This window comes from Hyperoodon ampullatus (assembly GCF_949752795.1).
Source record: "Hyperoodon ampullatus genome assembly, chromosome: 19".
In the NCBI taxonomy this organism is placed as follows: domain Eukaryota; kingdom Metazoa; phylum Chordata; class Mammalia; order Artiodactyla; family Ziphiidae; genus Hyperoodon; species Hyperoodon ampullatus.
In genome coordinates this window covers 3,175,030-3,244,677 of record NC_136932.1, presented here as the reverse complement: position 1 = coordinate 3,244,677, position 69,648 = coordinate 3,175,030, and the positions used below count along the sequence as shown (strand labels likewise).

General features: G+C 44.5%; 1 protein-coding gene across 1 annotated transcript; it reads left to right on the top strand.

The window, feature by feature from the left end:
• Positions 1 to 29,102: 29,102 nt before the first annotated feature.
• CALCOCO2 (calcium binding and coiled-coil domain 2) lies at positions 29,103 to 44,889 on the top strand (the record flags this gene model as incomplete). Its single annotated transcript, XM_079726129.1, is given in 14 exon segments — positions 29,103 to 29,282; positions 33,497 to 33,599; positions 33,756 to 33,889; positions 34,699 to 34,824; positions 35,922 to 36,010; positions 36,846 to 36,915; positions 37,422 to 37,544; positions 37,846 to 37,920; positions 37,924 to 37,932; positions 40,665 to 40,691; positions 40,693 to 40,767; positions 42,303 to 42,429; positions 43,904 to 43,932; positions 44,442 to 44,889. Coding segments are annotated over 14 exon segments (1,341 nt in total). The 3' UTR covers positions 44,616 to 44,889.
• Between the last annotated feature and the right edge of the window lie 24,759 nt (positions 44,890 to 69,648).

Below are 69,648 nucleotides of genomic sequence, written 5' to 3'. Positions count from 1 at the left end.
CGTGTAACTATATTTGCTTTCTCTTTGGGGGCTTTCTCTTCTCCCAGCCCTCTCCTTCCTGTTTCATCCCCAAGGCTAAATCCTTCTGGCTTCTCTCCAACCCTTGAAAGAGAACAGCTCACTCAAAAGTTGCCTACCAGGGCTTGCATCCTGAATCTAGCCTACAGAAATGTTTACTGGGCCATGGTGGTGGTGGTAGTTGTTATAGCTGTAAAATAGAAGTAGCTGCCAATAACTAGGAAATGTAGATTTCTCATAAAAACAGCTGCCAATAACTAGGAAATGTAGATTTCTCATAAAACAGCTGCCAATAACTAGGAAATGTAGATTTCTCATAAAAACAGCTGCCAATAACTAGGAAATGTAGATTTCTCATAAAAATCTAGATTTCCATTCCTTTTTGGAAAAGCAGGTCCCCATTGCTTCAAGCCAGCAATCAACTAGAGCCAAGCAATGGCTCCCTCTTTAGCCATTTTCCAGCTTGTCCCAGTCCCTATCTTTCCCTATTGTCTCCCTGATTCAGGAGCCAAGTGACAGCTGCCCCTGTGCTATTATCTTCCATATAGTAGCATTAAGAGAGAGGGAACATTTTCATATGCCTCAGATCACTTCTCTCTCATTTAGGCTACACGCCTGACCCCAGACATCTGAATTTACCCATCCTCCACCTTCGCATCTCTACTTCTCTTTCCCAATCTCAGCAACTACTCCCCGCTAACCTGGGGGTTCCTCTCCTGCCTTACAATTTGTTCAAAAGCAGTCTTGCAGCCTTGAGGAATCAAAAGAGGTGGGGCCACAGATTCAAAGGACAAGGCTAAGGAGAATACAAAAGAGAGAAGGGGGCTGCTGCTGGCATCCTGAGATACTATATCTATCTCCCAGTTTCAGGGCCTCTGCAGTCAGGGATGTGGCTTTAAATCACTTGCTAAGAGGCAGCTGTAGTGAAGTGGCTGAGAACTCAAGATTCTGGAGTCTATCTGCCTGGATTTAAACCTCTGCTCTGCCACTTCCTAGTTGTGTGACCTCAGGCAATTTACTTATCATAACAGCCCTCTGCCTTAGTTTCCACATCTGTAAAATGGTCTGCCCCAGCCATGGGAATTAAATGAGGTAATTCATTTGAGTTAATACAATGTGCTTAGAACAGTGCCTGGCACACAGTAGGTGCTCACTAATTGCTACCTATCATTCTCAGCTGTGTGGCCCTGGACCGTGAACTCCCTGATGGAAGAGGCTATGTCTAAATTCTCAGCTCCTACCACAGTGTCTGGCGCATAGCAGAGGTTTTTATGCTTCCTGAATGAATGGACTGGAAGGATGAATAAATGCATGAACTAGTTTCACCTAACTAAGGTTCTTTTTCCCCATTTATATAATAGAAATGTTGCTGTGAGCATTAAAAAATAAAAATAAAGAACACTTTTTAAAGCATCGACCTTGCATCCTTTCATATAGCAGGCACTTAAAACACTGAGTTTCATTCACTTATAATAGTAAATACAATTTACAACCTACTTACCAAGTAACAGGTATTAACTATACTAAAGCACTTTGTATACATACTGTTTCATCTCATCCTCATAAGATCATATCACAGATACTCTCTTCCCTCTATTACAGATGAGAAGGCTGAAACACGGAGAGGTTAAGGGGCAGAGCTGGGGTTAGAAGCCATGTCTGTCTGACTCCACCACCTGTCTCTCCTCCATACTCCACGCACTGCCTTTTCCTCTCTGTTGATCACCTATAAATGATTTTTGGCCATAAAGAGAAGCAACTGACTTCTTAGCTCCCAGAAGCGTCTCGGTGACTTTAGTCCCTTAAGAATCAGCTGGCCCCACATTGTTTTCCTTAAAGCCAAGTGCTTCTAAATTCCCACTTCCAACAAGAGGCCTAGGTCTCCTCAGGTTTGACATAATCTGGGACCAGCCCTATTGTTTCTACTTCGCATTTATTTTCACTCTGTTTCTTTCCCTTCTTTTCACCAGTATCCATGCTGTACCAGGGCTCTTATTTGGAGTGTAATTAGAACATTTTCTAGTGGAAGTCCTGAATGTTACGGCTGGGAGGGACCTTGGAGAGTGTCTAGTTCAATCTGTTTGCTTTTTAGAGGTTTTGAAATCCCCCCTCCCAGCTACTGGAGGGGACATGCACAAAGCCGGAGAGAAGTCTGCAGAGCCAGGATGAAAGCCCCAGCTTCCTGCCCTTCTACATAGCTTTCCATTATGCCAGGTAGGTGGGCAGGCAATGTGGACCAAGGGATTTGGGGAGTTAAAAAAAGAACACTATGTTGTACAAATATACGTAGCAAACATAGAAAATACCATCTTCAGCTTTTCTTGATGACACAAGACACATTCAATTCACCTTCCCAAGTAGGAGAGTTAAGACAGTGAAAAAACCCTGATGTTTCCTTCCATTTTGGTATGGGATTTGATCTTGGGATCTTCCAAGTCAGAGGCTGCCAACTAAAGCCGGGTTAGGCAGCATGAAAATGACCTTCATTGGCCACCAGGGGGAGGGAATGAGCACTGGGATGGCTCCATGCAAACAAACACTTTGCAGGTTACTTGGACTCGTTTCCACTTCTGAAGGACTATTCATGTTGACTACTCTTCTTGGCTCTAAAGGTATTGCAGAAGGGTGGGAAATGTTTAGTGCTTTCCTTTGCAAGGCTGAATTAATATGGGTGGTCTGTAAATGGGAGGAAAGAATCATTTGGTACTTAAGTGTTTCAAGTTTTAGCCAAGTTTTTTTACCCTGACCTTCACAGCCTAGACTTTTCTTTCAGTCTGTAGGGATTCATACGGCACTGAAGAGTTTTTCCTACTGTGTCTGCCTGTGACTTTCCTTCTCTCCTCCCAAATAATAGGTTTTCCTGCACTCCCCTCCCCTTTTCATCTTTTGGTCCTCATTCCCCTCCTAGAAGCATCCTCTGAAGGCTTTCAGTGGGTAGCCCTTGGAAAAGGTCGAAGTAGACAGGGAAAAAAAAAAAAGATGTGGAGGTAGGACCCCTGGATCTTGCTTTCAGCTTTGCCTCTTTGACATAGTATGTCATAAGAAGCCAGTACTTATCTTCTCCCTCATTCCCTGTCTTCTCCATCATTACAGAATCACCAGGAAGATAAAAGCTTCATATCCAGAAAAGTGCATTGAGCTTTGAAGCAGGCAGGATAAAATAAGATGCCTTCTATGGTCTTTGGCTTTTCATTCTAGCCACCCTTTGAATTTCAGCACAGGGCCTGAAGGGATCCTTAGCAAAACGTGGACAAACAAGGGAGAGGAGGAGGCACTCAAGTACTCAAGGGCTTTGCCAGTAAGTGCTGAGAATGACTGACCACATTCCCTGGGAACAATAAGAATCTTGCTGACTCAGATGCCACCTTTTATTCTGCTAGAAACTGAGGAATTCTGCAAGACTGGAAGATGCAATTTTCAGAGCAGGCTCATGCCCAGTCATTTTCTCCACAAAACGCAGTGCATAACTAACAAAGACAGATGGTTCTGGATCTAAATCCCATCTTTACCACTTACTACAAGGGCGACTGTGGGTGAGTAACTGAGTTTCTTTGTACCTCAGTTCCCTCATAAGTAAAGTGAAGATAATAATATTCATCTCATGGGGTTGCTTTAAAGATTAAATGAGTTAATATTTCTAAAGCTCTTAAAGCAGTGTTTGGTTTAAAATAAGGGCTATATCGTAAAATGAAAATATAATGGTGGTATTGGTGTATACAATAAATGACTTATTTAAGTGCCTGGCACATACCAGTGCTTAGTAAACTGTTAGCTCCCTTCCTGCGTCATCCCCAAATGGAAGTTACATTTTTCCGTAGGGTTCATATCCCAAAGAACTTTTCTCAAGCCTAGAAGAGTTTTCCTTCAGGAGGGTGAGAAATAACATCTGGAAATGAAAGAAAAAGAGGCTGGAAAGGGGGTAGGTTATTTGCAGAGGGCTGTGCTGCCAAGAAAAACAGCAGTGTCTTTCTGTAAGGATTCTCCAGACAAAGGAAGAAAGGTTATCAAGAGAAGGATCCAAAGATGGAGAAGGGGGAGGTGGAGAGAGTTGTGCGATTCCCAGGGATCTCTTGTATCTAAGGGACAGCTCCCTGGGGGCACCGGGTTTGGGAAATCGAGGGAGGTCAGGAAGTGAGGGTGCACACAAAGGGCGACCCGGGTTCGGGAGAAAAGCTAGGACAGGAGGGGAGTAAGGAGCTGGGAAAAGAAGGGTCGGTGTGTGAGAAAGGTCCTGGCATGGGGGTCTTGAGGATGAGAAAAGGGTGTGAGAAGTGAACTCAGTATGGGGCGTGGAAGACGGTGAGCGATACCTAGAACTGCTGAGAAGCGGTGGGCTTTGGAGCCGAGAGGAAGCGGGTGCGGGGCGGGTGGCTTTTGCCACTTGTTGGAACGCCACCAGGGAGGGGGTAGCCCTGGGGAACTGGGCACCGTGGGGGAAAGGGGGACATGTAGAACCTGGTTTTCAGTGGGGAGGCACTAGGAAGCCGCGGCCTGGGGACAGCACCGAGCTTTGGGGCGCTCTTACCCGCGATTTTTACTCTCCCGTCTCGCCCCGCTCTGCCGCCCGTACTGCTCGCAACCACACTTGTGGGTCCCCTGCTCGAAGGATTAAGGAGACACACTCCCATTGGCTGCCAGACAACCCCTAACCCCAACCCGCGCCCCTCCTAACTTGGGGTCCGCCCGGCCCTCCTATTTGCATATAGGGCTTTCCAGGCCTCCGACTGGCCCCTGCGGTAGGCTGACATGCGCGCCCATCCCGCTCCCCAATTAACCGCTCGGAGAAGGAAGCGTCCGAGGTCGCCCCGGGAGACGCCAAGGACGCGGGGACGCCGGGCCGCGCTCCCAGCGCGCGAGGCGGGGCTACCGCTCACCCTACGCAGGTCCCCGCCCTCCCCGGTCCGCCCCGCCCCCGCGTCCGCGTCAGTCCAGGCCCGCGCCGTCGGGGCGTCGTGCGCAGGCGCGGCTGGAACGTCCAGGCTGTCGCAGATCAGCAAGTCTACCTCCGGAGCTCCGGCGGCGCGGGTGGTGCCGGTCTAGGGGCGCCTTGCCCTTCGGGCCTCTGCGGAGAATAAAAAGCCAAAGCCGGGAGCAGGAGGCGCCTTGCGGAGAGCACTGGATTGGGACCTAAGTCAAGATCTCAGGTTGCTTGTGTAACCTCAGGCAGCTGACGTGACCTGAGGCCTCGCCTCTTTAGCAGTAAAATGGGTATCGCAAACCTGTGATGAACAGCTCAGGCTTATTGAATCATGACATCTCCTCAGAGTGTGGGGGGTCCTGGCCCTTGCACTGAACTGGCCAATAAGAGAGGGCCGCCCAGGGCTCAGGGGTCTTGGCTTCTCGAAGCAACACCTTGACTGTCCTCAGGTGGAGAATCAGAGTAGTGATTGGATTTAAATAATTGTGGTTTCCTAACGTTTCCACTTGTCTAACCTCAGAGTCCTGCCTGCAAAGGATTGGCAGCCAGTAGGGCTGTTTCTGCCTGGGTTGATTCAGGATTGGTGAAAGATTGAACAAAGGATAGATGTTAAGGTCTTGAACCATAGTGATTTGGAGAAACTCCCTTATGGATTGAGCCGAGGAGTCATCCCTCTTCATTCTTGAAATTTTTCCAGATGCTTAACTTGATGCCACTGAAATGTAATTGCTCCGGTAAAAAAAAATCATTTAGTCCCAAGGAGTAAGATTTATGTAAGATTTGGATCATTACTTTCTACTGAGGATAGGGCTCTTTTCCAGCAGTTGAGGGGAGACATGTGAAAAGGAGAAACAAGGCCATCTCAGAAAACCTGTAGTCGAAACAACTAAGGGAAGAGGCAAAATCCACGTCTCTGATTTGAAGCATGTTGGAGTTAGTCCAGGAGTGTTTCTTAGAGTATGTAAGCTTTTTAGCAGATTCATTGGGAACATTCTGGTCAGTGACTATGCCCAGGACTTCATGCTATGCTGTGATAGGATATTGGAGAAACAGCAGGTGAAGGGACTAAAAAAACCCTTCAGAATGGTTTTTACTGTAAGGTGGAAACATTTGAGCTACAGCAGATGCAGAAAGAAATCTTATCTGAACTTCCCTTATCTGAATAATGCAGAGGTTTACAAGAGCCAGTAGTTACAACCCAGCAACACCCCCACCCTTCCAGGGAGACCTCCAGTCAGGGAGGCAGCAGTTACAACCCAGCAACACCCCCACCCTTCCAGGGAGACCTCCAGTCAGGGAGGGACCATCCCGGGATACACGGATATTCAAAAAAACCTGTCTAAGTCTCATCAGAGCCTTCCATCCTTTGAAGCCTTGAACACCCCCCACACCCTTATTAAACTGATGTATAAACCTTAATTCCTAGCTATTGGGAGGTTTACTCACTCTTGACTGCTCTCGTATGCATATAAACTGTTACCTTTCAGACCTAAATTGGTAGAGGAAAAGATTTCCTGCCAACACAGAACACTGCCCCTTTACCTGCTGATCTGCCCAGGCAGGAGGATAGAGGCAAAGGCATAGCTTAACCCGAAGCAGACACTGAAATCCTGCTACGTGGCACTTAAATTCACACTGTAGGGCCCGAGGTGGAACCAGCAGCCCATCTGCTGCTCTTCCAGAAAACTCGCTGCCATCCTGTCCTCTCCCCTCTTCCCTTTTCCCTCTTCCCTCCAGGTGGCCCTAGGCCATCTTGCCCTTCCCCCTCTCCAGGGCCTTGAGGACCCAGGTGACCATCGTCCACTGGTCACTCAGCAGATGCTTCCCTAAGACCAACTGTCCCAGCTTGGTTCCCCTCCCCCATCCTGCCTCTTTCTTTCCCCAGTGTCCTACCAATCTGCTCTGGCAAGCTCACACTTTGGTCTCTGGTTCCTGTGGAGTGAATTGTGATGGAAATGAGGGAGAGGATGCAGGAGGGAGCTGCAAAGATTTACAGCTTCCAGAGGGCTTCCATTAAAATCCCTGACAACGGGTTATTTATGAGAGGGTTGGCTGCAGTGGGAGCTAATAGGCCAGAGCCTGGCACTGCTGTCCTTTCAGGGGTGATGACAAGAACAAACACAGGGTGAATAGTAGAGCTGCCCCCACTGTAGAACAAAGCAGGCTTCGACCCCATTGGGCATCCTCTCCAGGGCCAGAGAGTGACAGCCAGGAAATCAGAGAGCATCAACGATTTGTAGCAGACAAACCAGAAACAGAAAAATACACATGACAAATAACAGGAGTTTTCTGAGCCTGGGTGTGAAGGTTGCAGTGTGTTGGAGGGTCCTTCCAGTCGTTGCAAAATGTGAACTATGTCCCCTCCTCTGAGCTCCAACTCAGAGGGAAGAGTGTGTGAAAAAGTACAGGTCTGAAACTTTTGTTTTCACTTTTTGTTCCTAAGGCACCCACCTGACTAAATAAATAGTAAGACAATAACAAAACCCTCAGAAGGTTGTTTACTCTACAGTTGACACACACTCTGTTTCTCAGGTTGAGATGCTTCCTTTAAGTAATTAATGAAAAAAGAGAGAGTCCTGCTTTTGCTCCCCTGAACCAAGGTTCCCCCAGAAGCCCTCTCTTCCTGTGCCAGTCAAAAGAAAGTCTTGGTATATGTACCAGGGATGAAGTAGGGAGTTGAAATGCTGCAATGTATTAGGGAATGTTATAGAACTGTGTCCAATCACAGAATCAGAAGTCTCGTTAAATCAGAAGAGATCTTAAAGACCCTGGTATTTCTCTTGTTTTCAGATGAGGAAAGTGAGGCCCAGAAAAATATGGTGGCTTGGCCAAGGCCTTGCAGGGTTTCATAGAGAACTGCTCCTTCCTTCACACATTCTTAGTACTGTTATTGGTGAAATAGAAACAGAAGTTGCTGTCCAGCACCTCTTTTGACGTCTCCCATTTTGGTATGTATCTGGTGGGGCTGAGAGAGCCCCTGGGAATGGGGTTACTTGACGAGGGCAATGGAGCTTCCAGGCTCCTGGGTTTTCTTTGGTTTTTTTGTTTTGTTGTTTTGTTTTTAAATTTATTTATTTTATTTATTCTTGGCTGCGTTGGGCCTTTGTTGCTGCGCGGGCTTTCTCTAGTTGCCGCGAGCAGGAGCTGCTCTTCGTTGCGGTGTGCGGGCTTCTCATTGTGGTGGCTTCTCCTGTCGCAGAGCATGGGCTGTAGTTGCGTGGGCTTCAGTAGTTGTGGCTCGTGGGCTCTAGAGCGCAGGCTCAGTAGTTGTGGTGCTCAGGCTTGCTCCGTGGCATGTGGGATCTTCCTAGACCAGGGCTTGAACCCGTGTCCCCTGCATTGGCAGGCAGATTCTTAACCACTGCACCACCAGGGAAGCTCTCCAGGCTTCTTTTATCTTGTCCTTCTTCATCTTCCCTCTGCCTTCTGGGGAAAACAGCTTTCCTTGAAAGGAGCTACTCATGGTTGTTTTTAGGGCACCCTTTTCTTGGCATAGATGCTCTTAGAAACAAGTTCCATAGAAGGTGCCCTGACTGCAGCTGAAATAACAGGCACATTACTTGAACAATTTCTATGTGCAAGGCAGTTTGCTGGGTGCCATGGGAGACACCCAGACACATGCACTTATAAGTGCACTGCATGTAGCAAAGGATCCTCTGCAAAGTTGCCTTTTTATTTTTCTTCAAAGTGCTTGGAACACTCATTTCCCACCAACACTTCTTTTTGGTGGGCCAAACAATATTTATGTGTGTGACATGGGCATATAGTATGGATGCCTCTCACTTACACATTGCTATCATTTTATAGGGTAAAAATAGTAATGATAGTTAAATTCAAGAATTACAAAGCAGTTAAATAGATGCAGAATCTTTGCTTTTTAAAAGTTGCTTAGGGAATTCCCTGGCATTCCAGTGGCTAGGACTCTGTGCTTCCACTTGTAGGGGCATGGGTTCAACCCCTGGTCAGGGAACTAAGATCCCACATGCTGCACAGCACAGCCAAAAAAGAATATAAATAAATAAATAAAGTTTGTTTAATGCATAACCTAAATATTCAATGGTTAGAGAATGGGGAAGTAAACTGTGGTAGAATCACTTATGTAACAACAACCAAAAAAAACAAAAAAACAAAACCAATCATTATGAAGTTTTACAACAGTATAAAAGAGTTTTTTACCTAATAGTAGTAAGTGAAAAATAATTTTATAAAGGCTGTGACTATAATTATGTCAAACATGTATTTGTTTGAATTAAAATTTTGAAATACTAAGAGAATGTTCACTAAAAACGGTAAAACTGGGGCTTCCCTGGTGGCACAGTGGTTAAGAATCTGCCTGCCAATGCAGGGGACATGGGTTCGAGCCCTGGTCCGGGAGGATCCCACATGCCACGGAGCAACTAAGCCCGTGGGCCACAACTACTGATCCTGCGCTCTAGAGCCCGCGAACCACAACTCCTGAAGCCTGGGCGCCTAGAGCCAGCGCTCTGCAACAAGAGAAGCCACTGCAGTGAGAAGCCTGTGCACTGCAATGAAGAGCAGCTGCCACTCACCGCAACTAGAGAAAGCCCATGAGCAGCAACAAAGATCCAATGCAGCCCAAAATAAATAAAATAAAATTAATTAATTAAAAAACAAAAAAAACACGGTAAAACCATGACTCGTACTGGTATAAAAGTGAATGCATGTTAAAGATGTTATTTAACTTATTCACTGAAGATAGTCAGATAGATCGTTCAGCTGGTTCAAAAAAAGCAGCACAGTTTGTCTGATAAAAAGAATTGCCAACACAAATAATCAATAACCAAACTATAATAGGAATATAAAAGAGTTGTATTTGAGCCAACCAGGAGACAGCCTCTCAGATAACTCTGAGGCACTGCTCTGGAGAAGCATGGTTTTCAGCACAGTTTTATATCTTGTCAGAACAAAGAACATCAAACAAGTCAGGGATACATTCCTTCAAGGTTTCCAGGAAAAAAAAAAAACCAGATCAACACGTACACAGCAAGTCAGCATGGCCTTAGCACCTGGGAAGGGAGTCTTATCATCAGAAGAGTACCAGCACTGGTGTCCCAGGAACTTTATTTTTAACATGGATATTCTTTACTTCTGGTCAATGTCCCCTTTTCTTTGACGAGTAAAGCAGATGCCTTATGTTTGATAGGCCACAAACAGTCTGTATTACTTAGCATAAAATTCAACTTAAATCATCTATAAGCCAGAATGACTTCCCCATACCTCTATGTGAGAATTTCTTCCATTATTTCCCCCTTTTGATGGTAAATCTTTTGATAGAAAGCACTGATAATCAAAATATTTGTCCCTCAATTCCAGGGCGGTTGCTGCCTGCCCTGGGTCCATCGTGTACCTCAGTGCTAGGCCTCCTTTTTTGTTTGTTTGTTTATATATGTATAGAGATTTCCCTAGTTATCTACATTGGGGAGAAACTAAGCAGACATAGCGACCAAAATAGAGGTAAATGCTGATGGGGAAACATTTTATAGGCTATCCATTTTATCAATTATATCAAATTGTCATACAAACATTGTACATGTGCTTTTAGCAGTAGGCTTAAAGAAAGCAGTGATACATGTCGTGAATAGCTTGGTAGCTAGGAAAAGAATAATAATACATACTATGACAATGATTCAGATAATTGTGTATAAAGCAAAGTGGAAAAATTATCTGTTCCTAAGGGGAGTCAACTAGATAGATCATTTAAAAGGTCAGTTTTTCTTACATCTTATAACCATTTTGCCTTTTGGGAAATCTTTTCTCGGTATGTCTCTACTTCTCCAGAGGTATCAGTATAAGTGCAACAAGTGGTATGAGCAATAACTCAAATACCTCCTTGGTCAGCCAGTAGAAAATCTAAGGCAACTCTGTTATCTAATGCTACGTGGGCTAAGGAGTTTAGGGATGTCTTTTGTGCAGCAGTGCTTTTTGCAGTCTCTGGCTATTTGATCAATGGTGGCTGATAGATTTCTGATTACATATAGTCCTGCACTAGGAATTAAGATTCCCAAAAGATTTTTCCATGTGGTATCTTGGTATCCTGCTAACGTGGATCTCTTGACTCTGTAATGGGAAGAGAAAGGAAGTTCATCTGTTTCCTTGTGTGTAGACAGTGGGGTAACATAATGTCCCAATAAGCAAAAATCTCCTATCTGCCAGCTATTAAGACATTTATGTGCCCATCCCTGGGAAGGTGGGTCAATTCCAATACCACATATGAGACAAAACCTGGAGGGGCACAAGTGATCCCTCCTAGAGTGCTCTTATTGATAACCTCATTAACTGGAAGTTTTTGTTAACAGGGTATTAAACCATGGGTCATTTCTCTTGCAGGCTTTCCAAAAGCCATCAATATGGTGTTTGACATAAGGGAGTTACGGGCATAATTTACTTATTTTTTTCTCTTTAAGACATTTGTTTATTAAGTAAGGGATGGAGTGAAGGGGTCCTAGGGCAAGTTGTGTCCAGTCTCTAAGGATTGAGGACAGTATCAGACAAGGGATGGACACATTAATATGTTGAAGAATTTGAACCTGAAAGGTTAGGCCAGAGGGAGGTAGGTCTAGGTAAATGGTAATGTTAGGAACATCTTAAAAGTTGGTGACAGGAATTATGAGGGACCTATATTGATCTTGTATTGACTGGGGAATTTGATGACAGATCCAGCAATTGGTTAGATTACCCCAGTAGCTATACTCTGGAACAACTTTACTAAAGAATTTTCTTTCCATCCTGAATATTGGGGCAAAAGTATAGCTAGAAGTAAAACAATAATTTTCAATTTTGATAGGGGACAAACATTTGGTAAACAGTACAATTGAATTAGTAGGATGAGTCTTACAAGCCTGGTTCGGATTCTTGGGTCAGCAGTCTACCACCGATGTTGTATTCTTGTCCTGGTGTGGGTGTTGTTTGAGGTCAGCAATCCTTTCTATAGACCAGTCCAGTACAGAAGCCCTTCTTAAGTGGGAAATATGAATTTAAGAGTAAACTCCCTTCATTTTCACTACGTATGAGCTACTTAAGTATACCTGATAAGGGTCCTTCCAAATAAGTTGGAGGGAGACCTTTAAATGATGTCTTTTCCAGTATGCATAATCCCCTGGTTGCAGGACATGGAGCATCTGATCTTCATCCAAAAAAAGTTTACTATGATCAGCTTCAGAAACAATCTTAGGGGCTTCCCTGGTGGTCCAGTGTTAAGAATCCGCCTTCCAGTGCAGGGGACATGGGTTCAATCCATGATCAGGGAACTAAGATCCCACATGCTGCGGGGCAAATAAGCCCTCATACTGCAACTACTGAGCCCACACACTCTGGACCCTGCATGCCACAACCAGAGAGCCTGTGCACCACAACAACTGAGCCCATGCACTCTGGAGTCCGAATGCCACAACTAGAGAGCCTGCGCACTGCAACTACTGAGCCTGCGTGCTCTGGAGCCTGAATGCCACAACTAGAGAGCCCATGCACCGCAACCACTGAGCCCCAGCACTATGGAGCCCGCGCCACAACTAGAGAGAAGTTCACACGCCGCAGTGAAAGATCCCACATACCGCAAGTAAGACCCAGTGCAGCCATAAATAAATAAATAAATAATTTTACGAAAAGAAAAAAAAACAATCTTAGAATATCCTTTTAATAATTTAATTAAACTTTATAATAATGTAACATAGCAACAAAGAGGTTATCTTAGATGTAAGAAGTATATACAAAACCTCAATATCCATAAAGGTATATTATTGAAACATAATTTTTCTTTCTAAATTATCCTCATTTATACCAAATGTAGTCAAGTTAAGATTAATTTGTTTGCAAAATAAGTCTGGTTTCAATAAACTTGGCATGATCATTTACATAAGTATAATTGATCATATAGCCTCTTTTAAACTTGTCTTTGCTGGAACTTTTTAAAGGCATCTCAAGGCCAGGAAATCCATGCCAAGCACTTGGCCATCAGATTCCACCTGCAATACCTACAGGTTTAAGTGGATTCCTCCCTTCTCGGGGTCCAAAATATCTTGAAGTTCTTGCATCTGCCAGGAAGTGGCCTTCCTTATTCACTTGGAAAGGCTGCTGAGAACCTAAGAGTTTCCAAATTCTGGAGGGATCAGGTAGAAAGGAAAGATAAATGCTTCAATTCTGCTTACAAAGGTATAATTTACCAAACTGCTATAAGCCATACTTAGCTTAAGGGGAAAAGTTCCCTTATATCTGGAAAACAAAGATTACAAGCCAGTAGTATTTCAGATAAAAAGTCACAATAATCATAATCATATTTACCAATTAGTCAAATCCCATGTAGTTGATTTTTGTTCTGCTTGAGTTTAGTTTTTCCTTTAGTGTCGTTGACCATGCCTGGTGATTGAGGATGATAGTGACAGTAATAATTTTAAGAAGTTTGTAAGGTTTTTTTAAAGATTCCTATGATTGGGAATTCCCTAGAGGTCCAGTGATTAGGGCTCTGTGCTTCCACTGCACGGGGCACGGGTTCGATGCCCAGTTGGGGAACTAAGATCCCGCATGCCATGTGGCACGGTCAAAAAATAAAAAATAAAATAAAAAATAAAAATTTTTTATTTTTAAAAATAAAAGGCAAAAAGAAGACTCCTATGATTTGCCCAGTGAAGTGGGTGCCTTGATCACTGGAGACTGTGGAAAGCATACCCCACATGGAAAATACATTTTCTAACAGTTTCTTTGTCCTTGGGAGGATGTCAGCTTTGCAGCAAGGGAAGGCTTTAACCCATCAAACAAAAAGGGGGTTGCCAGGGAGCCAGGAAGAGCCAAGCAGCTATATTGGGTTTCCCATAGCAGCCCCAACTGTTTAATTTACAGCTACTGTTTACCCATCTTAATTTCTCTGATTTGGGAGCAGACTGTTGTCATGTTACAAAGACATCAAGATGGCAAAAGTCTGACAGCAAGGGGTTCATTTTTTCAAAAGCAGAATGGACTTTATCTACACGTGCCATAACCTTTACAGATTCTGTTGTTGTTGCCTTTGTATGAAAGTCAGCTAGAGCATTTCCCTAATACTCCGGTTCAGTCCCTTTAGTGTGAGCCTCAATTTTGATGACAAATGACATTTTTATGTGAGGACATATAAGATTTCCAGGAGGGACTTCCCTGGTAGTCCAGTGGTAAAGAATCCACCTTCCAATGCAGGGGACACAGGTTCGATCCCTGGTCAGGGTACTAAGATCCCACATGCCACAGGGCAACTAAGCCTGCCAGGCACAACTACTGAGCTTGTGTGCCTCAACAAGAGAGCCTGCGTGCTGCAAACTACAAAGCCAACGCTCCCTGGAGCCCACATGCCACAACTAGAGAGAGAAAACCCACACACCACAACTAGAGAGAAGCCCCCGCACCACAACAAAGACCCCACATGCCACAACTAAGACCTGAAACAGCCAAAACAAAAAAAAAAGACTTCCAGGAATTTCACATAATTTCTGGAACATTTATAATATATATTTATATAGGCATAACATAAAGAAGGCTTAATGTTACCTTTTATTTGACAATGCTTCCCATGTAATTTAACATACCAAATAAGCCCAATTAGTTTAATATCTCCCTTTGAGACACTTTAGGACAAAATTACTTTCTTTTCCCTTAACAAAAGTCATTTCCATTCCTCATACCATTTTTTCCTGGCTGCATTGAGTCTTCGTTGTTGCACGCAGGCTTTCTCTGGTTGCGGCGAGCAGGGGCTACTCTTCATTGCAGTGCACGGGCTTCTCATTGTGGTGGCTTCTCTTGTTGCAGAGCATGGGCTCTACGCACGCGGGCGTCAGTAGTTGCAGCACGTGGTCTCAGTAATTGTGGCGCACGGGCTTGGTGGCTCCATGGCATGCGGGATCTTCCCGGACCAGGGATTGAACCCATGTCCCCTGCATTGGCAGCTGGATTCTTAACCACTGCGCCACCAGGGAAGTCACTCTTCATACCTTCTTTTACTAAAAACACACACCTATTTTCCTTGTATACTGAAATGTTTCCCATATTATTTCTAGTAGCTTTAATTACATATGTATTATAATTTTTAGCCCTTAAAAAACCTTAGTTGCTAGATTAAGAAACCAAGAAACAAGCAGCTGTAAACTGTTTGTCATACCAACATTTCCTGATTGGCAAACTTATGAATATATTCCCAAACCTCTAGAAACATACATTTTCTCTTCCAATAAACCCAAACATCTAAAAAGACAAAGTAGGTAAACTTAGACTTGCTTAGCAATTAATGTTTTAGTATTTTATCTTAATTGGAAATGATCTGGATATTCAATGTGTTCCATTATTTAAATTAATTTAGCAAAACCCCAAAATCTGGAGAACCTATTTTTAAGTAGACATACCAGGGAGATCCCTGGTGGTCTAGTGGTTAGGATTCTGGGCTTTCACTGCTGTGACCTGATCGGGGAACTGAGATCCTACAAACAGCGTGGTGTGGCCAAAAAAATAAATAGACATACCATAAAATGTAATTATTCTCGGGACTTCCCTGGTGGCACAGTGGTTAAGAATCCGCCTGCCAATGCAAGGGACACGGGTTTGAGCCCTGATCCAAGAAGATCCCACATGCCATGGAGCAACTAAGCCCATGTGCCACAACTACTGAGCCTGCATGCCACAACTACTGAAGCCTGTGTGCCTAGAGCCTGATCTCTGCAACAAGAGAAGCCACTGCAATGAGAAGCCCATCCACTGCAACAAAGAGTAGCCCCCGCTCGCCACAACTAGAGAAACCCCACGAGCAGCAACAAAGACCCAACGCAGCCAAAAATAAATAAATAAAAATTAAAAATAATTAATTAATTTTTAAAAATGTAATTATTCTTAATCACCTAAAAACTCTTATCCTATTTGTCTCTATTTTATTACTTATGAAAATATCATCATACCAAGTTAATTTTCTTGTTTTATAACAGAGATAACATAAGTTTATTGACTTTCAGTAAACCCAGGCACATTAAAAGTATTATACTTAATGTTGATGACTCCAAAGACATGCCTGTATTAATAAAACCAATAACTTAAACTCGTTTTCGTTCATTAAAGATTAATCTTAGATCATGTGATCCTTTAAAAATTGGGGTTAGTTTTTCGTTACATGTAGAAATATTTGATTTGTAAGTGCTTACTTTTAAGTCAATTAAATAGAGCTCTTTTACAAATTAATTTTGATAATATCATCTGGAGGTAGAAACATCATATTTATAACACAGACACAAGACACACGTATATCCAGATAGACACACACAGAGATCTCATAGTTTTCTTGCTTGAGTTTAAAAGGCCTCTCTCCTCCCTTTCTCCCCACCTGCCCTTTTGTTTTCAATTTTAGTTTCCAGTAATTGAGCCAAGGCTGTAGTCTCAGGCAATGTGGGCTGTGTTTGCATTTCAAGGACATGATAAGAGTTATAACTTCAAGTTTTCTCCTAGGAGTACTTCTGTTCTCTCAGGGTAAGAATTTTGAAAAGATGTTCTATTAAGCCAGATTTCTTTAACTGCACATGCAAAAACCAGTTCTGGAATGTCAAAAGAGCTCCATCCTGGCCATTTTAGGGTTAGATAAGTACTTGCAAGTATTGGCTCCGTAATTGTACATGAAGCCAACAGTTCCAGTGGGTCGCTGTCTGTCTGGGAGCTGATAGGCTTTAGAAGCATAGTTTCCCACTTTTTTTTTTTTTTTTGCGGTACGCAGGCCTCTCACTGTTGTGGCCTCTCCCGTTGTGGAGCACAGGCTCCGGATGCTCAGGCTCAGCGGCCATGGCTCACGGGCCCAGCCACTCCTCGGCATGTGGGATCTTCCCAGACCGGGGCACGAACCCGTGTCCCCTGCATCGGCAGGCGGACTCTCAACCACTGCTCCAACAAAGCCCTCCCACTTTTTAAAAAAAGTTTAATTTTACTATAAAGTACACATCTTTCCAATTTTAAGCTACATTTTTTTTAAAAAGGTCAGCTGACCTAGTTCACTCCAAAGTTCTTTCTAGGTCCCTTGCCTAGAAATTCTCTCTAGGTCCCTGCCTAGGAATTTTCCCCTAGGTCCTTTTGTCTAGGAATTCTCCCTAGGTTACTTTCACCTAGAAAATGAACTGTTACCCGCTTAAGACTACAAATCTTAAGATAACAGCTCAAATAAAAGTGACGGACCATTACTTAATAAAAGGATATCCAGATATCAGGAAAAACTCACCAAAGCATCTGAAGAGTGCTGTGAAGCAGGGGTGGAGGGTGGGAGTCTCCTCAGGGGGCTTGGTACCAAGCACCAGCACAAAGTAGCATCAATGTGACCTCAGGCCAGTTTTTCTGATATCCTGCCAAGAACTCCAAGCATTGTCGATGTAAATAATTAATAACCAAACTATAATAGGAATAGAAAGGAGTTGTAGTTCAGCCAAACTGAGGACTATAGCATAGGACACAGCCCCTCAGATATCTCTGAGGAACTGCTCTGGAGAAGCATGGTTTTCAGCACAGTTTTATATCTTGTCAGAACAAAGAACATCAAAAAAGTCAGGGATACATTCCTTCAAGGTTTAAAAAAATAAAAACCCAGATCAGCACATACACAGCAAGCAGTATGGCCTTGACACCTGGGAAGGGAGTCTTATCATCAAAGGAGCACCAGCATTGGTGTCCCAGGAAGGGAGGTGTTTAATTTTTATTTTTAACATGGACATTTTTTACTTCTGGTCAATATAACCTTTTCTTTGATGACTAAAGCAGATGTATAATATATGTTCGATAGGCCACAAACAGGCGTTTTAGTTAGCATAAAATTCAAGTTCAGTCATCTACAAGCCAGAATGATTTCCCCATACCACAATATGTGAAAATTTCTTCCATTAGAATATTGAAAGGAGGGACTTCCCTGATGGTCCAGTGGTTAAGAATCCGCCTTCCACTGCAGGGGATGCAGGTTCGATCCCTGGTCGGGGAACTAAGATCCCACATGTACTGGGCAACTAAGCCTGCACACCACAACTAGAGAGAAGCCCACACGCCGCAACGAAGAGTCTGTGCACCGCAACTAAGACCAAATGCAGCCAAATAAATAAATAAATACTTTAAAAAATATATTGAAAGGAATTGCAAGCAGAGGTAAAACTGACTTTTTTCCACAAGGAAAGGAGGGAAAACAATCAAGCCTCTGTCAGACAAGTCAGAAATTACTTGTCCACAAATTACTTAAAATTTACACAATTGTGAAATAATTCCCATGAAATCAATTTGAATCAGCTAATTAAAGGAAGGGTGTGCAACACACACATTTTTCTCTACAGATGGCAGTCTTAAAAACATGGGTGGGATTATGGAATTTTTTTTTTTAGTTTATTTAATGTAATTTTAAAAAACAAATATATCCCTCCCCAATTTTTTTTAACATCTTTATTGCCAAATTTTTAACAGGACATTCCAAAGCACCTTTAAATATTAACACCCCCTGAAGTGCTTAGTAGGTGATTTGATTTGTCAGAACATTTTAGAAACGCATGGTTAATTTGAGGCATACCTGGTTCCTGTTTCTCTTTTTATTTTTTTAAATTTTATTTATTTATCTGTTTGCGCCAGGTCTTAGTTGTGGCCTGTGGGCTCCTTAGTTGTGGCATGCAAACTCTTAGTTGCAGCATGCATGTGGGATCTAGTTCCCTGACCAGGGATCAAACCCAGGCTCCCTGCATTGGGAGCACGGAGTCTTATCCACTGCACCACCAGGGAAGTCCCTGGTTCCTCTTTCTCCCGAAGTTTATAGAATACCATACCTGACCTAATTAATAGTCTCCTTCTTCCCATTGATTGCTCATTCCTTCTCTTTCTCAAACCTGGGCATACAAGCTATCTCTGCTTTGTAAGTCATCAAATTGCAGAGTCTCTAAATGGTTACAGAGACAGCAAGCTTCAGGGATAAAAATTCCTCTCACCTTCCTTTTCCATGGAGTCGAGAGTCCAAAGGCCAGAGGAGCCATTGCTACTGTACAGGACTGGGCAGGGCTGGAGCTGAGGGCAAAGGTGAAAGTAGCAGCAGCTACTTGGGCACCTTCTCCAAGGCTGCCCTTGCTTCTCCTTCCCAAAGTCCACACCCCTGCCACCCAGATGCTGCAGATCTGCACTAGCCAGGACAATGATCACATAGACCTAGTTAAATTTACATTAAAAAAAAATCCAGTTTCCAGTTGTAATAGCCACATTTCAAGTGTTCAATACCCACACGTGGCGAGTGGCTACTGGATCAGATAGTGCAAGTAGCGAACATTTCCATCATCGCGGAGAATTCTACAGGACTGCACCACTGCAGATGACCACTCCCTCCCTCCATCTCAGATTTCTTTCCCATCACTTTTTCTGCCTGCCACGTTTGTTATTCAAATAATCAAGCATCTGACAAAGACTCTCTCTTTGACCAAACTCCAGTTAGGTGCCTCTGAGCACTTTTCTCAACTAGGTCTCAACCTTTGGCTTCTGTGTCTAATCCTTGCCAAGTCCAGTTTTAGCAAAAATCCTAAGTCAATTTAGAGGGAATCCTCCACCCCTGATATCTGATCTATCCCTAGCTTGCCCTCAGCAAAAATCCTATTTCGTCAGTTTAGCAAGAATCCCCACTACCCTTGGTGTTTCCTCTTGGTAATTTTTCAGCTACTGACCCCCTCACTCTGCTTAATGGCTACAAATTCCTACTTGTCCTTATTGTATTTGGAGCTGAGCACAATCTCTCTCCCCTGTTTTAATGTTCCTATTGCAACAGTTCTGAATAAAGTCTTCCTTACCATTTAACAGGCTTCAGAATAATTTTTTCTTTAACACCTCTTCTATGAAACCTTCCTTCTTGCCCCTAGGAAAAATTAATTCTCTTCTATCTTAGCACTATGTCAATTCCTCTTCTAAAGCCAATATCGTGGTATTAAACTCATTTACGTGCTTGTCTTCCCTTATGGAGTACTGAACTCTCATGAAAAGTATAGTGAGTATAATGATTAAGAGTACACTTGAGTCAGAATGTTGGGTTCAAAGCCTTTTAATGGCACTTACTAGCTGTGTGAGCTTGGGCAAGTAACTTTATTTCTCTAAGCCTCAATTTTATCATCTGTAAAATGGGGATAATAAAAGTGCTTCTCTTGCAAGAATTAAATGAGATAACCCACTGTGTCAGGCACAGAGTAACTACCCCAATCCCCAGTCTTTGTTCGACTCCATAGCTGGAAGTTGAAGATAAAAGTGGAAGATTTTCTCTGTAGGTCTGAATATAAATTCCCATTTCTTCAATATTCAGTTATAAAGGGTTGTACTTGCAGGCTTCCCTTGACACTTCTATGGGAAATAAGTAAATGAGACTAATTAACCTTTTTTTTTAAAATTCTGTGCTGTCAAATTTAGCTCTCCAAGCTATCAACAAAACAACCTATTGATAAGACAAAAGTGAGTTTATTCTTACTGCAGTAAGGAAGACTAGTATCTTGACAGAGTTGTAATAGTGGCCGACAGGTGGCAGGACAAAGTAGTAGTATTTATTGAGAATTTGAAGATTGGTTGGAGGCGGGCCGGGGTGGTGGTGGGAATCTTTCAATGCAGGTGGGGGGGGGGGGTGCAGGAGTTGATTAGAATTGGGCAAGGGTCATGATATAATAGTTTAGGATTGGAGGACACAGCAAGGAGTTTAAGACCAGCGGTTCTAAGAGTCTTGGAGTGTACAGAATTGTCAAGTGATACTTCCTATTGAAAAGCTCATGGTTCTTTTAGGAAGTTCTTAAAATGAACAATGGATTTATTTGCATTTTTAACTTCCAGGCAAGAGTGTTAATAGTTGTCATATTAACACAGACAGTAAGCTGTGTGTGCGTAGGAGGTGTCAGTTCTCAGTGCTTTTAAGAAAGCTAATAAGTAAAATTAATGGAAATATATCCAAGATTCTAAGGTCACCCCTGTAGATAGAGTTTTAAAGGGATGAGTATTATTTTGGTAACTCAGAAGGTGATCTGAACTTTCAGTAGAAATCCCACTCCCAGGTTTACTCATCATTTCCCACCATCCTTTCATCTCAATTGAGTGCCACCAGTCTTGTGAGAAGGCAGGATTAAGAATGTTCATTCTCCTGCCTGAAACCTCAAGTGGCTTCAGGAGCATAAATCCCTGGTTAGATGACATGGAAAACTTTTTCTCCAGATTTAGACAGATGCTACTCCTTGGAGAAGGGGCACTTCTGAATTTAACCTTCCATAGACAGCATGTTCAGTGTTAAGAAATAATTATCCTGGGCTTCCCTGGTGGCACAGTGGTTAAGAATACGCCTGCCAATGCAGAGGACAGAGCCTCGAGCCCTGGTCTGGGAAGATCCCACATGCCACGGAACAACTAAGCCCATGCACCACAACTACTGAGCCTGTGCCTAGAGCCCGTGCTCTGCAACAAGGGAAGCCACCACAATGAGAAGCCCGCACACTGCAACAAAGAGTAGTCCCCACTCGCTGCAACTAGAGAAAGCCCATGTGCAGCAACGAAGACCCAATGCAGCCAAAAATAAAAATAAATAAAATAAATAATTTTTTAAAAAAGAAATAATTATCCTGACACTTGATAAAACAGTAAAAGAGACTTTAATCAGGACTACTGCAATAGGGACATTACAATAGGGGAGAGAGATTGCACTCAACTCCAAATACAATAAGGACAAGTGGATAGAAAATTACTAAGAGGAGACATCAAGGGTGGGGCAATTGTTGCTAAACCTACTTACAGGATTCTTGCTGAAGGCAGGCCAGGGTTTGATCAGATATCAAGGGTGGGGAATTTTCTCTAAACTGACTTAGCAGGATTCTTGCTGAGTTTATTCTTCCGTTTAGGAAGAGCACTACCTTAACAGAGTTAACACTAAAGAATACTTTCTTTCTAGAGGGGTAATGATGAAACACAAACTGGGCTACCCAGGGAGGTTGCTGGGTCTCCTTTAGGGGCAAGTGGGAGGCATGATTAAATGACAACGAGATTCTCATCTATAAGACTCTTAGTGAAGTATTACGTGGAGCAGGAGAAAAATGAAGATGACTTCTCAATGGCCCTTCAAATGTATGGAGCTTTCACTCAGGACTAAAAGAAAAAAAAATGTTTTTTTAAAGGAAGGTAAATGGCTCTTTCTAGGGAAAGAAGTAGGCTCCTTGGGATGTGATCTTTGCTCCGGACTGGGGAAAACCATACAGGGCTGCGGAGCAACCCTGGGTCCCAGTCACCTAAACACTACAAGTCCCCAAAAGCACCGCGGTGAGGGCGGGGCTTGCTGACCGTTATGACGTAGTGGGCGGGGTCAGACGGGACCGCTCTGCCCTGGGTTTTCAGCCCCGCCCCTGTCCCGTGCGCCGCCGCTGGCTGCAGCCCCCGGTGAGTCCCTGGAGTGAAGGTGGGCAATTAGGGGCAGTTGGGCCCTCGGGTTCCCCGACTTCACACCTCCAGTCCTGAGAAAGGGCCATGGGCGGGCAGTGGTGCGGCTGGTTTCGGTTTTCACCTCCTTCCATCTTTCTAGGGTGACCGTTAAGTGAGAGTGGCGTCATGGGGCCCCTGGAGCCCTTCCGCGGCCTTGGAGGGTTGAGGGCAGTTTTTTCCCCGAGGAGGGCAGGGCTTCAGTGCCCGGGGCCGGGTGGGCGGCTCCTGGGGCAGAAGGAACCCTCTGACCCGAGTGAGGGTCTTGAAGTCACGGCGTCATGCCCCCGCCTCGCCGGCCGAGGTCTTGCTGGTTCCTTAATCCCCGTGCTTGACGTCATTGGTGGCTGTGGCCGAGGGCGGACCTCGCCCAGTCACCCTAGGCAAGTTACTTGCTCTTTGGGCCTCAGTTTCCCAGTCTTGATCCCTCAAGCCCCCTTCCTTCAGTTGAGGCCGTTTGTAATTGGAGGAGATGTTCTAGACGACCGAGAAGAAAGAGCACTTGGGGGGCGGTGACCTGCTTCTTTACCGTTGATCTCCGGTAGCCCCTCCCTCCCCACCATCCCCCCCCATCTTCCCCCCCGCCCCAATTTAGTTTGGGGCTAATGTTCCCACTCTAATTTGTTATGATTTCAACCCCTCCTGGACACTTAAACTCTTTTCTATCACTTGGATTCTTAGCTTCTGATGTAAGCCAACAAGTGGCCATGGTTGGAGCTGAGTAGAATAATACAAAAGCGATGTATTATAACATCTCCATTACTGCAAAAACTGTTAAAAGCAAAAGACTTTTAATACAGTAGGTCTTTGTAGATTATGTAGAGCACATGATTAAGGAATATCCAGGTGAGTCACTTTCACAGATACTTTCAGAGGGCCTCTATTTGAAACTCTCCCCTTTTGCAGAAATGACAGCTGTGGAGTGGAAAGGACCCTAAGAAAGGGAGTAAGAGTTACGTAACACTAACAAATCATGTGGTCTTTGGGCTCTTTAAAATTTTTGACTGTGCTTATTAATATAATACCATGCTTCCTCATTTTCTTAGATGAAAAGACAGTTAAACTCTTTCATTTCCTTTTTCCTTCACTTGGGATCATCATTAGAGCTGGAAAGTTCCTTAGAGATTTTCTTGCCTGATCCATGTGTTTTACGGATGAGGAAACTGAGGCCTAAAAAGAGGTAGCGTGACTTGGCCAAGATCTCAGAGCTAGTTAGTGGCAGAACTAAAACAGGAACCCAGGTCCCTTGGCTCCTAGCTTAGTCCCCTTTCTACTACACTTCAAACACTGTCACTACCCAGGTCACTTCAAGGGTTAGAAGAATCACCCTTTTCACAGAAAAAGTATAAAATCTCAGTAAAGTAAAATGGAATAAAATGCGGATTTAGTCCACAGCTTGGAGCTTTTCGCAGTTTCTCCTGGTTGTTGCCCAGAACAGTTTTTCTGTTCTTCCCTAGTACTGTTGGCACTGTGGTGTTGTGGTATGTGGGTTGAAGGCTGCTTACAATAAGCCGGGCAGCTAATCCAAACAGTTGTTACTGAATTAGGTATTAAAAGTCTCCTGGGGGGCCTCCCTGGTGGCGCAGTGGTTGAGAGTCCGCCTGCCGATGCAGGGGATACGGGTTCGTGCCCCGGTCTGGGAGGATCCCATATGCCGCGGAGCGGCTGGGCCCGTGAGCCATGGCTGCTGAGCCTGCGCATCCGGAGCCTGTGCTCCGCAACGGGAGAGGCCACAACAGTGAGAGGCCCGCGTACCACAAAAAAAAAATAAATAAATAAAAGTCTCCTGGGGGTACAAAATTTACTTAAGGCACTAGAAAGATTTTAGGTAAGGAACTGGAATGAACTCGGAAAATTTGGATTAGAGCAAGTGGCTCTCATAATTTGAGGACTAGTGACTATGTGTCTGTGCTTTTGCTCCCCATCTCAGGGCCATCTACACATCCATAATATCTACTGTCAGTGTTCTCTAAAGGGTAGTTTTGTGGAAGCATCTATTCCAGGGCCCGGGGGAGTGGAACTCATATCAGTTCATCCATTTTGCTAATTGCTAGTAGTTTAGAAACTTAAGTAAGCAGAAGGATGAAGGAATTAGGTTGAATGTGTGTTTAGTTTTTACTGATTTTTGTTTTTACTATTCCCAAATGAAGAACTGATTGGCATTTCTCTCTCGGCTGTGGATTCATTTGGTTTCCTTCCATGAACTGATCCAGAGAAACTTATCTATAGTCTTCACTTCTCTTGAAACATGTGCCCACTGGTATAAAAGGCTAATGTAAAAATGTTGGGCATTCTTTGTGCTAGAATTTTAGTTTCTGTTGCTCTCGTTTTATAAGGTTATTCTTTGTGGTTCAGCATACATGAGGAAAAATCTTTAGGAAAATTGGTGAGTTGATTTGGTTGAATATTTGCACTGTTAGAACCTAAACCAGAAGGCTTAAAAAAAAAAAAAGACAGAAAGCCTAACAACATTTTTCAATTTTTCTGCTAAAAAGCATATCAGCGTAGTTTACAGATTGATCCAGAAAGAGCAGGAGTAGAACTGGCTTTTTGTTCCTTCAGGAGAATAGAAGAGAATCTATGCCCTCATGGAACAGTCCTGGGAGTACTGTTTTACACTTGAGAAGCTCATTAGATGAAAATGTGTCAGGTTTTCTTAGAAGCCAGGAGCCAGTTCAGGAGACTCATTTTAAAATATATTGCCTGTTATTGCCTGCCTCCTCTGAGGACCCTAATCATTTTGGAAACTGAGCTGAAAAAAAAAAAGAAAAAGTAACAACTGTGTTAGAGTCCAAGTAAAGTGCCTCTGACAGTTTGTGGAATCTCTGCCTTATTTTCCCACGTTTGATGGTTTGTTTTTAAAATTTTCTATTTGTTTTCCCTGGTCACTCTTTATATGGCCAGTCTTTGATATGAGGGTAGGAGTAAGGAATTAAGTGGAATAATTCCATGACTTCTAGGGAGCCTGATTCATCCCACGGCTTTTTAATGACTCCAGGTTTCTAAATTTAACATTTGCTCTTTTTGTATTTCTTCTCTCTTCCTTGTCTGTGTGGATATTGCCAGAATTAGAAGAGGATGGTGGACAGGTTCTATGGTGGGAAGAGTGGTTAAAGGACGGGAGCTGATGCTTAAATCATTCTGATTTTCCTTCCGCATCCTTACTGCCCGCCCGCCGCGAGCAGTCATTTCTAGACTGCTTTGTCATAAAGGCAATTCCCCAAGCCGTTGTTGGAGCCCATTTCCCCCAGGGAATTTTATCGCTGGGAGGGAGGACAAGCTTTAAGGATCACTGACCTTAAAAATCAGTAGGTAGCTTCCTTCCAGGAAAAGTTGAATGAGATACCTGCTCACTGACCCAGTTCCGATGGACATGGTTATGCTCTAGGTTTACCCATGGCCGTTTCTAAAAGTCGTCGGCTTTGGTGAGAACCAGAAAAGCCACTGTTGTTCTTCACTCTACCTCCTCAAACCCTTCTGCAGTCTTGGCAGAAGAGTTTTTTATTTCAAGAATGATTGAGTTCCGAACACCCAGAGTGCCATTGGGTGCCCCCTGAGTCCTTCTGGGAATGTGATGAGATCTCTGAAACGGGAAACTTCATGGAATCTCTTACGTTTTTGATAAGCAAGGAGCCAAGGTTGTTGACTTTTCCAGACAGATGTTAGGTTTTCAGATGAATGACAAGAGATAAAGTTTCCATTGGCCTCAGAATATGAGCTCTTCCATGTCATTTTGTGTATGTATGCTGTCCTTTCTTCAGTGAGGTTCTTTCAGGATCTCAGTTCCCCAACCAGAGGTTGAACCTGAACCACAGCAGTGAAAGCCCAGAATCCTAACCACTAGGCCACCAGGGAACTCCCTCCTCACCCTATTGTAGAAAAGAGAAAGCTGAGACACAGCAGCTTCTCCAAAGGTACCCAACAGATTAAGAGCAGGGCTAAAGATAAGAATTAGCCCCACCATCATTCACACCATTGTTTACCTACAAAGCCCCTTCCTTTCACTTTTTGATGAATTGCATATCTATCTTATTCATTCATTTATTCAATGAGTAAGTACTATGAGTACATAGCAATAAGTGATTGCTGTGGGCTAGGTGTTTCATTGTGTATATAGTGGTGATAGTGTTATGAAGGAGAAGAACAGGGTGTATGATGGTGTTTAGGTTAATTGAGAGACAGGCCCTGAATTCACTCTTACCTGAGTGTTCTCATGATCCACAGTAAAGGACAGATTAGGTCACGTGCTCAGATAAATGGTGCTCCAGGCTTAGGACAGAGGGGCTATGTTGGCCTCAGTGTGACTGAAGACCACTAGGAAAGACAGGGGTCTGCGAGCTGAGAAACCTCCCTGCCCAGCCTCCCACAGCATCCAACAGATAAGTAGTCAACGGCTTATCATGAGGAACAAGTACTGGCCTAGACTGGAATGTGACCTCTTTCTTCCTTAGAAAAACTGATCTGAGGTTTGAGGTTGAGGATGTGGCCAAACTGTGTCACAGACCAGAAAGCTAGTACATTTCTCAGTTCCTTAGCTCAGTCTCGAGAACAGACAGTTCAGTGCCTCAAAGTCCTCTTACCTTCTCTGTGAAAAAATTGACTTCTGGGGGAGCTGGAAGAGGAGGCCTGTTTTGCTTAGAGCTCAAAATAAAACCAGGAAATAAGTGGGGTAGGGCAGAGCTAGAAGAGCTGCTGTGTTTTGTTGGTTATTGTGTGTGTGTGTGTGTGTGTGTATGTGTGTGTCTGTGGGTACAATCTTCCTACATGTTCTAACAGCTGAATTTGTAAGATACCATGTAGTAGTGTTTGCAAATGTACAGCTCTTTCTTCATCTGCTGTGTAGAGCTGCAGTATTGTTTTCATTGCCCAGTAGAACTCTGGGTTGAGAAACATAGACTCACTAAATGCATTTAGAAGACAGGGCATGTGGCTTTTGAGGGGCAAGAAGTATCAGGTCCCGACAATTCAAAAGACTTTGTTTCTTTTGTGTATTGTTTTTATCTCCCCAACAGTTCCCATCCTTGATCACATTTTATCTGTACTATGACCTAGAAAGGTGAACTACAGCTTACTATCCCCATTTTATAGATAGGGATCCAAACTTGCCTGCTGTCCCCCAAACATGGGCTGCATTTTTCCGTTTCTTTGCTTTTATGCATGCTGCTTCATTCATCTGGAATTTCCTCACCCCCAAACACATTTGTCAGAATTCTAATCTTCCTTGAGGGCTTATCTAGGATTCTGCTCACTCCTGGAAGCTTTTCTTCCTTTTCCTAACCAGTTTCATCTCTCTCTCTTTTGAACCCAAGAGCATTTTGCACTTATTCTTATTTGGCAGTCACTTAAATTCTCATCTAACCTCCATATCGGATTGGGACTCTTTTGAGGGCAAAGACTGACAGAAAAGAAAAAAAACACAAACATAATAGTCACTAACATCTGTTAAACCCTCTCTTTATCCAGACTTTGTGCAAGTGCTTTATTCTGTCACTCAGCCTTTACTTTGTGTGAATTGCCTACTCTATGGCAGGTACTGATTTAAGGACTAGACACTGTACATTGTAGGCATACCTATCTGCTTCACAGATACTATTTTTTTTTTTTACAGAATTGAAAGTTTGTGGCAACCCTACCTTGAGCAAGTCTGTTGGCGCCATTTTTCTAACTGCATTTGCACACTTCATGTCTCTGTCACATTTTGATAGTTCTCACAATATTTCAGACTTTTTCATTATTACTATATTTGTTATGGTGCTCTGTGATCAGTGGTCTTTGATGTTACTTTTGGAAATTTTTGGCATTTTTTAGCAATAAAGTATTTTTTAATGTATGTACATTTTTTTAGACATAATGCTACTGCACGCTTAATAGACTACAGTATAGTGTAAACATAACTTTCATATGCACTGGGAAACCAAAAAAATTGTGTGACTCGCTTTATTGAGGTATGTGCTTTATTGAGATGGTCTGGAACTGAACTTGCAATGTCTCCGAGGTATGCCTGTGTTTCAGTTAATGCTCACAAAAAAAAGAATGAGGTAGATGTTATTAGCCCCATTTTACAGATGAGGAACCATGCGCAGAGTCCAGTTAAGTAAACTACCCAAGGGCATGCGTTTAATAGGTGATGAAGCTGGAATTTGAACTCCCAACATTTTGATTTCTGAACCCATGCTCGTCACCACTGCATGTCAAATAATCTCCTCTCATCCCTATCTTTCTTTCTGCACCCATCCCCAGCTCCTAGCAGAGTGCCTTAATATATAGAAGGACCCGATAATTACAGGATAAATGAAATTGAATAGAGAAGCTGAAATCTAGAGAAATTGACATTCCAAAAGTCACAGGGCTTGTTGGAATGAAAAATCTAGAATCTAAGTCTTAACAGTTCCCAGCTCAGGAACCTCTAGGCTGCCTTACTTAAGGCATTTAGAAGAAGGGGGGCAAACTAGCTGTGAGCAGAGAACAAGGGTATGTGAGCGTGGTGGTGCCTGTGGTGAAGAGGTCACAGAGACTCAGAAAATTCTTAGAGCACAGGAGGTTATGAATGCAAAGTGGCTCATAGTGAAACCGAAAGCAAGTTATGTGATCTCAATACTTGTCAGGCTTTTGCTTTAACTGACTTGCCCCGAACTGAGTGTTCCCTGGGTGAGAGCCCAGAAACTTCCAGCATTTCAGACAACCTTTCTGAGCCTTATTCTATCCCATATCTCATAACAGGACCCCTACCATGGAAGAGACAGTAGAAGATCCCGCCACATCAGCTGTCTTGCTGGACCATTGTCATTTCTCTCAGGTCATCTTTAACAGTGTGGAGAAGTTCTACATCCCTGGAGGGGACATCACATGCTATTACACCCTCACCCAGCATTTCATTCCCCGTCGAAAGGATTGGATTGGCATCTTTAGAGTAAGTGGTTAATTTAGTACCAAGTGACTGGGAACTAGAGGTGAATCTTAGTTACCTGAGGGTGTGTCTGTCTCTGTATTATAAGCATTTTGCATATATGTGTGGCCAATGTTAAAATCCTAAAGTAAGCTCCCTAGCACTTCTCCCTACACACACCAGCATGTGCTGTAGGACTCAAATTTTAATTTCAGTCTTAAGCTAAAATAAGATAGCAAATCATACAATCCACAAGTTTTATTATACTTTCAAAGACCAAATGTAAATGTTTTTTAAATTATCCTATTTTGAAATATTCACCTATGACTTGACTGGGGTAGGTGGCCCCTTATATAATTTCTGTGAATTTATTTATTTATTTATTTTTTTGCGGTACGCGGGCCTCTCACTGCCGTGGCCTCTCCCGTTGCGGAGCACAGGCTCCGGACGCGCAGGCTCAGCAGCCATGGCTCACGGGCCCAGCCGCTCCGCAGCATGTGGCATCTTCCCGGACTGGGGCATGAACCCGCGTCCCCTGCATCGGCAGGCAGACTCTCAACCACTGCGCCACCAGGGAAGCCCTAATATCTGTGAATTTAAACGTCACTTGCTTACTTAGTACAGTGTTCAATTTGATTTAATATAAGTGTTACAAATCTGGAAAGGATGTTGAAGATTTACCCTGTGCTATAGCTTTGCATCCAAGAAGTTTGTTCCTGAATAAGCGTGTCCTGCTGCGTTGTGAAGGTTTCCAGGAATGGAAAGTTGATGAGCTCCCTGGGTTTCCCCTTCCAGTGTCTAATGCCCTGTCAGTTCAAGTACAGACAGGTACTTTTTATTATCGTCAACTCACTCTCTAGCTCTTCTTCTCTCCCGCTCTGTATCTCTGTCTCCGACACCCCCTCCCACACAGACACACACAGACATGCACACTCGCACTCATTCACTCACTCACACACCACAATGACAAATCGTCCTATTTACAGAGACAGGGATAAAGGTCAAACGTAAGTAACTTACACTGCTGAGCCCCAACGTGAGTGACCTTTGTTTTGACACCTCAGTATGTCATGTGCTTGTTTACCAAGGCTGTTCATCCTAAAATCAGACATTGTTCTTGAGAGCCCTGTGTAGGAGCTGATGCTAATTCACATTTCCTCATCGAATTCCTTTTCCTTAATTGTTTGGAATTCCAAGCTAAGGGATAGCATGATGGAAGCTGCAGGTAACAAGGCTGGTGTTTAGAGGTGGGGGTAGTGGACAGCCGGAGGGACAGCCGGAGCAACTTCCAGTGGGGACTTCACTCTAAACCAGATGAGAGTCTTATGCTTTTTATTTATTTATTTTGTTTTTATAAATTTATTTTTATTTATTTATTCGGCTGCGTCGGGTCTTTGTTGCTGCGTGAGGGCTTTCTCTAGTTGTGGCGAGCGGGTGCTACTTCTTGTTGCGGTGCGTGGGCTTCTCATTGCAGTGGCTTCTCTTGTTGCGGAGCACGGGCTCTAGGCACGCAGGCTTCAGTAGTTGTGGCGCGCGGGCTTCAGTAGTTGGGGCACGCAGGCTCAGTAGTTGTGGCTCTCGGGCTCTAGAGTGCAGGCTCAGTAGTTGTGGTGCACGGGCTTAGTTGCCCCGCGGCATGTGGGATCTTCCCAGACCAGGGCTTGAACCCATGTGCCCTGCATTGGCAGGTGTATTCTTTTTTTTTTTTTTTTTTTTTTTTTTTTTTTTGCGGTACACGGGCCTCTCACTGTTGTGGCCTCTCCCGTTGCGGAGCACAGGCTCCGGACGCGCAGGCTCAGCGGCCATGGCTCACGGGCCCAGCCACTCCTCGGCATGTGGGATCTTCCTGGACCGGGGCACGAACCTGTGTCCCCTGCATCAGCAGGCGGACTCTCAACCACTGCGCCACCAGGGAAGCCCAGTCTTATTCTTTTTAAAAACAAATGTTTAAAAGCATTGTTTTTAAATGCATCTATACTTCATTCATTTCAGAGGTATTGCGTACCACAATAAGGAAATTGTGGTTAACCCAAAGAATGGCCTCTGATGTTCATTGTCCACAAAGCTATTGATTTGAACATCTACCCTAAAGTGTGCAAGAAAAGTTTAAGATTAATAAAGAGAGAACACAAACTTTTTGAGAACATATGATGTGCTAGGTCTTTGATGAGGGGGGTGTGTGTGTGTGTGTGTGTTTGTGTTTTCTAATTTAATCCTTACAGCACAGCAGCCCCCTGAGGTAAGTAATAGTATTGCTTGTGCACAGATGAATAAAGTGAATGTACTCAAGATGGTGACCTTCCCAAGGTCTCCTAGCAGTGAAGCAAGTTTGTTTGACTCCCAAACCTCTGCTTTTCTTCCTCTTTTCTGCTGAACTCCTTTGAACAGCAGATGGTCAGTTAGAGAATTAAGGGCTGACTGTAAAGCTGTGTACTTCCTAGCTCTCTTCTAAAGTGCTCCTGGTGTTCTTGCAGTGTAGTCTTTTTTTTTTTTTTTTTTTTTTTTGTGGTACGCGGACCTCTCACCATTGTGGCCTCTCCCGTTGCAGAGCACAGGCTCCAGACGCGCAGGCTCAGCGGCCATGGCTCACAGGCCCAGCTGCTCTGCGGCATGTGGGATCTTCCCGGACCGGGGTACAAACCTGTGTCCCCTGCATTGGCAGGCAGACTCTCAACCACTGCGCCATCAGGGAAGCCCCTTGCAGTGTAGTCTTAATCATACCCCTCAACTCCTCATCTGCCCTAACACCACTGGTTCCCAGCACCAAGTAGGCACTCACAAAATGTTTCTGCACGTGCAACATGCTACATCTTCTCCATAGAGTGAAAGCCACCACCAGTGATAAAGCCTAAAGTGGATGGGAGTTAGCTTTTCTTCCTTCGACGTAGAGCCCTGTACTCCATGCTCTCCTTTACCCGGGCATTTATGCGATGTTCCAAGGTTCCAGGGAGGGGAAATGTCATACCACAAGAAGCAGGCTGGGACCAGGACTGCTCGGATGGGAGAGCCAAGGACAGAAATCGCAGGTGACTGGAAGTTGCTTCCTTGTTCCAAGGCAGCAGTAATTCTTAGGCCTTCCTAGATGATATTTTGGTCACAGTGCATTAAGAAACTCCAGGATGTGAAAGAAGACTCCATAAAATTCCTGCTTCCTGCACCTCCGCAGGTTTCAGTGGCTCAGAGGTGCTTACAGCAATGGGGTGGGTGTTAATGAGACACTAAAACATGCCCTAGTATGTGTGATGCACTTACAGCCTTTCAACCCTGCTCTGATTCCTTAGTATATGAACATGGAATTTATTTTTAGTTCTTTTTCTTCCCACTGGGCTCAGGCAGGGTCACAATACGGCAATAAATGTAATTTTGCTTATTTGCTGAGTATTCTCCCCTTGAAGACACAATGGCTCCTTTTCTATTCTCCGGTATACTCTTATCTTCCAGATAGGATTTGAGCCGTCTTTTACCCCTCTTCACATTTAGTGAGAATATTTTCCACTTAGCCAGCTTTCTGCTCTGAGGCATATTTTACAGTATCCTTATATCTTATGACTTACTGCATTCCATACCTAGAAGGGGCCTTTATGACTACCGGATTATTGTTGTTACCTTTATCACCAAAAAGCCTTCATTAAACATGCATTAAGGAAAACACTGAAGAAAGAAAACTCTACAGATTGGACTCAGTTATCTGGTACCTCATAGTCTAAGAACTCTCTTGTCCATCCAACCCCAACACACACATTATTTTTAACATGCACTTTTAAACGCAGTGATATAACCGGGTTGGTATAGGTGACAAGACTGAATTGGACACAGGAGAGGACGAACCAGTGGAGAGGGCAGATCAGAAGTGCTTTCTGATTAAGAAGTTCCAAGAACACTGTTGTAGGAAAATAGCAGGATCAAGGTTCACAACCTCACAACTTTTTTCCCAATCACTCTCAGTTCTGTGTCTGACTTGGAGATACAATATTTGGAACTCTTGTCCTGGGTGTTGAATGGCCAGTTTTTGTTTCCTTCTAAGACAAGTAATTTAGACTGTGTGTGTGCATAGCAGTGTTTAATTGTATATATGGTTATCATAAGTCAAAAAACAAGATTTGATCCATTGTGGGTAGATCTTATCATAATGAACTTACTCTGTTGTAAAATCAACATAACAGAAAGTGCATTTTAAGAACACATGGCCCAAACCTGAGCACTTTCAGATGCTGAACAAGAGCCTCTTGTCATTGCAGGTGGGATGGAAGACAACCCGTGAGTACTACACCTTCATGTGGGTTACTCTGCCCGTTGACCTAAACAGCAAATCTGCCAAACAGCAGGAGGTCCAATTCAAAGGTGAGAAAAATACTGGATCGAAGGTAGAAGACAGCTAGCAGCCAAGACTAATTAATTCCCTCGAGCCTGAGCTTTCTGCGGTAGATAAAAGACTTCCAGATTTTGAGTTTTCTGAATAGACCTTATTTTGGATTAAAAATCATGTTCTGTTTTCAGCTTATTACCTGCCCAAGGATGATGAGTATTACCAGTTCTGCTATGTGGATCAGGATGGTGTGGTCCGGGGGGCAAGTATCCCTTTCCAGTTACGTCCAGAGAATGAGGAGGACATCCTGGTTGTTACCACTCAGGTCTGTGAGCATCTCATCTCACTCCCTTCCTGCCACTAAGAGTAGCAATTCCAGGATAGGGTAGAATTTTAGTCAGTAAGCCTTTATTGAATGTCTAACAGATAACTGTTGGGAAAGCTTTATACAGTACCCATTCAAACCCACCATTCCTAAGGGAATGACTTAGGAATGTTAACAAGGATCATAACAATAAGTGATTTCTCCTTTCTCTAAAACTTCTGTAACTCAGTTGACATTCAGTTATTTAACTTTCCCAGTTACTTAATTTTTGTCATCTGCACATCTTATCGCCATAGTAAATTTTATAAGCTCCTTTGAGGAGAGACACACCAGATATTCTTCTTTGTATCTCTCAGATTCATTTGCCTGCTCAGTTATTTAACAGGACACCTACTTCCATCCAGCACTCTGGTAGGCACTAGGGATGTAGTGAAGAATCAGTTAAAACCCTGTCCCGGCCTCAGGGAGCTAAGTCTGAGAGGAGAGACAGACAATACTAAGTGTTTGCAAGAAAAAACTATGTTCTTCTGTCATTCCACCTTTTAACTTTTTGTGGCCTTAATTTTGTTTATCTTTCTTTCTTGGTTATGGCAGCCTCAATGCTGCAATTATACAGACACACCTCTCTTACCCCCTTCCCTACATACTGAGGGGCTGCTTCCACTTGGGGTACACAGATGTCACTACAGTGAGTGGGAATCAGCTAGACCCTAACCATCCCAGCCTATGGGAATTTTCTGCTAGAGGGACTTGAATATCCATTGAGCTGTAAAGGGCCAAATATGAGTTTATGGAACGTTCTTTGGTAGGGCGAGGTGGAAGAGATCGAGCAGCACAACAAGGACCTCTGCGAAGAAAACAAGCAGCTGAAGGACAGCTGTGTCAGCCTCCAGAAGCAGAACTCAGACATGCAGGCTAGGCTCCAGAAGAAGCAGGTATGGCTGCTGGTTAAAGGTGAACTTGGGGCTTCCCTGGTGGCGCAGTGGTTGAGAGTCCGCCTGCCGAAGCAGGCGACATGGGTTCGTGCCCCGGTCCGGGAAGATCCCACATGCCGCGGAGCGGCTGGGCCCGTGAGCCATGGCCGCTGAGCCTGCACATCCGGAGCCTGTGCTCCGCAACGGGAGAGGCCACAACAGTGAGAGGCCCGTGTACCGGAAAAAAAAAAAAAAAAAAAAAAAAAAAGGTGAACTTGGAGGATGGAGATCAGAATCACTTTCTGTTTTTCTTGTGATCTCACGCCCTTATACTAATATCTGGCACAGATTTTAATATATTAGAGATTTCCTTTTTATTGTTTACATACTGAAATGATATTTTCATTTAATGAATTAAATACATATACTATTAGTAAAATAATTTCATCTGTTTCTTTTTACTTTTGTTAATGTTGCTACTAAAATTTTTAAATTATGTATGTGGCTTTCATGAATTAATTGGACAGCACATTTCTAGGAGAAAAGCACCTTTATTTTGCCCACTGCTGTGTCTGCAGTACCAGAAGAGTGTCTGGTGTGTAATAGGCACTCATTAAATATTTGTTTAATGAATTAATGGACAAATATAAGCTCCACTGGAAGAGAAATTAGGTAGATGTATTTTTTCTTCCCTTTTTTAATTGAGTTGTAGTTGATTTACAATGTTGTGTTAGTTTCAGGTGTACAGCAAAGTGATTCCGTTTTATATATATATATATATATATATATATATATATATATGATACTTTTCCCGTATAGGTTATTACAAAATATTGAGTATAGTTCCCTGTGCTATACAGTAGGTTCATGTTGGTTATTTATATATAGTAGTGTGTATATGTTAATCCCAAACTCCTAAGGTAGATGTATTTTTAATATGGAAAGAACATACTAAGAACATTTTAGTATAGAAATCCTTTTACTTGGATATTTCATTCACTGCTGTGTCATGCTATACGCCTCACATATAATAAGTGCTCAATAAATATTTGTTGGCTGCCTGAGATACTAAACACTGTCTTAGAAATGTTAAGTCCCTTTGATGTTTCAATCTACAGGAGGAGCTAGAAACCCTAGAGAGCATCAATAAGAAATTGGAACAGACAATGAAAGAGCAGAAGGACTGTTGGGAGACAGAGCTTCTCCAGTGAGTGTGACTCTTTTTTTTTTTTTTTTTTTTTTTTTTGCGGTACGCGGGCTTCTCACTGCTGTGGCCCCTCCCGCTGTGGAGCACAGGCTCCGGACGCGCAGGCTCAGCGGCCATGGCTCACAGGCCCAGCCGCTCCGCGGCATGTGGGATCTTCCCGGACCGGGGCACGAACCCGTATCCCCTGCATCGGCAGGCGGACTCCCAACCACTGCGCCACCAGAGAAGCCCGAGTGTGACTCTTGAATGGGAGGAGCTGCTGTATTATAGACACCCTTAGGCAGGGTCAGATTAGATTTTAGAACAGTCTTCCTGTTATAACAGTGATAGGTATGATTCTCCCTCTTTGATTCATGAGCTCTTTGATTCTAGGTTAGAGAATTAGTATCAGAATTGTAAGGACAAATGACCTGAATTCAAGTATTAATGTTAAGTATTGAACACTTGCAGTTTGAGGTCAGGAAGCCAAAATAGGACTAAAGAAGAGACTAGTGGATTTAAAAATAACTCTGCAGGGGCTTCCCTGGTGGCGCAGTGGTTGAGAGTCCGCCTGCCGATGCAGGGGACATGGGTTCGTGCCCCGGTCCGGGAAGATCCCACATGCCACAGAGCGGCTGGGCCCGTGAGCCATGGCCGCTGAGCCTGCGCGTCCGGAGCCTGTGCTCCGCAACAGGAGAGGCCACAACAGTGAGAGGCCCGTGTACCGCAAAAAAAAAAAATAAAATAAAAATAACTCTGCAGGCTTAGGGCCAAGGCAGCCTTAAATCATTTAAGGTCTGGGGGAGCTGACCTAGAATCAGTATTTTTTTTCACTTAGTCATCTCCACTTCCACAGGCTGAAAGAACAAAACCAGAAGATGTCCTCAGAAAATGAGAAGATGGTTGTCAGAGTGGATCAGCTTCAGGTAGGTAGTGCCAAACCTTTGCCAAAGTATATTTTCTTAGCCTTGGCACCGCTGCACTGTGGTGGCCCAGGAAGATGCAGCTCATTGTACTGAGTGCCTAGTGGTGGATCTCTCAGAGTATCACACTACAGTTTCAGGGTGTGTGTTTTCCGTTCTTGGCCCTCCACACCCTTTTTAACTTTTCTTTTAGCTACAAAATCTTTTCAAGCAAAATCTTACTAAAAAGCCTGGAATGTAAAGCAGGTAGCAGCAGAACTGCTCTCTTTTTTAGGAAGCTGTGCCTTAAAGAGGGGCTTTAAAGGGTGGTTTGTCAGATTTTACTCAGTTGAGTCTTAGATTCTCAGGTGTAAGGTAGAGCTGAAGAGTGAAGAAGTTCTTAGGGATATTTGGCAGTTGGGAGTTGCTGGGGACGCACATCTCTTTATGTTACTGTACAGTTAAAAGCATTGTTCCTGTTTAGTTTTCCTTCTTTTTTATTTTGGTTATATTCACTATTTTTGCTTTAGGCCCAGCTGTCAATTCAAGAGAAAGAAATGGAGAAGCTTGTTCAGGGAGTTCAAGATAAAACAGAGCATTTGGAGCACCTGAAAAAGGAAAGTGACCAGCTCTTTCTCAGTTTAACTGAACAGGTAGAGTCATGGAACAAAATAGTTTTAGGCATTTGTGAAAAAATATATACATTGTTCTTTCTTTGCTCTGTCATATACCTGGGTGTCACTGGCTGCGGGAAAGGTCTCAGAGGAAGCCATCTGAAATGAGGTATCTAACGGCTTTTCTCAGAAACTAATAAGAGAAGACTTAATTTTCTCTCTGCACCGTGCTCGCTCATTAGCTTAGCAGGCCTTTCCCCAGTGCATGCGCACATGTGCTTGTGCGTGTGCGTGTGTGTGTGTTTTCCCAGCAGTGGTACTGAAATCTGTTTTTGTGCAGAGGGAACACCAGAAGGAGCTCAGATGGACAGTGGAGGAGATGAAGCAGAAAGAAACTACTGCAGCGAAGAAACAATAGGAGTTAACGGCATGTCTGTCTTTGGATGGCTATGTGGGAGGGAGCCTAAAGAAAGGAAGGGATAGGGCCTATTTTCAGGGGATAGACAGGATAAATGAAACAGATGAGAAGAGCATTTACCTCTGGACTTTCTTCTCTCTACCCAAAGGGACAGAGAATCTGCCATTTACAGACTGTTTAGGAGAGGTGGGCATTTCTAATATGTGACGAGTGAAAAGGAATATTGGAAGTTAAACTTCATGAGAGGGTGTAGTAAGTAGAGCCTTGGGCCAGGAATCACACAGAATAACCCCTACCCCCTTCTTAAAGAGTTTTTGTCGGGGCAGACAAATTAATGATTGTAAAATGAGCTCTACAATTAGAAGATATTATAGTAGTCAAACAACTTTTGTTATAATTAATATAATGTTAGCAATTATCATCATTATAAATTATTCTGAGCTATGTAATATAGTAATGAAAGCCTAATTGACTAATAATTTCCTATAATATATTGTTGGAAATGAGGTCTCATGGTGATCACAGGTGCCTAGAAGCTCCATTTTCTGAACTGTTGTAAGGACATGAGAAATCCTGATGTGTGACGAATATCCAGCTATTGGGAATGTAACTCATATCCTCTATGCATCATTCATTCATTCAATCATTATCCAATCGATTATTGAGTACCTACTGTATATAAGATACTGCGTATTTTAGCTTATATAATAAAGAATAAAAAAAAAAAAAAAAAAAAAGAATAGATGCAACAAAGTTTGAAAATCATCAACTCACAGGTTAAGTATAGCCCACAGGAATGTTTTATTTGTTCTAGATGGTGTTTGGTGACCAACACTTAAAAATGGGAACATTTCCCGTTAAAAGACATTTGTATTTCCAGCTTCTTGAAAAGAAGCAACATATGAGCCGACACTCCCGCCCAGTAGCGGTATCTGGAGCAGAGTAGCTGCTGACCCTTTAGATGGGTCACGCGTTCCCCGTGTGGCTGCTGTCCTCGCTGTTTCATTGCATCCCACTCCTTCATTCAGTTCCATTACTTGCCAGGCCCCTATTGGCACTTTTGAGTTTGTGACCTCTGATGTAACAAAGAAATCTGCTTTAAATAATCTATAGCCATTCAAAGGTTTGAAGCGCCTTGGTTTTCATGGAATACTTTTCAAGATCCGGGGGCTCCCCAGCTGTCTGCTAGCAATTCTTTATTCCTCATGCATCCAAAAGGCCCCTAACTCTGAGGACTATGTATCTTAGGCTTCAGGAGCCTAGGAACAAGAAAACAGCAGTAGAGGAGCAGTTAGTACAAGAGGTGGAACACCTAAAGGCAAAGGTAGAGGCCGGGAAAGCCTGTTTCTTAGACAAGTACAGAGTGTCAACGGCTCCACAAACAGATCAGGCAACTCAGGGCTGCCGCACGGGTAGGTGACAGAGATGAGGGGCCCAGGAAGCAAAGGGTGTGAAGCTTTGTGGCTCCTGGACCAAGCCCAGAGGATTGTACACTCTCGTTAAGGAGAATACACCCTCTGCTAAAAAGAGGGATGGAGTATGGGGCCAGAAACCAGCCTGGAGATCCCCAGAAATAGAGGCCCCAGCTCAGCCATGGGTCTCAGGGAAGGTTTTTATAACCATTGAGCGGGTTTCTGTACAGACTCAGATAGTGCTTTCTTATTTCTGCCTTTTGAGGAAGTGAACCAGGACCAGAAGAGCCAGCAGGAGCCAGTGGGGGTGGGGAGCCAGGGGCCTGCAGTCAGCACTGTCATCGGGTGGCCCCCTTTCGCATTACCACCTCAGGGTCGGCTAGAAGCGCACAGCAGTTTGGGCACCAGCATTCAAATAAGAAATCTTGAAAAACACCCCACAACTAGTAGGATTAGCTTAAAGTGTTTCTGTGAGGTATTCGCATGTGTATGTATATAGGCAGGTGTCGGGAAGCGCTGAAGCATGCCTATGAGTTTTGGCTCCATGAAACTAGTCAGGTGAACCCATCATACTGGGAAGCCCAGGACCCCAGTCTGGGTTCCTTGTAGCCTTGGATAAATGCCTTCCAGGGTTCCTTCTTCCTCAGTGTAACTTGAGTCCACATGCCTATCTTCACACTGGGAGGGAGTCACACCAGCCTAACTCAGTGCTTCATGCTGTGTTGGGTGAGATGTTATTCAAGACAAAGATGATGATTGTTTCCATGGTTGCGTGGGGTTAAAAAAAGCTCAATTTATCCCTAATTCTGTTAAGCCAGTCTTGAGGTTTCCCCCAAGCTAACTTTTTCTCTCTTTGGTCACTTACTCCCAGCTAAACCAAAAGAAACTGGCATCTTGATGCCAGCCCCAGCCTTCAGACATTTTGTTAAGTCATTTTTCTGTAAGTCAGCATCACCTCCATGGTACCACTCCTCCCCACCCCCATTTCCTTCTCCACCACCTCAGTCCCACCACTTTGGAAAGCCAGATCCTCTATGATCTCTCCTTGTTTTACCCCACCTTGGATCCAGGCTGCAATAGGTGGTCCTAATCCTAATTTTTTTTTTTTTTTTTGTGGTACGTGGGCCTCTCACTGTTGTGGCCTCTCCCGTTGTGGAGCACAGGCTCCGGATGTGCAGGCTCAGCGGCCATGGCTCATGGGCCCAGCCGCTCCGAGGCATGTCGGATCTTCCCAGACCGGGGCACGAACCCGTGTCCCCTGCATCGGCAGGCGGACTCTCAACCACTGCGCCACCAGGGAAGCCCCTAATTTTTTTTTTTTTTTGACAGGACCAGAACTTTGACCTGTCAAAAAGACTTGAGTGAGGACAAGATTATATATAATATTCTGCAGAAAGAGAAAGAGAGAATGGAAGAAGAAAATGATGTTAGTGTGTAGAAGACTTCTTAAGGGAAGGAGCAGGGTGCCCCGGAGATGTGGTGATAAATAAAAAGTTAAACAAAGGAGCCCTTTCTGGGACATTGGATGAGACAGTTGCTCCCAAACAAAGAGTACATTTCATCTGGTTTCCTAATCTACCGCAAAACCCATTCTTTGTTCTGTAACTGAAGCTTGTTTGGCATGGCAGTAGTGACCTTGAAAGGAACAGCCTTGATGAAGATCTAACTTATTATTTTGGCTTTTAGCTCCACAGCTGTTGTAAGTATTGTCTTTGGGGAGTAATATCCTACATCACTTTTGTGCTAGCTGAGGGACCCTGTTCCTTCAGCACAACTTTTTTCTTTTTCTCTGCTGCCAAACCAGGAGCAGAAGTGGTGGTCTGTACCAGTGCTGGACCCATGGTAGGCCCCAAATAAATATTATGCATTCATTGATTCATCAGTATTTATTTTCTGCTGTATATGCTAAACACGTCATTATTGATTGGCTGAGGATGATGCCAGCAAATAAAAAGGTTGAACCTGAAGTCCTTCTCACGTGCTCTCTGGCATCAAAGAGCAGGTGTCCATGCGTTCTGGCTGCTCCTCCGATCTACACCTCCAGCCATTCTCCATCTCTACCCTCTCCATAACCCTTCTGGGCTCTGCCTTCAAGTGATCATTTCTACCTTTGATCATATCATTTATGCCAATGTGTTTCCATTTTGCAGAAAGACTTTGGGGTCTGTTTCTGGCCCTGTCATTCTCATCCTCTTGATTTAGTTAGCTGTACCTCGACTTTGAAATAGTCGATGGTGTGGGCTGGGGGTGGGGGAGGGGTGTGCAGAAGATGGAGAAGGAAGAACGCACACAGCTTACAGCAAGAAGAAAAAGACCTGGTATTTGGAAGCTTTGTGAAGAACTCTAGTAAAACCCTCTTAAGGTGTTAAGAGGAGAGTGCCTGATTTTCTTCTTTCTAAGAACTTTAGGTGTTGCCTGTCCCCCCGTGGCTTGATCGCTCGCACTCTTTCTCTCGCGCTTTCCCTTCCTCTCTCTCTTCTTCCCTCTCACTCTCTGTTGGCACATCCATTTAATGGGATAAAACATGAAGAGGGAAGATTATATCAGATGAATATTCACATTATGTAAGAAAATTGTTCTAGGAAGGAGACTAAAAGAAGCATTCTGCTCTCAATAATGTGTAACAGCTTCAATCTTAATACAGCTCCCACCACCCTCACATACCATACAACTTGTGTACCCCCTGCAGTTGGTGTTTATTTAAAGATTTAAAATTCCTTTTTGCATTCATTCTAAACAAAGTTCAATACATATGTAAATTCAGATATTAAGAACTCAGATCTTTGGAATACTGAGGCTGCTGCTTCCCCTTTTGAAGAATTATGGTTTATCATTTCTTGGGCTTCTCCAGTGCCACATTGTTCATTGAGAACTACCTGTAATGGGCATCTCTGGCCAGTGCCTTGTGGCCATTTGTTGTTGTCTTTTAACATGTCTCTGTAAATACCCTATCCTTAACTTTTGAAGATGGAGGACAACCCACTGCTGAGTTACACGGGTCTGAATTATGACTCTTCGCCGTATCAAGCGCCTACTTCGAATCAAGAAGGTGCAAGACAAAACCCAGGACTTGTCTATGGAAACCCATATTCTGGTAAGACAACTTTGCCATTCGAGCTGGAGGCCCCTGCTTGCATCCCTTTCCTCCAATAAGTTTTTTTTATCTGAAATGCTAATTAAGACCAGCCTCATTGTTAAGACGTGTTGGGCAGAAGCTGAGTACCCAACAGAAAGACTGCCAGGCAAGAAGTGTTAATTGAGAAATAAATCTGAATCTAGAAGACACAAATAAGATCATTCGCCTAGAGGGAGCAGACACAAATTGAGTCCCATGGCTATATTCCAAATATATAAATCAGAGAAATGTCTCTGTGTAGAAGATACATACATCTAAAGCTGAGGAAGCTAATTAAGATTTGGAAATGGAAGCATGAGAGGTGGACTGTGCCACCCAGGATGGGCTGTTAGGCAGCCACCCCCATGGCCTGACCAAGGGTAGCAGGGATGTGCTCAACAGAGACTCCTGAGTGGTTTGGAGGACAGGAAATGGGGTGACAACCAGTCTTGTCATTGAAGGACCCAGGGTCAGATGTCTTTGCCAAACAGGGAACTTTCCTCCATTTTGTCTCCAAAAGCGATATGAGACCTCATTTGCTTTTTTGCGACAGTTTAAATCAGTCCTGTTCTCTTAACAGTCACAATCTGATCTTTGCAACAGGCAGGGGTACAAGTTTATTTTTCCTTAAAATTTTTTTTTTTTTTTTTTTTTTTTTGCAGTACGCGGGCCTCTCCCATTGCAGAGCACAGGCTCCGGACGCGCAGGCTCAGCGGCCATGGATCACGGGCCCAGCCGCTCCGCGGCATGTGGGATCTTCCCGGACCGGGGCACGAACCCGTGTCCCTAGTATCGGCAGGCAGAGTCTCAACCACTGCACCACCAGGGAAGCCCTGTTTTTCCTTAAAAATATTTTTAAACATTTCATTTAAAAAATAACTGTGTGGGGGCTTCCCTGGCGGTGCAGTTGCTGAGAGTCCGCCTGCTGATGCAGAGGACACGGGTTCGTGCCCCGGTCCGGGAAGATCCCACATGCCGCGGAGCGGCTGGGCCCATGAGCCATGGCTGCTGAGCCTGCACGTCCGGAGCCTGTGCTCCGCAACGGGAGAGGCCACAACAGTGAGAGGCCCGCGTACCGCAAAAAAAAAAATTAAATTAAATTAAAAAAAATAAAAAATAACTGTGTGGATTTGGTCTTAAAGTCTATTCTCAGACTATTTCCGTGTTAAATTGTTACTGTTTTCATTAAAATCTCATTTTCTCCACACTGAAAATAGGTTTATCGTTTTTTTCTGATTATATAATGGCTACTGAAAATGCCACTTCGTTATTCTTTCCTCTTTTCCCGCCATCCTTGACCTCGATCCCCTCTATCAAAGTAGATGGTATGGATGAGAGCTAAAGATTCAGAAGGGGAACAATGAGGGTTACAAAAAACAGCGGCGAGAACACAGCTGGAGAATGTATTCTAGGGATGCATTTCATTGAATGAAATCTTTTTTATTACCTTCAGGTATCCAAGAAAGTTCTGCCCCCAGCCTGGTAAGTATTTGATTCATGAGATTGCCCACAGCAAATCTTTGAGAAGATTTCCCTTCCTGCTCCATCCAGTGCACGGGAGAACCGCAGGGAGACTGGTTCACTGTGATAATCCAAGTCAGCAGGTTCAATTTGGTCAGTGCCGAAAGCTGAGAGAGCCTGTTAGGGCGGGGAGAAGAAAACACAGTTCATCCATCAGTGTTCCACTGAAGATTTTCACCTGTGAATTGAGTTTGGTAGCAGGACTGGGGAGGAGATATGAACCAGGCAGGTAGCCAAACAAGGTATGTCCAGTGCCCCTTCCAGGCAGTATTACATCCTTTCAATCCTGGGGTTAGAGAACGCCCCAGTGAGTATCTCCATATGTGAATTTGTTTATTCATCCTCTATTTCTTGATCACCTACCATCTGCCAAGCATGATGCTAGGTGCTGAGGATATAGTAGAAAGTCAGACACAGTCTCTGCCACGTATAGCTTACGTTCGGACTGACCTCTTTGCTCCTCCTCCCAGCTCTCCATCAAGAACTGCCCCACCTGCAAATCAGACTTTGCTGATGACTTGTTTTATCACACCTTGGAGCAGCACACGCAGACCCTTAGTTTGAATTGTCCAATTTGCGACAAGACCTTCCCAGGAAAAGAGAAGCAGATCTTTGAAGACGATGAGTTCTTCCACGGTCTCTAAGTGTCCCAGCCTCTTGGATCGATAGTGTACATGGATTTTATAGAGTAAAACCTATAGCTTCTACTGTGAGTTATGACCCAAGATCCTGCCTAACCTGCATTGTTAGGGATTTACTTAGTCCTGCTGCCCTATAGGTGGAGTCATGTCGATTCTCTGAAGCATAGTGCTGAGGGCTGTTACGTCCATCCTTGTGGGGTTTAGTACCTTTTAAGTCACATAACTCCAGCTGTGTCAGCCTCTCAACTAAAATGCCCATTCTTCCGAGGGTCTCCAGCATAAAGGCCCTGGGATGGAGCGGACCTGGCTATTCCCAGGAGGCCTGACTCGAGTACTAAGTGAGTAGTTTTCCAGGTTGTCCCACTGCCATTCAAGGTCAGGCCTTGAGTGTGTTTGTACTCAGTCCTCAGTCCTAACCCTGGGACTGGCGACTGATCAGAGGTTGGGAATTTCTTCCTCCTCCTCAGGCCTCCTTCTCCAACTGATTTAGAATAGTCAAAAAAGGCATGGCAGAGAACCCAGACATCCAATTTGGATCCCAAAGTTTTCTCATCTTGGTTTCCCAGCTCCCAGTGGAAGCATTCCTGAACCATGTACATATTGTTTCACTCACAGAAAGTCTTTCTCTCTGGATACCTCTGACTGGCATTTTCTACTCTGTTTTTTTTCCTGTGCACATAACTATTATTGTTGTAAGTCCTTTCTTAATGGTTAGTGGGACTTGTTAGAAACTGTATGGGTTTGCAACTTTCTGAGCAGGTGAGTTTGAATATGGATAAGTTAGAATGAGAACTATTGTTAATCGCTTTAATACTAAAAATAAACTAGTTCTCTACTTCAGGGACTTTGGTAATTTAAAATAAACCTTGAGTTCATGTTTTTTTATTTTTAAGCTTGTGGGGAAAGTATAATCAAAAGGATTGTCAGAATTATAGACCCCACCAAGGATTTCTCCTCACCTGTCTTAACTAGTCAACAAAAGAGTGTCCTGGCCATTATCTTGAGGTGGAGAGGGAGGTGACGAAGCATTAGTGTGAGAAATCTGGAGCCCTGACTTTCTTGTTCTAACTTGCTGTGCATTTTTGAAAGGGTGTGGATTTGGGCACCTTTTGTGAACTAACTTCAATTCCCTCCATCCAGATCTGCCTAACTGAACTATAAGAAAGCAATTCCATTTTCTCCACCCCAGGGACTGAACAAATGGAAATGACTCCCAGGCAGTCAGCCAGCTGGTCACTGTAGAGACTTTTACAGAAACTTTTGAATGATGTGAAACATGATGCTGTGCCTCAGGTTGAGCCAGTTATAGCTCTGCATTCCTTCTGTGGTTGTCCCTGACGTGACTGAAGTTAGGCCTTAGACTAACTGTATTGTCCTAGTCACAGCTCCTCACCTTCATTTCTCCTTTGATAAAATGAAGATGAGACTATACTCCCCCTCCTCCCGTATCACCATTTCGTTATGAGGTCTCTTGGGCTCATAAGCCTTCGCCCTGTAAGAATCAGATGTGACATTAAGACAAAGTCTAGAATAGAAATATAGGACTTCCCTGGTGGCGCAGTGGTTAAGAATCCGCCTGCCAGTGCAGGGGACAAGGGTTGGATCCCTGGTCCGGGGAGTTCCCACGTGCCCCGGAGCGACTAAGCCCGTGTGCCACAACTACTGAGCCCACATGCCGCAACTACTGAAGCCTGCGCGCCTAGAGCCTGTGCTCCGCAACAAGAGAAGCCACCTCAATGAGAAAGAAGCCCGTGCACCTCAATGAAGAGTAGCCCCCGCTCACCACAACTAGAGAAAGCCCACGCGCAGCAACGAAGACCCAACGCAGCCAAAAAATGAATGAATGAATAGAAATATAATGGGGAGACAGTAACACAGTTTTTCTGGCAGATACCCTTCCCGCAAAATTTCTGTTGCTCCCCAGATAGTTCCAGTGAAGAATTGCAGTTTCATTTATTTTATACTAGTCAGCTCTTAATTAAGCACATGAATGGAGAGGAGCAGTGGTGCACATAACCCAAATCAGTGAATACCATTTTCTGGTGAATTACCCACCCCTTTGCCCCTGCTACCCTGAGGGTTACCATGATTATCAACAGCAGCAGGAGCCCTTCCACAGGCTTGGTACAAAAAAACAGTTGAGGTGTTAATGAGCCTTTTTGCTGGATGTAAAACAAAGCATCTTTAACCAGCTGCTCTTACCAAGGCTTTAAAGGAGAAATTATGCTCCAGGCATCTACTAGTGGTAAAGGAAACAGTCATTCTTATATAATCCAATCATCACCCCAGCCTTTCCCCTCTACACCTCTTACACCCACAGATTTTAAAGCTGTAAAATTCCTGCAAGAAATACCAGCTTGTGGGAGCAAAATGGTATCTACATCTAAATTGGATTTTAGAATCTTTGTACTTATTATGGCAACAAATTTTCCTTCCTAGTTCATTTTCTCTTTTCTAATATTAAAATGTTTTTGCATTACCTTAGCACACTCACTCACTAAGCAGTGGGAAAAAAAGTCACCCTGGCATACATGAGTGTGAGTGGTGAAGGAAAGCTAACCTAAAATCAGAGAAGGGAGAGTTGGCAAGATATTTGGTAAACTTAGGCCCCTAAGAACACCTGTAGCTTCGGCCCTTTTGCCTCATCTTGCTAAAAATTGGGATGAAATGGAACTGCCTTGATGTTTAAATATGATCCTGTGATTCGAGTGATTTTCTACAGTGGCTGTGGATTGCACTGAGCTAAGCACTCTCTAACCTGGTCTCCTAGCAACAAATGCTAATGAGATGGTAGGCTGTGGCTAAAAGATGCCGTCCATTACCTAGGGAAAAAAGCGAAATGGACTCAGCATAACATAGAGATCAAACCCGAAGAGATAGCACCTAATTCCCCTGAGTTAACCAACAATAGGCCACAAGCTCGGGGAAATCACACTGAGATCTCCTTAACTGATCTCATATAAATATTAAAATAATGGCCTTATAAGCATGTAGTGCTTTATAGTTTAGAATGCATTTCATATCGTCCATGTATACTTCCAGTAACCCTTTGAAACAGAGAGCTTTTTTTTTTGAAATGTATTAATTTATTTATTTTTGGCTGCATTAGGTCTTCTTTGCTACGTGGACGGGCTTACTCTAGTTGCGGTGAGCGGGGGCCTGCTCTTCATTGCGGTGCGCGGGCTTCTCATTGCGGTGGCTTCTCTCGTTGTGGAGCACGGGCTCTAGGCATGCGGGCTTCAGTAGTTGTGGCACGTGGACTCAGTAGCTGTGGCTCGCAGGCTTAGTTGCTCCACAACATGTGGGATCTTCCCAGACCAGGAATCAAACCCGTGTCCCCTGCATTGGTGGGCAGATTCTTAACCGCTGCGCCACCAGGGAAGTCCCTGAAACAGACAGCTGTTAACTCCCATTTTTATAGATGAATAAGGTGAAACGTGGAGAAATAACCTGCTAAAAGTGGAAACAACCCACATGTCCATCAACTGATGACTGGGTAAATATGGTTTAGCCATACAACGGGGTATTACTTGGCAATAAAAAGGAGCGAAGTACTGAGGTGTCACAACATGGACGAACCTGGAAAACATGCCGTGAAGGAAGCTAGTCACAGAAGATCACATATTGTGTGATTCCATTTATATGAAATGTCCAAAATAAGAAAATATTCTATGGAAATAAAATAGATTAGTGTTTTCCTAGGGCTGGGTGTTGGGGGAAATGGAGAATGACTGCTAATGGGTATGGAGATTCTTTCTGGGGTAAAGAAAATGTTCTAAAATTTATTATAGAGATGGTTGCACAACTGTTTGAATATACTAAATACCACTGGATTGTACACTTAACAGGTGAATTGTATGCTATGTGAGTTATATCTCAAGTTGGTATGTTTTTAAAAGGTTAAAAGGATGTCTTTTTTTTTGGCCATGCCATGTGGCATGCGGGATCTTAATTCCCCAGCCAGGGATCAAACCTGTGCCCCCTGCATGGGGAGCATGCAGTCTTCCCCACCAGACCACCAGGGAAGTCCCTAGGATGTCTTAAATACAGATACAGAGCAGGTTCAGCACTGTTGACCTTGGTTAAATCACACTTGTCAGGACAAACCCTGCCTCAGCAGTGTTGGGTTCTCCCCCTATCTTGGGCTGGAGGCAGTGCTTCAGTTGTGATTAGTAGGGTCAGGCCAGTTAATGGTAGCCTACCATCTGGCCAGCAGCATTAGTGGTCTCTGGGAATATCTGTTTCGTGGAGATGAATGGACCCAATAAAGTTGGAGGAAAGAGTCACCAGCCCACAAATCCCAGGTAATCGTATTAAGGGATCCAGCCTGCTCCGCCTCGTGTTATTACTTTCTCCCTGTGGAAAGAAGGAATATCACACTCCCGGGAACTAAGTCTGTCGTTTACCCAGTCAGTCAGCATTTAGTGAGCACCCACAGTGTGCAGAGCTAATACAGGGCCAGGATTTTTTTTTTTTTAAATAGGAAAGTTCTTCCCTCGAGGGATCTGCAAGATTAATGAAGACATTCTGTCTGCCCTCTGGGAGCCCTCGAACTGCTGGGGGAGAGATTCTCAGGTTTCAGGGATCTCCTAATCTGTTGGGAAATGAGATTAACTGCCCAATTTAAGGACACAAAGATCAGGGACATCATCTCGCAAACTGAAGACATGAGGGCTGTGGGACCTGAGTGTTAATTAAGATGTGAGCAAAACCCAAGTTACTGATGTCTTGTAAGAGCTGCTGTGGAAGAGGCTGAGGCACAAAAAGAGCAGACCCCAGCGGGGGGGCAGGTGTCCTGAGGGTCTCCGCAAAGGGGGAGAGAGAGGCAGCTGCGGAATGCAAAGGACTTTCAAGCAAAAGTACCAGCGTATAAAAAGAAACAAGTTTCTGTCCTGAAAGACACTCCAGTCTAGTTGAATCACATCTAACAAGCTCATTTGACCTCCAAAGGGACAGGAGGGAGGGTGGCGGAAGAGTGTCAGTTTTAAGGATATAGGAGTGTCTCAGAGCCCCAGGCTTAAGATTCCCAGCCCTCAAGGCTAGAGCGCTAGGTGACACAGAGACATCATCCCTTGCCATTTGGCTTCTCTGCCTCTGAGTCAAACCTTCTCTTTCACTCCAGTCTGATTCTCTGCCTCCCAGGCTGCATGATGTAAAATGGTTGCTGCTTATCTGAGTTTTTAGGCTACTCTACTTTAAAAAAAAGAAGTTTTGAAAGGAAAGGATGGGAATCTCAGTCCAACTCTAGATTCCCTGAGGGAGGGACTTGTTTGGCCCCGCTAGGGTGAACCAATGCACTCACTCCTTGTTCAATCAACTGTGGCCAGAATGTGCAGTCACCCTGCACCAACCTGGCAGCTCTGAGTCACTGCAAGGATGGGAAGGGGGGTGCATGGGGAGAGGAGAGAACCAGAGAAGATGGTGTGAGCTGAGCGTGCAACAGATAATTGCAATAATTTACAACAAGTGCTGCGGGTGGGAGGATGGGATTTGAATCTGATTAAAAGATGAGTGGCCAGGCTTCCCTGGTGGCGCAGTGGTTGAGAGTCCGCCTGCCAATGCAGGGGACACGGGTTCATGCCCCGGTCTGGGAAGATCCCACATGCCGTGGAGCGGCTGGGCCCGTGAGCCCTGGCCGCTGAGCCTGTGCGTCCGGAGCCTGTGCTCCACAACGGGAGAGGCCACAACAGGGAGAGGCCCGCGTACCGCAAAAAAAAAAAAAAAAGATGAGTGGCCTTTAGGTGGAGAAAACCGGGGAGGATGCCATAATAAAGCACAGGATGGGGACTTCCATAGTGGTCCAGTGGTTAAGACTCTGCACTCCCAATGCAGGGGGCCCAGGTTCGATCCCTGGTCAGGGAACTAGATCCTGCATGCTGCAAGTAAAAGAGCCCGCATGCTGCAGCTAAATATCCCGCATGCCACAACGAAGGTCCCGCACACGGCAACGAAGATCCCGCGTGCCACAGCTAAGAGCCCGGCACAGCCAAATAAATAAATAAATAAATAAATAAATAAATGTTTTTTAAAAGGCCAAGGATGGAATACTACCAAGCAATAAAAAGGAACAAACCTGGCACATGCAATAACTTGACTGAAATCTCCACAGAATTAAACTAAATTTGAAAGCATTTTAAATTACGTACTATATATTCTGTTCATTTAACACTCGTGAAATTTCAAAATTATAGAAATGGAGACTAGGCTACTGATGCTAGGGGTTAGGTAGAAGGGAGGTTGGAGTGTGAGGGCTACGTGAGGAAGGGGTCCTCGTGCTGTATCTTGACTCTGGTGGTGGATCCACAAACCTACACGTGATAAAAATGCATTGAACCAACTATGTAATGAGAACCAGAAGAATGGGAAATTGAGTAAGGCAGGTGGATTGCGTCAGTGTTGATATCCTGGTTGTGATATCGTACTTAGGTTTTGCAAGACGTTACCACTGAGGGAAGCTGCATTAAAAGGTGCATGTGATCGCTCTATTATTTCTTACAATTGTCCATGAATCTACAATTACCACAAAATTAAATGTTTATTTTCTAAAAAAGCAGGAGCTTCAAAAAGCAGGTCATGATGAGGAAATTGCAACGATCCGTGTGCGTGGGGCAGAGTGAGAAGGGAGGCTGGAAAGCAGGTCGACTCCAGCCTGGGAAGGGCCTTGTGTACCGTCCCGGGGAATAATCCGGACTTGGTCCTATTAAAGGCAATAGAGAGCCTTTGAGGTCTTTTAATAGGGGAGTGATGTAGGCGAACATATTCTAGAATGATCCCTGTGGTTCTAGGTTGTGGAAGCACTGTGGAGAATGGATGGGGTGTAGGGATAATAATCAGGGGAAGCCGGGAGGAAGGGAGACCAGTTAGGAGACCACTGCAGTGGTGCAAGAGAGCGCAGGGGGGCCTGGACCAGACAGTGGAGATGCAGAAGGGAGGGAAAACCAGAGCTATTTAGGAGTTGAAATCAACAGGACTTTTGTGATCAATTAGGTGCCAAAGAATGAGGTTATAGTAATTTCCATAACAACACTAACTGGGTGCGTTAAAGCAACAGAAAGTTACTCTTTCACAGTGGCAGATTCTGGAGGCTCTTAGAAGTTCAAAACCAAGGTGTTGGCAGGACCACACTCCCTCCCGAGGCTGTAGGGGACCGTCTGTTCTTTGAGTGGCTGTTGGCATCCCTTGGCTTGCAGCGTCATGCCAGTCTCTGCCTCCGTGGTCACAATACCTCCTCTTCTCAGTGTGTCTCCTCCTCCAAGTGTCTCTTAAGGGCACTCATTGGATTTAGTACCCACCTAGATAATCCAAGATAAACTCCTCTCAGGATCCTTAATCACATCTTTCTTCTTATAAGGCAGTATACTTTATCCATATAAGGTAGTAATTATAAGACATGGACATCTCTTTTCAGCCTGCTACAGAGAGGTAGGGAAGAACAGATGATAACTAGTATTCTGACCCAGACCACCAAGATAGATGATACAGAAGGAAGAGTTGCTCTCAGGCAGAGAGTTTCAGTTTTAAGCATATTGAATCTGAGGAACTTGCAGGGATAGACAGTAGATGATTGGAGAAATGTTTCTGCAAGAAGATGGGTTGGGGGACTTCCCTGGTGGTCCAGTGGTTAAGAATCCGCCTTCCAATGCAGGGGACGTGGGTTCGATCCCTGGTGGAGGAACTAAGATCCCACATGCCACGGGACAACTAAGCTCGTGCGCCACAACTGGAGAAAAGCCCGTGTGCCACAATTAAGACCTGATGCAGCCAAATAAGAAGACAGGTTGGAGCTGCAAGTTGTTACTGACACAGGGCGGTGTAGCTGCAGCCATGGGAATGAGTGTGCTAACCTGGAGGGTCAGTTGAGGACAGGCCCTGAATAACGTCAACTTCAGGGGCTCGGCCGCCATTCAAGAGGCAAAAGAAAGCTGCCACCTGAAAGCCAAGCGGTGAAACAGCTTCAGAAAATGAGTTCAATAGTCTCAAATACTAGCAGGTAAATTAGGTGCAAAGGAATCATTAACAAAGGAAAAGAAAAACATATGGAAAGAAGACAACGTGCAAGTGAAGTATAAGGTGATGGAGGCCTAACTAATTTAGTCAGTTTTAGCTATATCAGTAGGACTAGAAAGAAACCTTTGATTTCAGGAACTAAACGTTGACCGGCAGATGCGCTTCTTTTCTCTCTTTTTATAAACCAGTATTTGCTCATTAAAGAACATTTGAAATGCATGAAATAGAAATAAAAGAAATATAGTTCCATCAAGCAATCACTATTAACATTTCCATCCAGTTCTTTCTATGCCTAGGTGACTTTAAAAAAAACCCAAAGCCATTTAATTATTTATACGTGTGTGCTCATGTGTGTGCATAGCCACCTGCCTTGATTCCAAACATAAGGATCCTTCTCTAAATCCTCCTGGAGGATCTGTCTCCAGGTAGGGAGGCTGAGTTCTGGACCTTGGTGAGGCTCCCCCGGGGCAGAGCTGCAGGAGCCTCGGCCTCCCAACCTGGGCCGCCTTCCTGCACCTCCTCCCGCAGACGCTGCTGCCCTGGTCTGGCCTGGACAAACACCAGGCACTTTTCTCTGGGTCAGTATTTCACATCCGTTGTCAGAGGCTAATCCTTTCTCAACATCGGCTCGCCGGGATGTTGTTCTCGGCCCCGCTACCTCTGATACCACCTGGTCTCTCTACAGGCCCCCAAGGCAGGGGTGCTTCCTCCACCTTTACTGCTGCTTGGTGTTGATCCTCCTCTCCTGTTTGAATCCTATACCCTTTGCCTGAGCCAGTAATCTCCCGCCAATTATAAGAAGAAGCCCCCTCCATCTGGAAGCCTTCTCTGATTACTGAACACACAGGTGCCTGGTAGATGCTTGTTGCCTCCTGTTGAATTCGGTGACCCCTGCCTAGTCTTCAGCCAGCACAATCTAGTCCCTGCCATCCCCTCCGTGCTTTTGTAGTGAAATGGTCGATTGCCCAAGTCAATTCCCCAGAATCTGCCAGGGGGCCCAGAACACATTCTGACCAAATCTCCAGCTTGCCACCATGTGCTTCCTGACTGCTGCTTCCTGCTGTCAGTCTGTGGGAGCCTGGAGGACACACTTTTATTTGAACAGCGTCTCGAAATAGACAGTGTGACAAAATATACTGCAGAGAGTAACTAGAAATTCTTTCCAATGTTTGTGTTTTGCTCTCCACCACTGGCTGGAAAAGGCATTTTCCAATTGCATTTCTTTTGATTTATGCCTGGCTTGTTCCTCTAATCAGCTCCCAAGAAAAGGGAGAGACTCTCTTCTCTGTTCCTTCCCCTCAGTGCAAATCTCTGACCTCAGGAGTCATCACATATTATATTATTTAAATCCAAGATACATTGAGTGTTTACTACCAGTTAAGTGCTCTTGTCATCCCCTTTTATAGAGGAGGGAGCCAGGGCTTAGTGAGGATGAGGACTTGCTGAGGGTGGCACAGCTGCAGGAGGCCAAGCTGGACCGGGGTTTAGGTTTGTAACACAGAATCCTGCTGTGGGGGAATGGGCAGGGGTGGGTGTGGCGCCTGAGGCCAGCTTCCTCTCACCCACCCATTCTGCCCTCTGCAATAAAGTTCATAGTCCAGGAAATCCCCTGCAAGTGACAATGACTCTGAAACTTTCCTGAAGATAAAAACTGCTTGGCCAGGGCCCCACTCACCACTTGCCATCCCTTCAGCTGATGCTTAAGGGATGATGCAAACTCTGCCTTTGCCAGTAGTCAGGCTTTCCAGCTACCTTCAAGTCAGGACAAGTTCTCTTAAAGAAGCCCTAGTGACATCCAGGCCCGGATTCAGGCCCATCCCCCATTATGGAGGACCCATCCCTGCCACCCCACCCAGCCCACTATCCCTTCCTTCCTTTCTTCCTTCCGGGAGTTTTTGCAGCTCAGCTTTCACTCAGCCAAAGGGAAGCAACTGCTAATGTTAAGCAGGAAGGAGACGTAGTTAGGGGCCCAGGAGGTACTTTTTAAACAGAAATTTACTCAGGTTCAGGAAACAGCTATAAAGGGCATCTTGGCAGTGCAGGCGCTCCATCTCCTGGTTGTAAACCCCAGGCAATGCCATACAGAGTGTCTGTTTATCAGTTGTCATGGATTCAGGAAGCCACACAGACCAGCCCATCACCGGGGCATCCCCAGGCCCTGCCTCCAGAAATGACCACCCCTGAGTTGAAATCCACTCTTGGAAAGAAACTGAGGAGGAACTTTTACAATTTTCTTAGGCTTCACACCCTTTGTTAGGAAATTCTTTCTATAGCCAACTTCAGTCCCTGTTAATATATTCTGAACAATAGAATTGTTTTTGTTGTCCCCCACTTAATTTGAATAAAATAATAGGCATTGAATGTTTGTATGACAAGCATTGTATTAAGCACTTTGTACTTGGTCATTTTAATTCCCACAAAAAGCCATTAATCATTACCGTATAAACACTTAATGATTAAAGGTATCATTAATATACCCATTTTACAGATGGGGCACCAAGACTTAGGTTGCGTGAATTACCCAACGTCATACAATAGCAGAGTAGGGATTTGAATTCAGATAGTCCCAACTTCAGGGCCCATGTGCTTAATTAATTATTAATGCTCTGTATCTCCCTACAATTTTCCTTTCCCCAAATGGGATCGTTCCACCTGCATATACCTGTCCACAATCTTTCCCCTTGAGGCAGGCAACCTAGAACTGGTCCCAAAGACCCTGAATAGAGTCATATTAGGGACCAGGGCCATGGAAGCTTTCCATTCCATCTCCTAATTCAATCTCTGACCACATCCACACCAGCCTTTCCCCTGTATGACCCCATCTTGTTAATATCCTTCTTAACAAAGTGGTTCCTGAGCCTAACTGGAGGACTGTGTGAGCCATTCAGGAAAGCTCCAACAGACCAATAGCTCTGGTCACAAGCGGAAAATGAACCCCTCTTTGCAAAGCAGCTGTATTTGCTAATTAAAAATTACTTCAACAGGGCTTCCCCGGTGGCGCAGTGGTTGGGAGTCCGCCTGCCGATGCAGGGGACACGGGTTCGTGACCCGGTCCGGGAGGATCCCACATGCCACAGAGCGGCTGGGCCCGTGAGTCATGGCCGCTGAGCCTGAGCGTCCGGAGCCTGTGCTCCGCAACGGGAGAAGCCACAGCGGTGAGAGGCCCGCGTACCGCAAAAAATAATAATAATAAAATAAAATAAATAAAATTACTTCCACAAAATGCCATAAGGAAAAGATACCTGGGGAGGCATTATGCTCTCAGTAGTTTTGGTAGGAACTCAGCATTGAATTCCAACTGAGGAAACAGCAGACAAAAACACCGTGATCAGCTCCTGGGGCTGGGTTCTCCCGCACGCATCACATAGACCACTACAGCCCTCCCTCTTATTCTCTACCCCACTGGGCTTCTCACTGCCCCAGCCCCATACCTTATGACCCCATAGAGTAGGCAGGCTTGTGGTAAAGAGCCCAGACTCTGGAACCAGGCAGCCTGGCAGCAACCTCCAGCAAGTTACTTAGCCTCTCTTGGCCTTGGTTTCCCCATTTAAGAACGGCAATGACGACCACATCCTCTACTTCAGCTAAATGAGTTAAAATGTGCAAAGCATTTAGAACAGGGGCTGACACGTTGATTGGAAGCCCTCAATAAATGTTGCACTCTTCCATGTAATTCAGAGTCCTGTAAAACTGGGCAGGCCGCTTTGAAAGAGGGCATGATGTAGTGATTAAGAGCACTTGGTTTGAAGTCAGATAACCTTGCCCTTGAATCCTAACTTTCAACAACTTATGTAACCTCTCTGAGCCTCAGTTTCCCTATTTGTAAAATGAACCTAATAACATCTACCTCTCATTAGGATTGTTGAGAGGATTAAATGAGACAATGTATATAAGGGACTTAGCACGGGGTCTGGATGGAAGTAAGCACTCAATAATTGGCCTTTGTTACTTTTTTTTTTTTTTTTTTTTTTGCGGTACGCGGGCCTCTCACTGTTGTGGCCTCTCCCGTTGCGGAGCACAGGCTCCGGACGCGCAGGCTCAGCGTCCACGGCTCACGGGCCCAGCCGCTCCGCGGCAGGTGGGATCTTCCCGGACCGGGGCACGAACCCGTGTCCCGTGCATCGGCAGGCAGACTCCCAACCACTGAGCCACCAGGGAAGCCCTGTTACTATCATTATTAACTCTCTGAACTTTAGCCCCTTCATGTGTGACTCGGAGGCACCACTGCCCTAGGAGTTCTGTGAAGCCTGAAGGACATGCCACCTAGTTTCCCCTCCACTCTCTCCTGCTCTTTTAGGATGTTCCAGCTACTGCCTGTGTGACACTCACTCACCTGTCAAAGCCAACTCAAAATACTGCCTCTTCCCAGAAGCCTTCCTGGGTCCCTACCTAGTGCTTTAGAGCCCCTGACTGGTTCTGACTTGACTTCAGAGTCACTTGGTCCCGGTCTTGTCTCCTGCCCATTCTACCCGCTGAGCCGGAAGTCCCAGGGGACAGAACCTCTTCCTATTCAACATCTTCCCAGTGGAGAAGCTTAAACCACCCCTCTGCTATCTTACCTTGAGACCAAGAAACATGTTGGCTGAGGTCAGCCTTTGTTACTGACCAGGTCTGGGTAGGCATGGCTCCAGAGCCCCCAGCAGGAAGTGGGGAGGCAGATGTGGGTGTGCTTCCAGCCTCAGACTCATTGGGTAGCTGAGCTAAAGAGCAGGGCCCTGAGCCCTCTGGTGGGGAGTCTGGGCTTCCAAGTAACATTCCATTCCGCTTACTCCCTCCCAGGGCCTTTTCAAGGGCACCAAGGACACTCAGTGCTTTAGGACTGTCCACATAATGACAAAAACTAAGATGCACTCACATGCCACATGAAATGTCATTTATACATAAACTATGTACAAGTGGAGCTGCAGTTAATTGGTTGAAGTTTTTGTCTTATAGCCATTTATTTAAATATGAATTTTCCTTTTGCAATTTTCTTTGTTCATTTTGAAACCAAAAACTTTTTCCCATCTTTCAACCATAGTCCCTAGGCCCTAAGCCTATGTCTAAGGTAATGGGCCGGCAGTGCCTGGTTAGAGTCCCAAATCCCATTGCTTGTCAATTCCTGAGCCCATCTGGACCACCCGACCATATCTATCCACCCACCTATCTATCATCTATGTAGCATCTATCTACCTACCTATCTATCTATCCATCATCATCTATGTAGGCTGCCTAAAGTAGTAAAGGCAACTGGACAGAGGGTAGAAAAGCCGCATGTGGTGTGAGACTGCCCTCTAGAGGTTGCTCCAGGAAGATGCAGGTGGGGAACGCCCTCTGCCATCAGGCTGAGATCAACCCTGCCATTCACTCACTGACATTTATTGAGCGCCTACCAATACCAGGCGTCCTGTACGTACTTTGGGAACAAAGGGTAATAGACAGGAATAAAGTTCATCCCCGTCATCTGAGAGGTCACCATTTTGTCGCGGTGACTACAAACACAAACACACAATTACAATTCAGTGCAATGACTACTGTAATATATGTGTGTACCAAGTTCCATGGCAGCACAGGGGGGATGTGAATAAGTCTGGGACAGTAGGGGAAGTGTCACCACAGGGGAGGTGACATTTTACTTGGACTTCGAAGGACAAGTAAGCATTTTCCAGACAGCGCTAGAGAGGGAAGACATTCTGGGCGGAGGGAACCGCATGAGCAAAGGCAAAGCACCGCAGAAGTGTGAGCTTGTTGGGGGGCAGTGAGAGGTGCCGCGCAGCTGGAGTGTGCATAACACGGAACAGTGCAAGACCCGCCTAGAGAGGCAGGTGGCGCCAGATGGTGACGCAGCTCCCGTTTGAAAAACAGGGACATGCTACTCTGGCCAGGACCCTGTGCCCAACAAGAGGGAGGAATGTCTCTCCATTCCCATGGGTTTGGTTAAGGTCTTGCACTGGCCTCCTTGTTTCTCTTCTGTCCCTCACATCGCTACCTAAGGATGCTTCTAAATCACAGTCAGGTTGCTCCTGATTTCTGCCTGCTTAAACCTCTCCATTGGCACATCAACAGGCACAGGGCAAAGGCCAGACTCCCAGCCTCACCTATAAGAGGGTGAGTTTGGGGCTCTTTCAAGAAGAAGGTTCTTTACATAATAGGGGTTTATTACGAGGCCGCACGAGGAAGGCAGGAGGACAGGAGTCTCAGCCGCCCAACAACCAGGCCGTGCAGTGACTGGAAGGCGACTGAGCAATCCCGAAGGCTGCAATACAGCTGTGAGGGAGATGGTCCTTTACTGGCAAACGTGACACATTCCTACAAAAGTATATGAGAGTGATATGTCTGAAAGCTGAACAATAGATTCGTGTGTTAGAGGAAAGAAAGTTCTGGCCCCAGGGAGCAAAACAAGAAAATATCTCAAAATACCTAAACATGGTCCAGAAGCAGAATAAAATAGTGACTCAGAGTATTGGTCCTGGCACCAGGCTGCCTGGCTGCATCACTTATTACCTATGAGATTCTGGGGAAATGAATTAATTGACTGTTCTCTGCCTCAGTTTCCTTTCTATACTAGTGCCTATTTCATACATTTTTGTGCAGATTACAAGTTTCACACATGTCCTGTGTTTGAAATAGAGTGTCCACATAGGAGCCACTCAATAAACATTCTCTATTATGATTCATGCAGGTCTTGGGGCAGAGAGGCCTAATTACCCCCTGAAGTACTGCTCTCTACTACCTAGTCTCCCTTTCTTCTGGTTGGTAATGGAAACCCCACCCTCAAGGATAAGTGGTGGTCCAGCCAGAGACCAGATTTCATCACCCTCCTTGCAGCCCGCTGTGGCCATGTGACCGAGTCCTGGCCAATAGGAGGCAAGCAGTACTGAGGTGCCCAACTTCTGGATTCCGTCCTTAGAAGGAGAAAAGGTGCTTGCCCTTCACGTCTCGCCTTCCTGCTGATGAGAAGTGGCTTAGACACAGAGATGGAAACCCAGGTTGAAGATGGCAGAGGCACTCCAAAAGCCCCAGGCTGCTCCCTTCTTACTGCTACATGAGAAAGAATTGATCTTGTGTCTTACCTAAGCCACTGTATTAGGGGCCTCTTTGTTACAGCAGTTTAGTGCGTACCTTTAATGAATGCAGTATCTTTTTCTAAAGTAATCCTTCCCTGTTAGAATAGTGGTCAAGAGGCACAAAGAGATAGTTTACTCACGTACATCAGAAAAAAACATCTAAAAATGGCCTTTAAATAGATGAAAGTATGCTCAATTTTACTCATGAAGAAGAGAAATGCAAATTAAAAGTACACTGTAACCCTATTTCTCATTTATCAGATTGACAGAAATTCAAAGGCTTGACCACATACTCCGTTGGCGAGGCTGTATGGGAAACACACACTTTCATAGTTTGCTGCTGTGACATAAGAAAAATATATTTGGTCTCTGCCACTGTTGCCTGACACTGAGCCCCTAAAACCCTAGGAATTTCCTGAGTGTAGGGGTGATAAGCCCCTTTCGACTTTACCTGAATTTATGCTAGTGAGGTGACTCTTGGAGGATAGGGGCTGGTTGCCAGAGGAATCAACCACAAGATCAGAGGGCTGGAACTTTCAGTTCCATCCCATGCCCACCTCTGGGGAGGGGAGAAGTTCTGAGGATCAAATTAATCACCAATGGCCAATGATTAAATTAATCATGCCTGTGTAATGGAACCTCCATTAAAATCCTAAATGAATGGGTTCAGGGAGCTGCACATAGAGGTGCTGCGTGGGTGGTGCACCTGGAGAGGGTGGGGGAGCTTCGCACCCCTTCCCCACATACCTTGCCCTGTGAGCCTCTTCCATCTGGCTGTTCCTGAGTTACATCCTTTATAATACACCAGTAAGAGTATGCAAAGTGTTTCCCTGAGTTCTGCGAGCCATTCTAGGAAATTATTGAACCTGAGAGGGCTTCCCTGGTGGTGCAGAGGTTGGGAGTCCGCCTGCTGATGCAGGGGACGCGGGTTCGTGCCCCAGTCAGGGAGGATCCCACATGCCGCGGAGCGGCTGGGTCCGTGAGCCATGGCCGCTGAGCCTGCGTGTCCGGAGCCTGTGCTCCGCAATGGGAGCGGCCACGACAGTGAGACGCCCGCGTACCGCAGAAAAAAAAAAAAAAGGAACAAGAAAGTTTGCTTTGACCTGATATAGAGTCACGGTCAGGATGTATCACTAAGTGGAAAAAGCAAGATACAAAAGAGTATGGAGATATCCCCTGCTTCTCAAAAGTTCACTTCACACCACTTTGCTTTTACAGAAGACCTACATGAGTACCTGTTTTGGCTAATCAAAAGGAATCTGAAGAGGATTTTTGCTTTAAGAAAAAAGTGAAAGGGGGGACTTCCCTAGTGGTCCAGTGGTTAAGACTCCACCTTCCAATGCAGGGGACGGGGGTTCGATCCCTGGTCTGGGAACTAAGATCCCACATGGCTCAGGGCAATTAAGCCCGCGAGCTGCAACTAGAGAGAAGCCCACCCACCGCGACGAAGACCCTACATGCTGCAACTAAGACCCGAAGCAGCCAAATAAATAAAAAAATAAATATTTTTAAAAAAAGTGAAAGGGAATTCCCTGGCTATCCAGTGGTTAGTGCTCTCACTGCCAAGGGTCTGGATTCATCCCTGGTCAGGGAAATAAAATCTCACAAGCCGCCGGGAGCGGCCAGAAAAAAAGAAAGGAAGAAAAGCGCTCAGTTTTTCAGCTAGCTGGGCAGCAGGAGTGGCGCCACCAGGCTCCTTCCCTGGGAACTACACTCAGCATCTCAGCATCAAGCCACTGTAGCTTTGAACGTGTCTGGGAGCATCTGTGATTTATCTCAGTTTATTTTGTGCATCCCAGTAGCAAGATGTGTCCGAAGGTAATTGTTTCTTCACTTTACGCCACTTTATTTTATGAAAGATTTCCTAGGAACACTCTACTTTCAGATAGCAAGGGAAACCTGCATATGTATAGAAGACTACCTTTCGTATAAAAGAAATATTCCCAGTCACAAACGGGATTAAGGAAGGGGGAGGGAAGAATTAGTAGTAGCTGCAAAGAAAACTAAACAAATGAAAGAATGAGAAAATTATTTCCAGGCAAACCAAAAAACTGCATAAGAAAGGAAATGTAATTATAGTATAATATATGGCTTAGCTGGGAGTCATAGTTATTTAGTCATAAAATGTAAACGTTGAATTAACCAAAACTTATGATATGTGAAGTGTGGAGGTGTACAAGAGGAGAAATCAGGAACTGAAGGGAGCTCTATGCTCATCTACCATAATAATAAGTAAAACGGGTAATGTCTAATGTTGAGAAATTAGGAGTTAACGGTATAAGCACATTACTTAGAAATATGGGGGTAATACCAGAGGAAACAGCTAGAAATGTTAGATAAAAATAGTGGCCTCTGAGGAGTAGGACTGGGAGGTAGGGAGGGGTCAGGCAGGGAATTGATATTTTCCATTATAAGCCTTTTAGTACCATTTGCTTTTAAATGGTGTAAATACATTATGTTGACTTCAAAAACATGTTTTTCACTTTAAAAAAAATAAAGAAAAATTAAGAACAGGAGACTCCATACTAGCAGTAAAAGCTAGTAGAGCGTGAAGGGAACTGGGGAGCCCACTTCTGTTCTCACTTGGTCAAACCACATTCTATCCCTCTGATGTCAGCAAAGACTGCACACAGGGGAATATTACTGGCAATTATCTGACCCAATCCTGAGATGTTTGGGTTTTTAAAACAGAACAAAGGACTTAACTTGGGTTCCCCCAGAAGCAGACCCTGAGTCTGTTTTTGAGGACAAATAGTGTTATTGGGTGGCGATCCCAGGAAGCATGGGCAGAGAGGGGTGTGGGGGAGTGAGGGGAGGAAGGCAGCACAAGATGTGCTCCGCAGCGGATGACTGCTGTGGGCAGCTGGGGCTCAGTCCTTACAGAACCCGCCTCAGAGCCGTCCCAGCCACGAGTGAGAAAGCTGGGGTATTTATCCACCAACTCCTATCCACCACTGGTTGAGGGCCACCCCCAGAGCTGTTAACTCCCACCAGCTGCTCCGTTTCCGGCTGCCCCAAGGAGGCCACCTCGCTTCAACAGCAGAGCGTGCCTCAAGTGGGAAGTTGCAGGTGCGTGAGGTTGAGAATCATGTGTGTGGAAGGGAAGGTACATGAGGGGAGAGTGGACATGGAAGGGATACGGGAGGGACACTGACGTCTGCCACAGGACTGAAAGGAACGGAACATGCTTTTCTTTTGGCCAGGGGTGAAGCTTCTCAAGAAGGGGCTGGGATGCACTGTACTGTGCGTCCTATAAGAGGGGAAAGTGGGGGAGAACTGAGGGGACAGAGAAAGCTGAGCGAGAGGGACCGTCCACATCAAACACCCTCCTTTCTAAGGCTTAGGATGGGAAGACCTTCCCTTTTATGGTACGAGGGAACACGTAACAAAGTTACCGCTTTTTTCCCCCACACTCTACTGGTCTTTTCAGCTCCTTTAGTCATTGTTGCCTGGTGTGTGTTTCATGAAGGGAAGGCAGGACATCACTTTACAGGGGTCTTCTGTCGAGCTAGCCCAGATCTCTAGGTGGAGTAACTACTAGTCACCCCCTGACGGTGTCAGCTTTGCCTAAAGACTCTTCTGTCACAGCCGCCAGGCAAGTACAGCAGTTCCAGGCATAAATCCAGACGACAACGTCCCGAGTAAGAAAAACGATTATTTATCCTTCTTGTACCTCTTTCTTAGAAATCCCCTGGCAGACTTCCCCTCATATATCATTGGCCAAGCGGGTTTGATGTAGAGGAATCAACCGTCCTGGTTTGCCTGGGACTGAGGGTTTTCTGGGATGTGGGTCTTTCATGTTAAAACCAAGACAGTACTCTCAACATAAAAACAAAAACAAACAAACAAACAAAAAAATGATTAAAAAATGGGCAGAGGACCTATTGAAAAATAGATATTTTTCAAAAAAAGACATACAGATGACCAACAGACACATGAAAAGAGGTTCAACATTGCTAATCATCAGGGAAATGCAAATTAAAACCACAATGAGAGATCACCTCACACATGTCAGAATGGCTATCATTCAAAAGACATCAAATAACAAGAGTTGGCGAGGTAGAGAACAAACGTATGGACACCAAGGGGGGAAAGCGGCAGGGGGTGGTGCTGTGATGAATTGGGAGATTGGAATTAACATGTATACACTGATGTGTATAAAATGGATGACTAATAAGAACCTGTTGTATAAAAAAATAAAATTCAAAAATTCAAAAAAAAAACCCAAACAAACAACAAAAAAAGAGTTGGCGAGGATGTGGAGAAAAGGGAACCCTCATGCACTGTTGATGAGAATGTAAACTGGTGCAAGCACTATGGAAAACAATATTGCGGTTCTCCAAAAAGTTGAAAATAGAATTGCCATATGATCCAGAAATTTCACTTCCAGGCATTTACCTGAAGAAAACGAAACCTCTAATTTGAAAAGATATATGCACCCCTATGTTCAACCTAAGTGTCCATTGATAAATGAATGGGCAAAGAAGATGTAGTATACATATATATATACACATATACATACATATATACATATATGTAATGGAATATTATTCAGCCATAAAAAATGAAATCTTGCCATTTGTGACAACATGGATGGATCTAGAGACTATTATGCTAAGTGAAATAAATCAGACAGAGAAAGATAAATAATGTACAATCTCACTTATATGTGCAATCTAAAAAACAAAATGAAAACAGACTCATAGATACAAAGAACAAGTGGGTGGTTGCCAGAGGGGAGGGAGTGGGGGTTGAGTGAAGTAGGTGCAGGGGATTAAGAGGTACAAACCCCCAGTTATGAAATAAATAAGCCACAGGAATGTAATATGCAGTATAAGGAATATAGTCAATAATATTCCAATAACTTTGTATGGGGACAGATGGTTACTAGACTAACCATGGTGATTGTTTCATAATGTCAAATCACTATGTACTACACCTGGAAACTAACATAATATTGCATGTCAACCACATTAAAAAAAAAAAAAAGGAAAAGAAAAAAACCCAAGACAGTCCCATGCAAACTGGGACAGTTGATCACCCTAGCTCCATGCTATAATACATGCCTTTGGTGTCCTGCTCAAATTCCCTTTGCTGGGCTGGGGATTCCTCTGAGGGTTGACTACTAATGACCCACAGATTGTCTCCAACTCCAAAGTATTGCCTTCAGCTGAACCAGAGCCACCTTGCTATGGAGGTTACACCATCACCACCACAGCCCCTCCTCAGGGGAGCCTGTAACCAGTGATTAACTGACGGGGGTTACAAAAGGTTGGCCCCTGTTTCCAAGATGGGAGGAAATGTGTGGTGCAATTTACACTCCAGAACTCCCCATGGACTCAGATTGAAGCTAATCTCCAAATGAGACCATGTCCTTGATTCCCAGATTCCCTCATTTCCCTTCTCCCGAGGGCAGTCCATCTAACAATCAAGCATCCCTGTCTTAGGCTGTGCTTTAGTGAACCCAACAGAAGACACTCAACCATTGCTAAACCAGTCAACGACAAGGGCAATGGAATTGCCATGATTCACTTCAGGTTCTGCCACTGGAGTTGGGATAGGGTCCCCTTCCACTGACACATATAACACCGTGGAGAAAAAACACCAGCACAAACTGCCCTTCAGAGGAAGGAAAGGAAGACATGGTTATTAGTCAGGCAGTCAAGCCAACAGAGGCGCCCTAGTGAGTAAAACTCTTGGGAAAGAATGGAAGTAATCTGATTACATCCGGGCTACAAATTGTATAAGGAGCAAAGTTTGGAGTTTTATGAAATTTAAGTGTTTACTCCCTGTGAAACACCTCTGTATCTTTATAATAAGTCCTCTTATTTTAAAAACAAACTAACTTGCAACCAAAGAGTCCTAGGTGACATAGAAAGGAGCATCCAGAGTAGGGTTCATTTCACAAAACTTGAGAGATATTGTGGACTTGGCTGAGTTGGGCAGAGGGGTGCGAGAAAGAATACGTGACCACAGAAAGGGAAGCTGGCAGTCCTTGCTATGTGGTAGTGAAGTGGTTGGTTAAGCTCTTCCCTGGTGTCTTTTTTTTTTTTTTTTTGGTAGTTTCTCTTTTTTTTATTGAAGTATAGTTAATTTACAATGCTGTGTTAATTTCAAGTGTACAGCAAAATGATTCAGATATGTATATATATATATGAATATATATATATATTCTTTTTCAGATTCTTTTCCATTATAGGTTATTACAAGATATTGAGTAGTTCCCTGTGCTATACTGTAGGTCCTTTTTGGTTACCTATTTTATATATAGTAGCGTGTATACGTTAATCCCAAACTCCTAATTTATCTCCCCCACCCCTTCCCTGGTGTCTTTTGGTGCTCAGTCCATGTGTCCACTAAGACCAAGGCTTCAGATGACCTTATAGCAAGACAGTGTGTTGGCCATTGTTGGTGGACTTCAGTAAGGTGCAGCCAGAGACAAGCTGTTATCCAGCAATGGCACAGCTGACCAAAGATGGTAAAACCCCGGGCGACCTGACGTTGTTGCAGTCATGATCAAGAATTAGCCTTGGGGAATGTAAAACAGATAGCTAGTGGGAAGCAGCCACATAGCACAGGGAGATCAACTTGGTGCTTTGTGTCCACCTAGAGGGGTGGGATGGGGGGGGAGGGAGACGCAAGAGGGAGGGGATATGGAGATGTATGTATGCATATAGCTGATTCACTTTGTTATACAGCAGAAACTAACACAACATTGTAAAGCAATTTAGATGCAATCAAGATGTTAAAAACAAACAAACAAACAAACAAACGAATTAGCCTTGGGGGAATTCTCTGGCGGCACAGTAGTTAGGACTCTGTGCTTTCACTGCTGAGGGCCCTGGTTTGATCCCTGGTCAGGGAACTAAGATCCCACAAGCTCCATGGCATGGCCAAAAAAAAAAAAAAAAAAAAAAAAGAATTAGCCTTGGAATGGGAGTTTGGGATTAGCAGAGGCAAACTATTATATATAGAATGGATAAACAGCAAGGTCATACTCTATAACACAGGGAACTATATTCAATATTCTGTGACAAACCATAATGGAAAAGAATATGAAAAAGAATATATATATATGTATAACTGAGTCACTTTGCTGTACAGAAGAAATTAACACAACTTTGTAAATCAACTATACTTCAATAAAAATTTTTTAAGAAATTAGCCTTGGGGGCCTCCCTGGTGGCGCAGTGGTTGAGAGTCCGCCTGCCGATGCAGGGGATACGGGTTCGTGCCCCAGTCTGGGAGGATCCCATATGCCGCGGAGCGGCTGGGCCCGTGGGCCATGGCTGCTGGGCCTGCGCGTCCGGAGCCTGTGCTCCGTAACGGGAGAGGCCACAGCAGTGAGAGGCCCGCGTACCACAAAAAAAAAAAAAAAAAAAAAAAAAAAAAGAAATTAGCCTTGGGCTTCCCTGGTGGCGCAGTGGTTAAGAATCTGCCTGACAATGCAGGCGACACGGGTTCGAGCCCTGGTCCAGGAAGATCCCACATGCCGCGGAGCAGCTAAGCCCGTGCGCCACAACTACTGAGCCTGCGCTCTGGAGCCTGCAAGCCACAACTACTGAGCCCGCGCGCCACAACTACTGAAGCCCGCACATCTAGAGCCCGTGCTCCGCAACAAGAGAAGCCACCGCAATGCGAAGCCCACACACTGCAACGAAGAGCAGCCCCCCCCACTCGCCGCAACTAGAGAAAGCCCGCGCACAGCAAAGAGAAGACCCAACACGGCCAAAAAAAAATAAATTAAAGGAAATAAATACAGAAAATTAAAAACAAACAAACAAATTAGTCTTGAATCTTGCTGAATTGCTGTGTCAGATTTTCTGATTCTCTATACCTCCCCACACCCAGGAATGAAGTTAGAGCATTGATTAGAGAAACTGTAAGATCTTAGCTGTTGGAATGAAGGTGTTGATTGATTCATTCAGTCAACAGATATTTGTTGAGCACCTACTCTGGGCCAGGTACTATTCTAAGCACAGTGAATGAACATCCCTGCCTTCAAGGAGCTCATGTAGGAGGGAGAAAGATGATAAATAGTAAACATAACAAATACATTTGTTTGTAACAGTCAGTACAGAACAGTATGTTAGAAGGTGCTGAGTACCGTGGAGGAAATAGAGCAGGCTAAGAAATTTGGAGTGCGAATAGGGAAATGGTGGTTGCCATTTTAAATAAAGAGGTCAGGGCAAGCCTCGCTGAAAAGGCAAGATTTGAGTGAAGACATGAAAGAAACTAGGGAGTGAGTTACCTGGACGTAAAAGGGGAAGAGCAAGAATATACCTGGGAGTTCAAGCAACAGCCAAAAGGCTAAGGGGGCTGGAGCGCGGTATGGGGTGGGGGGACTTGTAGGACAGGTCAGACAGGTAGCGGGGGACCCAGTGGGATGGAGTTTGGGCTTTTACTCTGAGAGAAATGAGAAAGCCATTGCAGGATTTTGAGCAGAGGAGTGACACAGTATACTTATATCTTAAAGGATCTCTCTGGCTGCTGGGTCGGATGAGGATAGAAGATAAGGAAGCAAGTAAAGCAGGGCAAGTGTTTGGAGGTCTCTGCAGTAACCCAGATGAGAGAATGAAGGCGGTTCGGGCTAGAGCGGTACCATTGGAGGTGTGATTAAGTGGTCAGATCCTGGACGAACTTTGAAAGCAGAACCAGCATGGTTTCCTGGGATCGAATGTAGGGTGTAAGAGAAAACAGCTTTGTTGAAAAAAAAACCGAAAAACCCACCACCAAACCTCAGATCTCTCCAAACCATCTTTCACTGAGCCCCCTCTGCTGGACAAATGTGAAATTGCCTCCCTTCTTAAGAGAGCTTGCCCATGGTTGTGGAACGCGAGGCTGCAGGGATGACTGACCTTCGAAGGCAGATTAGAGGAGCAAGTCAGACACCTCCACCCTCATTATTCACCATCCATACCCTGAAGCTAAAGCATGAATTGGAGAATTGGTATAGCTGAGCAGAAACCCCTAGGCAGGCCCAGCTCTGAATCTTCACCGGGCCTGGATATTATCAAATAAAGACAAGATTCTTAGTTTGGACTTTTTAGCAGAGAACTCCCAAAGGAAATGCTCAGGTCACCAAAATTTTATGGGAATTGTAGTACCAGGAAAAAAAAAATTAATGCTGGCAAACAGAGGCCTGAAATTTTCTTCAACCAATGTTACAGGAAGACTCGGTTCCAAACCTCATAAAAAGGATACCAGCAATAATAGGAAGTAGATGCCTCCCTAGAGGAGACCCTACCCACTGGTCCTCTTTGAAGCAGTCCTGAAGGATGCTGGTTATATCAATATAAAGGAAGTCCTCCAAGCAGGTAGATCATAGGGACCAAGGAAGTCACTCCACTGCTCAAGAAGTGAGTTATACAATGATGCCCGTGAGATTTGCTGTTGCATCATTTAGCTATACAGACTTGTCCAGCAAGATACAGCACAGCCCCTGGACCAGTGGCCAAGTATGGTGCTTTCATAGAGGCTTCCCACTAAACCCTTTTCTTAAGAATAACAAATGTGACTGTCCTTTTTTTTTTCCTTTCCCACTATTGCATGTGAGTAGTCGTTACTGGTAGGTACTACTAATAAGAATTAAAATTGGGATTTTGTATGGTCAGTAATATGTAGGGAAATGTACCTTATAATTGATGCTAATGTGAGCATAGATGTTTAGGAATACTTTGTGTTAGAAAAAATTCAGTAAATTTAGATGAACGCGTCTTGGTCAGCAAAATGCTGGGAGATGCAAAACTGATTTAAAAAATAAATTGTACCATTTGACTTTTTTTTTTCAATCATAAGAGAGAGGGAGGCATTGAGCTAGAAAGTGGAAGAATTTTGTGCAAAGATAATGACTGAGATCCTTAAACTGAAGGTCTAAGTTATGGACAAAATGGAATGCAATCAGTCTAGTGCTCAAAAAGGTCTTGGCACTGCACCTGCATAAATGAACCAAGTGTCCATGAATCTGTCCTGATCCTTGCACC